Source organism: Crotalus tigris, unplaced genomic scaffold, assembly GCF_016545835.1.
Source record: "Crotalus tigris isolate CLP2741 ecotype Arizona unplaced genomic scaffold, ASM1654583v1 scf7180000020766.1290978, whole genome shotgun sequence".
Lineage (NCBI taxonomy): Eukaryota > Metazoa > Chordata > Lepidosauria > Squamata > Viperidae > Crotalus > Crotalus tigris.
The window spans coordinates 889,974-962,062 of record NW_024098168.1 but is presented as its reverse complement, the minus strand read 5'-3'; the positions used below and the strand labels follow the sequence as shown (position 1 = coordinate 962,062).

General features: G+C 42.5%; 1 protein-coding gene and 1 long non-coding RNA gene across 2 annotated transcripts; one reads left to right on the top strand and one right to left on the bottom strand.

Annotated features, from left to right (window-relative positions):
- Window positions 1-41,015: 41,015 nt before the first annotated feature.
- FOXG1 (forkhead box G1) lies at window positions 41,016-44,242 on the bottom strand. The gene has a single exon (XM_039368361.1). The coding sequence runs from the start codon at window positions 43,544-43,546 to the stop codon at window positions 42,119-42,121; it is 1,428 nt and encodes a 475-aa protein (XP_039224295.1). The 5' UTR covers window positions 43,547-44,242; the 3' UTR covers window positions 41,016-42,118.
- Window positions 44,243-44,522: 280 nt separating this feature from the next.
- LOC120319474 lies at window positions 44,523-45,214 on the top strand. The gene is made up of 2 exons (XR_005559770.1): window positions 44,523-44,874; window positions 44,991-45,214. It is a non-coding gene; the product is annotated as an uncharacterized LOC120319474 (long non-coding RNA).
- Window positions 45,215-72,089: the final 26,875 nt, after the last annotated feature.

Sequence of the window (72,089 nt, the reverse complement as noted above, 5' to 3'; positions counted from 1 at the left end):
TCCATTCCTAGTTTAGGCATGAAATCAGCTGGGTAACTTTGGAACAACTACAGTGGCATTATTCAATTCTGGCTTGACTGCATTGAGCATTTTGTTTTCTTTAATATTCCAGTTTTAAGCCATTGCCAGGTTTTATTTTTCTCCACTTTCCCCTTGATCTTTTTCAAAATTGACCATGTACTTGTTATCATGACTATATCTGATATAGTCTATATAGACTATTTTATTTAGGTATTAAATATATAGACTATATATATTAAATATTTAAAATAGGCTATATTTAACATGAAGACAATAATATATTTAATTAGTCAATGGTTTTGTTGTGCTTTTTAGAAGTTGCATACCTTTGTTGAATTTTATGTATGAATGTATTGAATAAGCTCATTTTTAATGATAATACATGAATGTGTGGTGATCTGTAGCAAAATACCATTTTAGAAATAATAGAACCTAACACCATAGTGAGAACTCTAAGAAATAATCCTTACTCAATTAGTCTGAGGCCTAACTCAAGACCAGGAAATATGATGTATAAAACCCTGAGAAAAGTATACTCTGAAAATGTGGATTTTGTTTTCACAACTTGTCCTTCTAAAACTAATGTCAGAGACCACTGACTTACAGATTTGATAGTAAAATGATGCTAAATGCCATAATTAAGTAATAAACTTTATTTATTTATTTTCCACTTTTATATAGTACTATAGTTATAGGTCAGGGGTGTCAAACTCACCGTGTCACGTGATGTGTCGCAATGTATTGTGACTAATTTCCCCTTTGCCGGAGCTGGGGTGGGTGCGGCTTCCATGTGATGCATCCAGCCCATGGGCCAGCAGTTTGGCACCCCTATTCTAGGTAGTGATCAAAAGAATCTCAAACAACAAGCTGCCTTAAAAGCAACAATACAACAACAATAAGAGGAAAACATCAATACAAATTGTGATGAGGCGTTTTGGTCTTCATGTTGCATTACAGAAATTGAAAGCCCACCCTAAAAAGAAAAGTTTTCAGAAACTTGTTGAAGCTAGGAGCAAGACAGCCTTGGAAAGAAAAATTTACTCTAAGATTTGAGTGTGTTCATAGAGTGGAGAACATAGCCAATAAATCTGGGATATTTCTTTGTCTTTGCTGAACTAGAAAGGCTAAATCAGTGATGAGGTAGCCAACACTGAACTAATAAAGTGGTAGTAAAGAATTCAGTAATACAGTTAAGAGAATGAACAATAAATCCTGTATTTGGGTTATTTCTGCAGGATGCAGATTGGTTTGCTGTGTTTTTATCATTGATACAATAATGGGTATATGCTTCCAGAATTGCCCTAACATGTACTATTACTGCAACATTCTTTGCATATTAGTTTGTGATGGGCATGTGGCTGGTCCCTGTGGCAACAAAATGCCAGACTAGATGGAACTTGGATTTGGTCCAGCAAGTCTCTTATGTTCCCATCATTGTATAACTGCAATTCTAGCTGAACAGTGCCAAGAAAAGGAGCCAGAATGTTGGTACTTGGAGTGTAGTGAAGGAGGATTAGTGCACAATGTTTGCTAAGTAAGCTTACTTAGAGGTTAGTCTCACTTTCTATGACAATCTAACATTAGTTTTACAGTCGTGTAGGTTGGCACAGTTTATAAGCACTGTTGTTATAAACAAACAAATAAATAAAATATGTTCTTTAAGTCGTGAAACACAGAGAACCTACTGGTTCATTTCTGCGATTCTCACTGAGCTTGATTTTGTAAACCAAATGTGTTGTGGGTAGAAGAGAATGCTCATTGCTACCCTCTCCCCTTGTAAGACAAGGATAGAACAGCAGTCCTTTTCATCTCCTTTTTGATTACTGCTTGTCTGAGAAAGGAGCTGGGCCAGCACTTTCCATGGGAAGATAAGCTTGTGCAGTTACTTAGAAGCTGTCCATAGAGCTTTAAAAAAAATTACACTTTGTCTCATTTTCTTCATTTCTTTATTGTATGTGGATAAGTTTATGCTCCTTTTATATTATTATACATAAATGTTAGCCTTCCCATAAGACAATATTCTAAAAAAAAAATCAAACTTTTGGAAACTTTTCTTCTGAAAATTTGATGACCCAAATTACTTAGATTGGAGAGGTTTGCTATTAAATCCCATGGGAACAACAATGTATTATTCTTATTCACTCTGTCTGTGTGTGTGTGGTGTGTGTGTGTGTGTGTGTGTGTGTGTGAATATGTACTGTGTGCATGTATGTATATAAATATGTACTGTTTATTCTTTCCAACATAAATTAACACTGTGGTTTACCAAGAAAAAATGTTCAGGAAAGCAGGGGAAAAAAAAACCTAAATTAGTGGATTCTTAGAGAACCGATTCAAATGTGACATTAGATGGGAAATATTCCAAATTATACTATTGATTCCTATAACATAGAGTTGGCTACATGGGCTGGCAGAGTAAGTCTTTGGGATTTCAGACAGCAATATTATTTTTTCTCTGGCTTCACTATGTAGCATGTCAGGTCCCATCTTCTTTTGCAACAAGCTGATGGAATCACTGCAGATGGAGATAATTTAGGGAAAAGAAAAAAGAGAAATCAGAAGTTGGTTGGTGACACCACCATCATCATCATCCAGCAAAGGTGTACTTTTTCTTAGCTTAATAAAACAAAACAAAACATAAATTACCGTCACTTGTTCAACTCTGTGCCCTCTACAATATGTTGGAGTAAGAGCATAGCTGTTCAACATCCTGGATTCAGTTCCAAAATGGTATTTGGGCTGCATAAGGCTACAAAAGAAGCACCAATCTGCAACGCTTTAAAACAAACAATTTTGTCCTATCATTTTCCAGAGCTGCAGAGAACAGCCACATGATCCCAAGAAAAGATATAGCTATTTTATAAAATTAAAGATGCTACAGTTGCATCCCTATGCAATCTGAAGCATCTTTTGGGGAATTGAATCTGAAAGGATGAGAAAACATAGTTCCCAGAATCTCCAGCCTTTTATCTTCCAAGCAAAGCTGAAGGGTAGCAAATATGAATGTATGTGATTTTAAAATGACATAAAAATGATAACTATTTTTTGTAAGAAAGTTAATGAATAGGATTTAAATAGTTTTTTCAACCAATCATGATATTCAAATAAGAGTTATTTCTGAAAATAAATGCAATATATAAAGAGAAAAAAGCACTTTTAAAAGGGGGCTTCTTTGTGAATTTTTAAAAAATTGAGCAATTCCACATTTGCAAAATCATCATAATCTCTAGCGGACAGAGAAATGCTCTCTAACAACATTTCTAGCTATCTGCCATTTTCAGAGCTATCTGTATTCATACTAAAATGCTTACCTTTTTTATTATTTATTCTATTTATTAATCAAATGTATATAACTACCCATCTCACCTGGGTAGCACACAACAAACAGGTAAAACCATATATAAAAACCAGAGATTAGATAGATAGATAGATAGATAGATAGATAGATAGATAGATAGATAGATAGACAGACAGACAGACAGACAGACAGACAGACAGACAGACAATCACATTAAAAGTAAATATTACAAAAGCAGATATTATCTTGCTTTTTACTCAGTTGATTTTTTTAAATTTTTTTTTTTTTTTTTGTAAAGATCTCTAGTTCCCTTTTTTCTTTGTATTTTCTCACCATCACTTCCACTCCTGGAAAAATGATTATATGGCACAATAAAAGTTGGAATAAGAAGCAATTTTTCCACTTCTCCTCTCCTTCTCAATACATCCTTATAAATTGTTTGGAAAAGACTTGGAAACTTCACTTCTCATTTTTCTTTCATGAAACCAACTTTTAAATGAACACAACACTAGGCTTGGTTTTTTTTTCAAGTATAGGCAAAGAAACCTTGGTGTGATCTCCACAGTTCCCTTCAGCTGGTATGGATAGAGGTACATGAACTAAAGGTGATGCAGTGGAAAACTTCGGAAAAACAGAACTATAGACAGAAAACATAGAGAAGAAATCTTTCACTGTAGAAGTGTTCAAGTTGTTTTGGCTGTAAGCCAACACTGAGAAAAATGAAAGCCATGAATTTAAATTTCATACATGTATAGTAAGTATTCAAAATTGTAATTGGTGGATGTTCTACCCTGTACTTTCAGCTAAATTTCTTAAAGATGGGTTAGTTGTTTGTTGTTTGAATAGACTAGATTTAGACAACATCTCTTTAAAGTAAACTTCCACTGTTTTCAGTCAAGTACTATTCAGGAACAGTCTGATCCCAAATGTGAATTAACTTATCTAAAACCATTGTTTTTCATCTACCTCAATGTACTTAATGCTGCCTAACATCAATACTGGTAGGTAGGTTGGTAGATAGGTGTTTATATAGATTTGTGTGTGAAGTAAATCACTCCAGCTGCCAATAACTGCAGATAACTAAAATGATAACTATAATCTATTTCTAAAAAAATCTTGCTTGGTTTATCTATGATTATGCAAATTTGGTCCTTGCCAAAATTGATTCTTGCCATCTGCAAGTTTTGTAAGTTCATGTATTAAAAATAAAAACATTATTTTTTAAAAAAACTAAATTGGGATACATTTTAGTTAAAAAATATTTTAATTAAATTATGTAACATTTATGCATTTATATAAGATAGGGAAGCATGCAGAGTGCGACTTCTGAAACTCTTTCCCACCCCTTTAACCAAGATGGACCATCAGAGATCTCTCTATTTTCCTCTGTGCTGATCAAGCAACATATTGTCCCTGTGTTCATGTGTGTATAGGCTCAGTTCTATTTCAACTTGTGTTTTATCTGCATGCATTTGCCTATATGTGTACACAGAGTAGGTTAAATATGCTCTTATCTAGTTTTTCTGCAGGAACAGGCAAGAAGCTGAAAAGAGGTTTAAAAAGCTGTCCAGCTGCCTCCCTCATAAGGGAACCTGTTTATTTTTAAAAAAAGAAAAATATTTTTCACCATAGTCCCTGGTCTGATTTATTCCACTTCCTACCGTATCATCCTTTATTAAGTTTTCATCACATATCAAATCTATTTCGTTTTTGGAGAGCTATCTTGCTAATGGATAGACAGACCACCCTAAGCACTTTACCTAATTGATTCCAGCATCCATCCATTCTACAATTACAACCCAAAGTAAATTGAGATTTTTAGAATAGAATAACAAAGTTGGAAGGGACCTTAGAGGTCATCTAGTCCAACCCCTTGCTCAGGCAGGAAACCCTATACCATTTCAGACAAATGGCTGCCCAGTCTCTTCTTAAAAACTTCCAGTGTTGGAGCATTCACAACTTCTGGAGGCAGGTTGTTCCACTGATTAATTCTTCTAACTGTCACAAAATTTCTCCTTAGTTCTAGGTTGCTTCTCTCCTTGATTAGTTTCCATCCATTCTTGTCCTGTCCTCAGGTGCTTTGGAAAATAGCTTGACTCCCTCTTCTTTGTGGCACCACTTGAGATATTGGAACACTGATATCATGTTACCCCTAGTATTTCTATTAATAGACAGATAATATTCCACAAATGCTAAAATTGTCAGGTCATACTCCCGTTTGTTCCATAGGGTCACAAAGAGTGGGATATGACTTACTGACTGAACAACAGCGTAGTCCCATTCCCTTCCACCTGGCTGGTGTTTGGTTTATGCCCAGGTTTCTAGAAGTATGTTCTACTGAATTCTGTGGGAAGACTCTTATAGAATTCAGTATGTGTCAATCTTAAAACCAAGAGCCCTACTTTAGATGGGACAATTTATTTATATCTTTCTTATTTTTCAGAGCAGTCAAGATGACTTTAAGCCAAACAATATTTCATTTCATTGTTAAGAATGAATGTTTGGAAGGTCTGAAAGAGGGCATTCCGATGATTAATTTCTCCAGCAGATGACTTTCCAAGAGCATTTATTTTCCTCCCAAATGTAGGATGAACTACTGTAGGTCTTTTTTTTTCCCTCCCTCCACAGGCAAGTAGTCCTTGACTTACAACCACAATTAGGACTAGGAGTGTAAATCACTGTGGTCAAGACACATGACCAAAATTGATTTTATAACCACTTTTAAAATGGTTGTAAAGCAAGTCACTGCAATGATTTAAGCAAATCCATTGTTCCAAAAAATTGTCACAAATCATGGTCATGACACTGTGAGATACTGCAACCAGTCATAAATGCCAAGCTGGTTCTCAAGTACCTGAAATGTGATGATGTGACGTGTGTGTGTGTGTGTGTGTGTGTGTGTGTGTGTGTGTGCCAGTCATAACTTTGAGGATTGGTTATAAGTGGCTTTTTAAAGTCTATTGTATTTGAATGGTTATTATATGACTAATCATAAGTTAAGGACCTTTGTATTCCATGTAAGATGCTTTTTTTTTCTTTTTTAATATGCCAGGCTTCCTAGCCCATTAGGAGGAGATTTTTATGGTACTTATGGAACACTTCCTAGAGTGTTCTTATGTGCCAGGCTTCCTATCTGTGTTATTATGGTTTCTGTGCATCTATTCAGGTAAAATTATATGAGCTGCATTTACTAGATCACAAGGAGATAAAGCACATAAAACTTCAACTTGTGGTTGAAAGTCTTCTGCAGATGAGGCCACCTACCTGATGATAAAGGGTCAGGAAGTTGGTGGTCATTGCCCTGGACTGCCTTGGGAAAGAGAGTGAGCATATCAAAGAAGAAAGGATTTTTCTCATCTAGGCTGGTTTCTCTATATGTATTTGGAGCTAGTTGAGAATGCACAGCGCATTCTACATTTTAAGAGTCCTTGATGTATTCTTAGTTGCCTGCCACAGATCTAGATCACATTCTACCACTCCAAGTTTCATTTTCTTGGAAACCTAGTCAAGCCTAGAAGTGTTAAATAAGACATTAAATATGACTGAGCATAAGGATTGAAGGTTCACTGACATCAAGGTCAGTAGATAAGCAATCAGAATATTTGTATTATTGTTATTTAAAAATCCTGTCTTTGTGAAGCCACAAATACCAGTGTGTTTGCTTCTGGAAAGCCAATCATATTTGACAAATACAGTGCAGATTCATTAATACAACGGGCCACAAGGAAGTAATTTACAATTGTGCTTTTGTGTTTTTCAGATTGTTGTAAAGAAACATCAAAACATCTCAAACTGTTATTCCACCATCACCTCATGATTGCCAGGCTCTGCAAGTCATAACATCATGGATCTACAATAAATCTACATCTACAATAAATGTGAGGTTTCCCTTGAGACCACTCAAAGAGAGAACAATTTCGGACAGCATTGTTGCATTATGTTTGTCTGTTTCTTGTGTTCCTGATCCTCAGGCTTAACTTAACAATGGCTACTATCTTTCTTCTTGAGCCTGATCTTCTTATTTGGACTGCTCATTAGAACACTTGACTTTCAGTTTGACACTGAATAGAAGATAAGAATGTGATTTCTTACTTAAGAAGCAATTACAAAAGTAATTATGAGTGGTTTATCACTAGTCTGTTTATATTCAACTGGAGCTGTGTTTGTTTGTGAAACTCAGCGTTATTAGACCATGCTGCCCTTGGTAATCAAGTCCTTGCTGTTAAGCCTGGAGTGCTTCTGCCTCCCTCTAGTGATCTGCTAAGTGCCCATGCCCATTTCCCTAACCACATACATACCTGCCCTGTTGATGACAATAGAACAGAAAATGCCGGGCAAGAAATATGTTTTATTTCCTTTATTAAGCATACATGCATCATGTTATTCCTTTTCAGAACAAGCCACATTATGCAGAGTACAGAAAAGGAATCAGAAGTAATAAACAATTAATTGAAGAGAGATTAGAAAAGGAAAAGGAAATATGGCTAAAACAGACACTAGGAGCTTTTAATTACATTCACGTGAGCATTCCTATAATCCTTGCAATCTTGTACAAAAATATACTGATACAAATTGCACTGCCCCACTAATAGACCTCGTTCTACCTTGATGTCAAGATGCAGTCCCTACAATTTTAATATGGGACAATTCTAAAGCAGCAATTGTGGATTCCCTTGGCTGTTTTCCCTCTGTTGCACATCCAGCGTCACTGCCAGGCAGGAAAATCACCATCAATCATAGTCCTTAAGATATTGTGGCCCAATATCTTAAGGAAAGTTAGTAATTTGGTGGGGATAGGGATGGAAGCTTTAGCCACTTTTCAAGCAGTCAGAATGGAAGTCCCCAGCACAGAGTTTGATTTCTGGGTCTGAGCACTCTTCTAAAATCTGTCTGGATCTGCTTGTTGAAAAACATGGCTACCCCATTCTTGAATTCAGTCCTTGCAACAGATCACATGATTTATACAAACTTGCTACTAGTATTCTCCATCTACTTTACCATGTTAAGTGGACGCCGGGCATATGTAGACATTTGGAACTGGTTTTTAGAAGAAAGTTATGAAACCTATGTACAATGATAGAAGAAAACATTTAAATGGATACTAGCAATAATCCTATTATATAATGTAAAGTAGGTTGTTGACAGTAGTTTAGAAAATAAAATAGAAGAGAAGGGGGAATGCTTTACTGGAAAGTTTTCTATGTAACTATGTATGTATGTATGTTTTTCAAATTATATGGCTGCCCATTTCAAATTAATGACTTTGGCTAACAATTAAATATGCTTTTTTAAAAAAACTGATAAACTGATTTTCAGAATTAGTCTTTAATTCATTGCAAATTATATGGATATTCAGTCAATAACAGAACTTACCTACATCTAGAATTACATATTTGCATCCCCAACCAGAAAACCTCTAACATGATTGGAGGCATTTGTTATATATTTCACCATAAATAAATTAGAAAACCAAAAGGACATCACACATCCCTGTTTTATATCCTAATCCATGTTGAACTATTAGCTAAGTGTTCTATTTATTCTCATGCATTTCTTATTTCTTTCCGATACATTTAACTAATCTTTCACACAATATTCACTCCAAATGTTCCATCAGTCAGCTATTTGCTTTATCAGAAGCTTTTTCTAAATCTGCAAACATACAATAATTTCTTTTTCTCGGATGCATTTATTTCTCTATGACCTGATGAAGAACAAAAAATCTGATCCCACTTCTCTCCCCAAGCATAAAACAGTAGACTGCACTAGATATTCTTTATTGTCAACTCTTCTACTCTTTGGCCACCTAATGAGAAGGAAGGACTCACTGGAGAAGGGCCTAATGCTGGGAAAGATTGAGGGCAAGAGAAGAAGGGGACGACAGAGAATGAGATGGCTGGATGGAGTCACTGAAGCAGTAGGTGTGAACTTAAATGGACTCCAGAAGATGGTAGAGGACAGGAAGACCTGGAGGAACATTGTCCATGGGGTCGCGATGGGTCGGACACGACTTCGCAATTAACAACAACAACAACTTCTACTCTTTCAGTTAGGATTTTGGCAAACACTATCCTAGCACATTTAGCAAAATAATCCCTCTCTAGAGATGTCCACTCTTGTTACCTTTTGCTTTGTGTATAAGAACAATCATAGCATTCTTACAATTGTATAGTACCAACAAAGTCTTACTCACATGTCAAATAAGTTGCACAACTATTCCATAAGCAAACCACATCCCCATTTAATAGTTCTACATCAGCATTGTCTATACCAGCGGTTCTCAACCTTTTTAATGCCACGACCCCCCAACCGGTCGTAAGTCGAGGACTACTCAACCGGTCGTAAGTCGAGGATTACTCAACTGGTGCAGCACCATTTGCAGAATGGGACTTTTGGCGGGCTCAGCAGGGCAGAGACAGCCTGGACAATTCCTATTGGCTTTTGAAAGCCAATAGAATTAGACTCTATTCAAGAGAGTCTATTCTATTGGCTTTCAAAAGCCAATAGAATAAAAGGGAGTAGCACAGCTAAGGAAAAGGGGGAAAAAATGGCGGACTGCGTTGTTTGGCGACCCCTGTGAAATGGTCGTTCGACCCCAATTGGGGTCCCGACCCACAGGTTGAGAACCGCTGGTCTATACCCACAGGTCTATCATTTTTCAACATTTGTATATGTTCGTTTTCATTCTTTTTCTTGGACATATATTTTAAAATGTGTCTTTCTATTCCACTTTTCAACTATATCTCATACAAATTTTTAAAATCCTCATGGCAGCACTCTCTCAATTCAGTTTCATCCAAACCAAATTCACCATTTCTAATTTTAATTCAATTCACAATGCTAAAGGTCCTTGTTTAGCCCTCTTCATCTATTTCTGAAACATTTTTCTTTATTTCTATCAAAATCTTTCTGCACATCCCCTGATATTTGGTCTTAGTCATAACCATGCTTGGCTTTCTTTGACTACATGCTTAGCAAGTATATTTTTTCTGTCTATATACTTTCTTTCACTTTGCTATTCCAAGAAGCATCATTTTTCATGCTTCCCATTAGTTTAATTCCACATGCTTGTGACACTCTTTTCATTCTATTCCAAGTAGCTTTCTTGTCCTCTTTCCATTTTCCATCCCTTCTAGTGGGAGGTTAATTTGTCTTTGAGAACTTTTTTCATTTTGTGGTGCTTTTTCTTCCTGCAGTCTATTCACTTTCCTTCATTTCCTATGCTACTTTGGTTTTCTTTTATGTCCATTTTTTTCCATGTGCATTTTTTCTACATTTTACCACTCTTGACACTGTTTTAAAAAAAATGGAATGTCCCACATTCAGAAATTTTCATCATTTTGGGATCCTTCCTGTATCTCGATTTTTTCATCATAATCAATTAAACCAATTATGTTTTTCAACTGATATTATTTATTTGTTTGTTTGTTTAGTCATTTTTCAATTTCTATAGCTGCCCAACACAACCAAGTGACTCTGGGTGGCTTACAATTATATAACTATAAAACAATTTAAAAATAGTAAAACAGTAAAAATATATGTTGTATTGATTCCTTTCGTATGTGTATGTATGAATAGGCTTATGTTTAAGTCACATATTCACCACTCACCATACTTACTTCTGTTGAGTGTCCAAACAGTCCAAACATTTTTTTTCATATTCTCTCATCCCAGCCCCATTCATTATTCATGTCACCTGACAGAATTCTCCTCTCCCATCTTTTTTACCACGCTACTTCTTTGTGTAGAAAATTTATATGGCTCAGCAACTCAGATGATTGCAATCCCAGGTGGCACACAATCAGCAAACAATAAACAGCAACAAACTTGCACCAATGGACAAGTGACTGTGGAGTATGAATTTCTATATTTATACATCCAAAATACTGAAATACTTACAATGAGCAGCAGCAATTAATTGACTCAATTATCATGCTGCTGCACAATGTGCAGTGACACCACAGTCCATAGAAAGTGTGATGGACAGATTTAAGAAGAATTGGTAAACATACTAAGGAAGATCTCATCAGGGTTAAATTTGAAAGAGATGTGGTTTCTGTGGTTTATTCATTTCTTCAGCTAAATTACCGAGCACAGCAGGGAAAGAAAAACTCAACCTTGGGAACCAAGGGCTGATAGTGAAGCTGGCCTGTTTCACATGACCTTCCTGGGAGGCTTCAATCTAGCCAGAAAGAGTACAAGCAAAGGCAATCATCAGGAACAGAGATATCAAGGTGGCCAGGGAAGTCATCAGAGGATGGGTTCATGCAATGGTGTCATCCTCTTTGAGGAATGGAATTGTCCCTCTGGCCTTAAGGAAGGAAGGCCATATGAAAATGTTCCCTTCTTGAAAGGCGATTATTGATCCCTCCACCCCGAACAATTATCAACCATTTTCCAATCTTCTCTTTGTGGGAAAAGTTCATAAAGAGGAGGTTGGATAACAGCTACAGAGATCTTGGGAGAGGAACAAGGGAAATTGATTGTGTATACCTGTTTCAGTCAGGCTTCAGACCAGGGTATAGCATGTAGACAGCACTGTTCACACAAGGATATTTGGCATATGGTGGTACTCTATCCTTGTGCTCCTTGATTTCTTAGTGGCTTTTGAAACTGTTAACCATGGTACCCTTCTGGACCTGCTGCATGGGTTAGTAGTGTTTTGCAATGGTTCACCTGCTTTCTCAGAAGTCGACTCCTGTCAGAGTTGTCAGATTGGAGAGGTAGCATCTGTGGCCCTCTCATATGTGGTTCCTTTGGGATTCAATGCTCACACTTTCCCTTCTGTTTAATATCTACATATCATGGAGTGATGTTTGGATGTATCAGTTTGAGGTTTAATAGCAATAGCAATAGCACTTAAACTTATATACTACTTCAGTGTTTTACAGCCCTCTCTAAGCAATTTACAGAGTCAGCGTATTGCCTCCAACAATCTGGGCCATCATTTTACTGACCTCAGAAGGATGAGAGGCTGAATCAATCTTGAGCTGGTCAGGATCAAACTGCTGGCAATAGGCAGAATTAGCTTGCAATGCTGTATTCTAACCATTGCAGTGTTGATATCATCAGTCCATGGATGAGAACCAATTGTATATCCTAACCCTGGCTGTACAGGTATTGTGGAAATGGCTGAAATAAGGAGCACAACACTGAGGAGAAAAATCAAGCTTTATTGAAATTGTTGTTGGGTGCCTGCTTTACAAGAAAAAGAGAACCCAATAAAAAAGCAAATATTTTTAGAGAAGATGAGGCCTGTAGGGCAAAAATACTATGGATCTGATTTGCTGGCCAGTTTGGGGAAGCTAAGTAGGTCCTTGTATCTGTACCTGGAATGATGTCTGTTATTAATCAAAGTAGTCGGCTCAGGAAAGCAGCAGGACAGGAGTTTCTCCATGTTGCAATTTCCCTGTAAGGACTGTACTGTGATCTGGTGGGGAGGCTTCCACTCTTTGATCTGGATGGCCTTGCAGAGGGGCTTTATCTGGGGCCAGGAAGGGTCAATTTGGGTCTGATAGGATTAGGCAGACATCCCTTTTACTCCCAAAGACCTGCCTGCTGGGAGGAAATCCTTAGAATGGAACTAAAATGTTCAGGATTTTTTTTCTATTTTTTGCTGACTTCTCTGCCAGCTTCCCCAGAAAGTCAATGAAGATTACAAATAGAAGGACAGAGAAAAACTGTGTGGGGCTGCAGGAATGGAGCTGAAATCTTCAGAATTTCAATTCTATTCCTACAGCTTGTGAGAGGAAGTCTTTTGTGGGGCTATAAGAAAAGAGCTTATATTTCCTGCAGCCCCACAAAGGATTTCAGTTCCCCTCTATCCCCACTGCCAACTTTCCAACTGACTTTCTGGGGAAGCTGGCAGAGATTGCAAATGATGATCAAAAGATCGTGGGGTGCTTAGCAACTGTGATAGATGCATGCCAGTTGCCAAATGCTGGAAATGTGATCATATGATCATAGGGGGGATGTTACATTTTTATAATGGTCAGAATACTTGATGGGGCATAAAGCACCCTTTCCAAAGCTGTCATAACCTTGAATAATGATTAAATGACCAATCATAAGTTGAGGACTACCTGAAGGTGAAGCTGCCAATGTACTGTTTTCTGGAGGCTATTTGGGTGTAAGATTGAATGGCTGGATCAAGTCAAGGATGTAATTTAATTTAATTCAATTGTTGATCTTGGATGGGGTTACATTTCCACTTTTGAAGCTGGTGCAACAGTTACAATCTTTCCTCAACTGGGAGACCCTTCAAATGCTTACTAACACCCTCCCTTTGGCACTGACTATTGCAATGCACTTTACATTTGGTTGCCATCCAGAAGCTATATCTGGTCTAACATATAGCAACGCAAGCAGTAATTAGCCCAGCATTGGTTACCAGCTAGCTTCCAGGTACAATTCAAGGTGCTAGTCAACACCTACTGTATATAGCCCTTCATGACTGTATCTGCATGACTCCAATAGTTTCTGTCACTTAGTACATTCAGACAAAGTGGATGGACTCCTGATCTCCTCAGTTAAAGGTCGTTTTATGGATCCAAGGAAGTACACATTCTCTGTTACAATTCCTGCCACCTGGAATAGCATCCCCCAAGAAATATGTAGGGTGCCCACTGTTTTAATATTATGGAAGGTTCTTAAAATCTGGCTTTATTCCTGTCTTGTTTGTTGTTGTCATTGTTGTTGTTATTGGCTGTGGTGTTTATCGTTATTTACCTATTATGGCTGCCATCATCGTCATCTCTTTGATGTGACCATAGGAGAATTTCACTACTGTGTGTCAGAACACTTCTGGAGCAGTATTTGTACAATGCCATTTTTATAGAAGTCTGAAATAATGCAACACTGAAATTATGGAACTAGCTCCCATGTTCTGCTTCAGCGCACACCAGTCTCATCCATGTACTGGACCAGTTGGAGATGCAGTGTGTGATCACATATCTTTCCATTCTGCTCTGCCACTTACATAGCACTTAGGAGAGGAAAAAGAGAGACTTTGTGCATATGTGTATGAGGAAAAAGCAGACATTAACATGAGTAGATAGAATGTAAAAGTTGGCACACACTAGGAAGTTTGAATCAAACAGTACTCCTAGCAACACTTAGCTGTCCAAATATAAAATAGGAAAGAGAGTGGGAGGAGAAGCCCTGCTGGCTGGTGACATGCTGAAGAGAGATGACAGCAAAGCTAAGGAGCAAACCAACTGCTTTGCCTATCACAGTTGACAAATACACAAATAAGGATAATACCATTCAGCAGACACAATAGAGGCACGATGCAGATTGGCAATGAGGATAGCTGCCATTTTTTTCTATCTAAATGGTTAGATAGTATTTTAATTCAATTGTAAAGAAAACCCCAAGAACACTGGGTGAAATTCACATCCTATAATGAGAAACCAAGAAGAACCATCAGGGTTTGTTTTTTTCCTCTCCCCACCTCAGTCTCCTTACTCATCTTATTTCATGTTGCTGTTTGTAGTCTGTGGTGAAACCAGATTCATTACTGATGCAAATAAAAAGATATGTACCTCTTTGTTCGACTTCATTTGACTTTCATTCAACACTTGTCACATTGAATAATTCCACATTGCAGGCAAACAAGGTAGTCTGTCTTGGGTTCATGTCCCTTTAATTAATAGGACAATTCTTGTTTATTTAGATGATGCTTGCAAAACAGGTAATTATCAACAAAATATCTCAATGTGACTTAGATTATTTCTCCATGCCCAGAAGAAGTCAAAGGAAAGAAGGGCTCTTCTCAAGCTCAAGCCTGGTCCTCTTCCCCCTACTGACCTTCCACCTTTTGATAGGGTTCCAACTAAATGGTTTGCCTCTAATCCAGTTCTATAGGCTGCTCAGAAAATATTCCTTTTAGGCTTGGAACATGGGATTGACAAATAGCAATAGCACTTAAACTTATATACCTCTTCACAGTGCTTTACAGCCATCTCTAAGTGGTTTACAGAGTCAGCATATTGCCCCCAACAATCTGGGTCCTCATTTTACCAACCTTGGAAGGATGGAAGGCTGAGTCAACCTCGAGCCAGTGAGAAATGAACTCCTGACAGTCAATAGTCAGTTAGCCTGCAATGCTGCATGATCTTTGAACTATCTAAGGCTACAAGGAAGGAAGAACAAATGTCTAAAACACCTTTCCATAGCCTCCAATCTTCCAAGATAGATTAGACTTAGGTCCTCAAAAATCACAGCTAAAACAGCTATGTAATGCAAATTAGAGGTGTTGAAGCTATTCATGACTGGAGGACTTTCAATTGAGGAATGCTGGCATAGGCTAGTCAACTCTTCCATATCATGATGAATTAATCTAAAGTTGAAACGCCTTATAGTTAGTTAACTCCAATCCCTTCTCACTATCATAATTCAAAACAAGAATTCCAACCTAAATTTGAAACCTTCAGTGAGGAAGTGTCTGGCTTACTCCTCTTTCTTCCAACCACACTAAATAGTGACAGCTAGTGCAATTTCCAGTTCTATGTATGTTTAAAGCAGTTCACTATATTTCTTTGAAGTCACTCCAGATAAATACAGAGAGGGACTACCACTGTAATAACTGAAGCAGTATCTCTATGCACATAAATTTGTAAGATTGGCCCTGGGGATGCTCAGGTTTTAGTCCATAGACAACATGAAAACTCCCTGGAGAAATAAATCTAGCTAGCTAACTAGCTATCTTGCCTTATGACATTGGGATACTGCTTTCATTAGACTACCAAGCAGTGGAAGATATGCCTTGTGTCATTCTGTAGTCCCTTCTTTTATCCCTATTGTGTGGAGAGAAATAAGTGCCTCTAGATAGTACTTAGGGTATTCATTTCTATAGGTATATTTATGTATTATCTATTCTTGCATAACAAATAAAATCTTCTTAAAAAGTAGTCCAGTCAGTGGAAATTGAGTTAATCTGTTCAAACAAACAACATATAACATAGTTACTTACACCACTACTGTATATAGCTGAGATAAACAATAAGAGTTTTTTTCCCCTAAACAATGCATTTTTAAGATGGGAGGGACATCATAAATTCACTAAGAATAAAAAAATGAAGGCAAATGAATTTGCCATTATTATTTGCCATTGCCATTTTTAAGATGGAGTGTGAGTTGGCTTATATTCATGTCATTTCTTCCAGCAATTCTCCCAGAAAACAGGATCATTCACTAGCATGGTGCACCTAACAATGAAAACTTATAAAACTCAGTGGGCAAGTAAGGATAAAACAAAAGCCTCAAACCCTTTGTAAAGAAAACCTTTATCTTGCTGACTGCTTTGTATCTCTTAGCTAAGAGACACATTCCACTATAGTCAGGAAGATGTGCAATGGGACCTTCCACAACACAATGCAGGCAAATATTTCCCACCAAATCCATCTCTATGCTAAGGATGCAACATTAAATCTATTGCAAGTAAAAAAAACCTGTCACAATTGAAGAGTTAAGGGAGACATTCAGTTAATGTATATATTCTCCAATTTCCATATTTCAAAACCCATTAAGCTACAGCCCTTCAATTTAAGTAAAGTAAATTACATCTCATTTCAGAGAAGATGACTCTATCCATAATTATTAAGGGAACAGTTCTATGGGACTCCCATGTTCTGAGGCAGAATATTGAGAAAGATGAGTGCAAAAGCCCCATTGTGGACTAGCTGGAAGGAGGGGCGTATATTAAAAAGTTCAAAAAAAGTCAAGAAAATGGGCACAATTGTAAGATACTAACCCCACCCCTTTTTGGATGCTTCTTGAAGCCTTTGAAAATCAAACCCATCAATTTATTAGGAAATGAAGTCAACCTACATACTAAATTTATTTGTATGAGCTGCATGAATCTAAGTCAGCTGTTTAGTAGTTGTCCTCAGTTATGGAACACTTTTCCAGATGGTCTTGTCTCATATTCTGATTGCAATAACTGGTCATCTCTCTGTATGTCTACATATTTGTTTGTCCCTGTGTGATGACTTTGAAGTGCTTCAGACATCAGTTGCACAACAGTATCTCCTTTCCTCTATTCCTTAAAACAGTCCTTTTTCAAATAAGGCTGGAAAAAAGTGTCACTGCTTTAAAAAGCCAAATCATTAAAGTTAACACATTTCTTAAAATAGTGGCACTATTTTTTTTTCCCCAGACTCATGGGAAAACTGAAAAAAGAGAAGCCATTTTAATGAATAAAAGAATGGGGCCATGCTTGCTTTTCAGCTTGCATGAGGTCCAATTCTTTTTTTGAAATGTCCAGAGCCCTAATATACTGTAAGCCTTGTAGAAAGTGTTCCTTTCACAATGCCAGCATCCTCGCTGCACAATTTAGCCCGGAGAACAAGTTGCTTTATTTTGATTTAGGCCATTTCCTTACTTGCTTTTTACATTCACATCAGAATGTTCAAGCAATCCTACCATTTAGCTTTGATTCACAAGGCTGGCCTTGTCTTGTTCCCAGCCCACACTTTTAAAAGACTTAAACTGATCAACTGCTGAAAAATAAAGATTTTTCCTCCCTGAAAGGTCAGAGTAAGTAAATTTTGTTTGATTTTCACTCCTCTTTGGAGGGAGTTATGTTCATATGATGAATCCTGCCTTGACCCATGATTGATAGAAACCCAGGCCCTGTATCTTATTATGTAAACTGGCAAATACATATCATTGTGATCACCATAAAAGACACAGTACATTCTTCTCCCTATCCTTAATGTAATTAAAAGACAGAACACCCTATTATCAGTATGTGTGTGTGCATGTAGGCATGTGCATGTGCAGATGTATGCCCTGTCAACTCAGTCTTGATTCTTGGCCATTCTAGACAAGTCTCTGCAGTTTTCTTGACAAGATTTAAGAAGTCGCTTGCCATTCCCTGCTTCCCAGGGCTGAGAGAGAATGACTGGCCCAAGGTTACCCAGTTGGCTTTGTAACTAAGGTAGGAGTAGAATTTGGTTTCTGGCCTGGTACCTTAACCACTACACCAAACTGGCTATCACTACAAAAACATTATATTAATCCTGCAAGAACCAAAGAAACATTGTCTTTTTGATCCTAATCAGTGACCAGTGCTAAACTGCAATATTGAAAGTGATCTCAGTCATTTTCACAGGCAAAATATCATCCTTCATTCCTCTTAAACCAACCTAAAACTTCCTGTCCCAACTAGCCATTTCTAATCCACCTCTCTCAGCCCTGGAAAGTGGGTAATGCAACCAACAACTGATGCTACTCTTCCTGTTTAATGCAGGACAAAACAACCAATTAATTCCCCTGCCTACTGGAAGGCAAATTGTTTGGGTGGGCACTTGTAAATTCAGCTACCTTCTCCATTGCTCAGATAACAGATTTCAGGCTCAGAAGTGTTTGAGGCCTGTGGCTATAAACTGAGCTATTTCTGAACACAGATCTAGCTTTTCTGAAAGAGCACTAAGGACTGTGTCCAAAGATAGCCCAGCTGAACAGACACAGAAGGGAAAAAGGAGTCAAGAACAAGTAAGCTCAGTCCTCAGCTAACATTACAAAGGTATGACAGTGCTGGCAACAAGTCCAGGTCTGTCTTTGCAAATGGCAGCAACCAGAAATAAATAGCCCATAGATGGCCATAGAACCAGACTGAGGTAGGCAAAATGATACTGCCTTCCTCCACCTTCCTGAATTAAAAACAGTAAACATTATGGCTATGTGAAACCCTTTGTTGACAGAAGCAGAAGACACCAGCCCTATTTTCTGGTTTCAGTCAACCAGCACAAGCATAGCACATTTTTAAATGATCACTAAGCCTTTGTTTATAGAGATCTGCAAATGTTATAAGAAGTGCTTAACATTACATTGTCTCTCCCTCTCCCTCTCTCTCTTATCTCAGTTCTCCTGCAGAGGAGCCAAAACTGGTAAGAAATACTGCTTCCAACAACCAACAGGAGAAGGTATGTCCAGGGCTACCTCAAGTAGCCAATAGGATATCAAGTGTTTTATCCCAGCCCTGGTCAGATTAGCAACCACGTATAACCAAGTAAGCATGCAAGATTGTAGCCATGACAAAAGCATGACTTGGAACCCAGAAAAGTTACCTCAGCTGCCAGCTGGGGATGAGGTGAAAGCAGTAGCATGAGGATGTGACATATTACAACAATAACAACAACAAATTGAGCCATAGTTGAAGGGAGATGAAGACCAGAGCAACATTTTGCAACATCAGCCAGCCACCTCTGTGCAGACATGTTAGCAATGCATACAGGTTTTATATTACTCCAGGACTGACTGGGTGACTTGGTAAGATGCATGCAAATGGCCTAAGTAGATAAGTAAATGTCTTTAAATTATTGTATTGGTTTTATATTGGAATCATTTAGGACAATCATTTTGGAGCAGTTTAAGTGTTTTTGGTATGGAAGATGAAGCTGTGAATCCTAAGGAACCTTTAAAGAACCCATCCCCTTGAAGAAGATTTACTCCCAGGAAAACGTGACTAGAATTTGCAACTTCAGAATCAGAGACAGAAATGTGTTATATTAATCAAATCCATCATCAAGTGAAAGTGATCAAAGATGGGAATGGAAGGAAAAGGACAGAAGTATTTCTTGTAACATCCCAAAGCTTTTTTTTAAAAAAAAAATGAATGAGACAACTGGGATCAGTAACTAGAAGTTTGATATAGAGATGCAGACTATACAGCAGTTTCTGGCTGGATTTATTGTCTCTTCTGATTCTAAAATGGCTCTCCGAAGAGATCAAGAAGGTAACTGGGCTGGTTTGGAGATTTTCCTTACAGCAAAATGAGATAATACATTTCTGAAGTGCAAGAATAGTTTGTGACCCTTGGTGCTACAGATGGAGAAAGGATTTTGACTATTGAAGATTTCTAATCTAACTACTACTGTGCTAATTTAACACCAATAAAGTGAACATTTATTTTATTATCACTACAATGGTTAAATGGCATGTTAACATGCTATAAAAAGAAAGTTGTGTTCAAATCCAATAGTCAAAGGGGTTTTAGCTCATTCTCACCTTCTGCTTCCAGGGTGAATAAGTATATGAGCAAACACCTGAATGCACTTTTTCTTTTCTATTCCACCTGAAGTCCATTCCCAAACTTGGAAACACACTTCCATCTTTTCTTTTCCTATATTATCCTATCAGTTGTGCTTCAACAAGCAAGTGAAAGTATGGTTCTGGAAGAAAATCCAAAGTTGCTTAAGGTGTTTATGGATCCACCAATCTGAACTTTCTTCCACAAGGCTCTTGTTCAAAAAAGGCCACTTAGTTGTCAGCAAAGTGTGCAGAGTTGGTATTATCAAGGGAAAGTGGCACAGCTAAGTAATGTAAAATATTCTCTGGTTCCTTTTACTTTCCTTTAATATGGACAGTTCTGGATTCTTGTCCTAAAGCCCTAATCTGGCAGCTAATCTGTAAGAACAATAGGGGACTCAAGTGTCATTTTAGACATGGGAACATTGGACTGACGGGACACACACACACATGCAGCCTTTCAGATGGCAAGATGTCTCGTACCCTGACTTCCATGAGCACGTCCATGCCCTACTGAATGGAACCTTGGGCTTCTGACACAAAGTTCTCCCTGGATGAATGAAGCAAGCAGACACTCCAGAAGCCTGTCTGAAGTGATCTCCAGTGTGAAAAAGCAGCCCTTATAAGAGTAGATGCTGACACTCTGTGGAAAATAAGACATTTCAATGAATAAAGTAGTGGCCATAGATCTCCTGTAGGCTGTTCTAGGAAGAGGGTCTCAGGGACAGTTTTTGGGCGACAGACAAATAACTTAGTCCATTCTTGGCCCACAGCCTCTCTGACTCCTTGGTCTGTTCAGTCACAAAATGTACTCAGCATTCTTTAGCCGCTGTTCCTCTGTAACCTTAACAATGTGCACAGAAAAGGACACGATGCATCATCACAAAGGCCAGACTCTATTTCATTTACACTGTTTCAGTTTCTTCCACCCTATCCCAAAAGCCAACAGTGTTCCCTTGCATGTGTGGCTCTTATCTCAACCTCCCACCTCTTTCAAACCACTTTTCTCTTAAGGATTTTTTTTTCTCCACTGAGGGGTCCCGTTTGGCCACCTCAGGTTGTGGGTCTCTCTGCCCTGCAGCACTGGTGCTCCATCCTTCGAATTATCTGAAAGAAGCAAAAAGAAGATGTTGGTAATCAATGCATATGACTTTCCTCTGCACCTGCCTTGGAAGGTCAAGTAAGTGTGTGTGCATGCACGGGAGGGGGAAGGGACCTGCTTGATCCCACAAATGAAAACATTATGTGTAACCATCAAAACAACACAACAAGAGCAGCAGCAGCAACAACAACAACAACAACAGATAAAAAAATATATCAAGGAAAAGAAGCACCACCCAGGGATCTGTCAGCAAATTTGCACCTCTAGGCTTCTGTATTATGTTCTTTTCCCTCGGATGTCTTGCTTTCACTTATTTAAAGGTTTTCAGGCCAACACTGAGGACTTCATTTTTCCCCGTTCAGGAAAGGCAAGGGTAAATTGCACATACTTAGTTGGGAGCCTGCAAGCGAGGAGATCAAAGCAGGTTTCAATTCATACATGCTCATCTTGTGCGGAATCTGACTAGCAGTAGGAGGAAACCAATAGACAAACCAACTGCTGGATTTGGATCCAAATGCTTTTATTGGAATCAACCAAAGGGCACCGAAGAATACTCCAAAAGGTGCTACCCAGTTAAGTTTTTAGGGGAAACCTCTGGCCTCACACCTTAAAGCCATTAGGGACAGTAGTCCCAATGAGTTTATATTTTCCATCATTGTTGCTGTGATGCTGATTGCCAAGGTTATATTTGAGTCAATTGTGCAAGGTTACATTAAAGAGAAGGGATCTTGACAAGGCATTTTCTTCCTCCAGGAACAGGGGTGGAAATATAACCTAATACCAGAAGTTCAATGATGCACCCAGCAGGGAGTAGAGAGGGCCAAAGGGCATGGTCAGGACTTCCTCCATGTCCTTTCCCATGACTCTGGTTGTCACCAGCTATCCTCCATGGGAATGTACTGAGTGGTGATGACGGCAAAGGTGTTGGAGTAGAAGTAGGGACAGCTAGATTCCAGTCCAACAACAACTAAGGAAGCCCCCTGGGCAGTGGTGGGATTCAAATATGTGAACAACCGGTTCTCTGTCCATTCTGGGCCTGGGCAACAAAAAATTAGCTACTGGTTCTGCCACTGGGTATCTCTGGGCCAATCTTCTCTCTCAGCCCAATCTAGCTCACAGGATAGTTGCTGTAGGGAGAAATTGGAGGAGGAAGCATTCTTTGTGCTTGCCTCGAATTTTTAAATGAAAGGCAGAACAAATTGCTAAACAAATATTCTTCCCTAGATCACTCAAATTGCTAAACAAATATTCTTCCCTAGATCACTCAAAAGCTTGTGTAATTTTTGTCTGTGTCAGTTATAGAACTATTAGGTCTAAGGACAGATTTTGGTTTTTCTTTTCTCCTCAGTAAGTCTCAATTTTTCCCAAGACAAAGTGAGTTATTTGGATAGGACCTTAAATACATCTTTCCAAGAGCACCTTCTAATTCCTGGAGAGCTTTTAAAAAGTGGCAGGCATAGCATTTGTCCTGCCTTTTTCCACTTCAATTTTTTTTAATGGTCTTGTGAATTTTGTTAATGATGGAATCAGAACCTCCATTTAACAGTCTTGCGGGTACCCTGTTGGTCTCTGTGGGAAATCCCTTTTTTCATTTCTAGCCAGTTCAAACTGAATGTGGTTTAAGTCTCAACCTGCAAAATACCTGGTTATTACTGATGAAGCATTGCAGAAGCTGAAATCCTATACTTACCCATCCACACTAAAGGCATTTCTGGGGAAAGGAGCATCTAGACTAGACATGTCAAACACAAGGCCCGGGGGCCAGATGCGGCCCGCAAAGTGGTTTCATGTGGCCAGCGAAGTCATCCTGGGAACAGTGAGGGAATGGCCCCCACTGCCTTGGCCCTGGCCCAGGTCCCACACCCTTCTGCCAGAGACCCTCAGATCTGTCCCACTCCTGCCCAGGCCCCCACAGGCACCCTTGACACGAATGATGTAGAACTGGCCACTCCCACCCAGTAGGCCACACCCACTCCATCTACGCCCACCCAGTAGGCTGCACCGACTCTGGCCACACCCACCCGGCCCCCCAAGGGCAACCACAATGCTGATGCAGCCCTCAGTGAAATTGAGTTTGACACCCTGATCTAGACATTTGTGCTGGGATAATAGTGTCCTCATCCTCGCATTGCTTTGCTAAATAGAGATGATTTCTCATTGCCTGTTCAAGAAATAGGTTTTTTTTTAGATTGATCTTCAATGTGGTTTGAAGATTATTAAAACATCACCTGCTCAAAAGTTCTCAAACCTTTTTTAGCATTACTTTTTAAATAGAAGTAACTTTTGGCCAATGGAACCTTTGTTGTAGGGAAACAGAATACAGTATTCAGCTACCGGTATTGCTAAAATGTAGATCCAAACGATGATCTCTCCCTCTTTTTCTCTTTCTCTCTAGCTATTTCTCTCTAGCTATCTCTGTCTCTGTCTCTCTCTTCTCTCTCTTTCTCTCTCTCTCTAACTATCTCTATCTATCTATCTATCTATCTATCTGTCTGTCTGTCTGTCTCTCTGTCTCTCTTTCTGTCTGTCTCTCTTTCTCTCTCTTTCTCTATCTCTCATATAAATTTTATTAAAAGTTTTTCAAATGAGTGATTTCTCAAAGGTAGAATTAGGACCACAGTACTACCTACTGCTGCTCCAGAAAACATCAGAAAATTTGACCATGTGTTCATTTTGTTTATATACATACATACATACAAACATACATACATACATACATATATTCCATTGAATATATACTGCTTAAAAGAATAAAGGGAACACATATAGGATCCTATACGTTTGTGTTCCCTTTATTTTTTTGAGCAGTATATATATATTCTATTGAATTGGGCAGAGGAGGGCAGTCTTAGTTTTGACCACTAAATATTGGGTTCGGGGTCCCCATTCATCCACCCCACAGCGCTCTGGACCGAAACGCGCACGCCCGCGGAATCTGAGCTGAGATCTGAATTCTATTTCAACAGAGATCGCGTAGGTAGAATGTCCTCCCTCCCGACTGCGCCTCGTTCTGTTCCAAAAAGCTGAGCGCGCACAGCAGACTTACCTCTGCTTAGCGGTGCCACGGGTTCACTTCCGAGATCGCATTACCTCGCCTGCAAGGCAGTTTGCAAACCGCGCGCGTGTGTTGTGTGTGTGTGTGTGTGTGTGTGTGTGTGTGTGTGTGTATCTCCCAGACACACACACACGCACACACACACACACACACAACCCTTGCGGGCGCACACACGCCGACAGACTAAGTTAATTCAGTGCTCCCTTGTTCAGTGTGTAAACCCTGCTAAATCGGCAGTCACAGCACGAAATATTTTCAATTCCTGAAGGGAACGTTTATGGAATGGCGGAGAGCGACGGATTTATCTGCTACTGGCCAAAGTCTGGGAATGGCCGCCCGGCTGCTGGCCCCACTCGCTCGGCACGGCCAACGGCTAGGAAAGGCTGTGGCTCTATGATTTTGGGACAGGGTCACTGGTGGACAAGTGGGGGCCGGGGACAAGTCACTGGTGTTTTTGTTTTTGTTTCTTCTGCTGTTAACCGGCGGGGAAGGGAGGGCTTCTTGTCCTTAAATGCCGAGATTCTATTTTCCTTCTCATCCGTGTTTTTTTCTTCGTTTCGAGGTTTTTCAGTACTATTTCAGAAGTATCTGCGGACACTTCGTAGGTAATAGGCTTAGAAGAGCCAAGAGAGAATAAATAGGAATCGCACGGAAGAGCAGGGAAGAAACCTGGGAAATGTTTTCTAACAAAATACAAGTCTACCTTGGAAGAATAAAGTTTGGAGCCTGTATTTCTGCTAAAGGAAAAATCCAGCCGCACGTGTCGTGATTTAGGCACCCCGCTCAGGGACAAATCTGGAGCACAGAGTGGACGTATTCCTTAAAATACGTGCCTTGAATGACTTCCGACTTAACTTCCACCAGATTGACTACATTTTGGAAATCAGCCCCGTAGATATCCACGAAGCTTGCTTTTCAACCCGCCCAAAGAAGTAAAAAATGGCCCTCTTATACGCTCAGCCACCCAAAACATAAGTGGGGATCCTTCCATGACGCAAGGGGGTGCCACATATAAGGAAGCAGGACTGTTCTCTCCCGTTATGCCTTGGGTAAAAAGAAAGGGGTTGCGCTGGAGGAGAAATACAATCTGGAGTAGTGGTAGTAATCCACATTAGATTAGAAGTCGGGCTGCCCTTTCCCCCGCCCAGGGAAATTCTTTGGCAATCCCCCGAAGCACCCCAGAAATGGAATGGAAACTAAGCAAGGAGAGAAGCAACCTAGAACTAAGGAGAAACTTCCTGACATTTAGAACAATTAACCAGTGGAATAACCTGCCTCCAGAAGCAGTGAATGCTCCAACACTGGAAGTTTTTAAGAAGAGACTGGACAGCCATTTGTCCGAAATGGTATAGGGTTTCCTGCCTGAGCAGGGGGTTTGTCTAGAAGATCTCCAAGGTCCCTTCCCTTCCTAACTGTTCTTGCCATAGTAAATTGACAGTCAAAAGAAAAAAAAGTCATATATCCATACCATCCATTCACCAGTCATAGATAAAGCTGTCCTGTGGCTTTTTGTAGAGTCAGAATATGGATTCTGTCTGGTTCTTTACTTAGTGCGAGATATAGGGGGCTGGAGGCTAAGGAACGGTTCCTGGAATTGGGTATGTCTAGTTTAACGAAGAGAAGGACGAGGGGGGACATGATAGCAGTATTCCAATATCTCAGGGGCTGCGACAAAGAAGAGGGAGTCAAGCTATTTTCCAAAGCGCCTGAAGGCAGGACAAGAAGCAACGGGTGGAAACTAACCAAAGAGAGAAGCAACCTGGAACTAAGGAGAAACTTCCTGACAGTTAGAACAATTAACCAGTGGAACAACCTGCCTCCAGAAGCAGTGAATGTACCAACACTGGAAGTTTTTAAGAAGAAACTGGACAGCCATTTGTCCGAAATGGTATAGGGTTACCTGCCTGAGCAGGGGGTTGGTCTAGAAGATCTCCAAGGTCCCTTCCAAATCTATTGTTGTTGTTGTTGTTGTTATTTGTGACTAAGCTGGTGGGGGGGGATGAGAGCAGGAAAAGTAAACCCAAGGAAAGGCTGATTTGTTTGGTTGTGTTGCATCTTTTGATAGGAACAACAGTCTGGACTCGCAGCGCACTGAACGCCCTGCTTTCCCCTAACACGACCTCAGCTAAAATACATTGGCAGTCAAACTAAAATGAATGCCCTCTTGAGAGCTGGCAAGGATCTCAGGAACGGTTGGAGGCCTGGTACACTGCTGTTGATAGCCTCGCTGCCTTATTTTATCCCACCGGCCCGAGGATGAAGTGTCGGGCGATAAGGAGATGGCTGTGTCAGCAAAGGATGGCGAGCTACACCCCAAGCTTTCCTTCCCCCTTTCCAATCCCCCCCCCTAGCGTGCACATTTTTACACCTTTTGGGAAAGAGGAAAGAGGTAGCAGGAGACAACCCTTCCCTTTCTTTTACAAGGTTTCCTTCTCCCCCTCCCCCCCCCCCAAATCTTCTGAAATCAAGACTTTGGTGTGATGGCCAAGAACATTTTGTGCTTAGGAGCCAATTAGGGATATCTACCACCTTTGGTCCATAACAACAACAACAAAAAAAAAGATGCTAGCCACCCGTGAAAGTGGTGTTAAAGGGGATCCTGACCCAATGTGCCATTGAGTCCACATGTAGGGGAAGGAGTAATAGGGGAAGGAGTACACTTATATCCCATTATTAAGGGTAGATAAAAGAAAAAGGTTTAGAGCAGGGGGAGAACTATAACCTGGAGGAATGGTAGTAATCTACAATAAGATTTAAGTTGGGGTGCCCTGCCCCACCCCACCTGGAAGTTGTCTTGTTTGGTAGGGTTTTCCTGACACTGTTGGGTTAATGTTATAGCCATGAAGGCACATTTGATGTACATAAGGCTAGATCTCTAGCATAAATAGCGCCCATTGGTTCCTAGTATCAGACACTAATAAGCAGCCCATCAGAGACAAAGTTACCACCATCAACCTCATTCTTACCCTCACCATCTTTTTATATTTGTTTTACCTCCATCTAGCAGAAAACGTTGAGTTCGGTGCATGGTACTTTTTATCCCTCATTTTGTCCACCAAAATGAAATATGATGAATGACATTGATTCACACATAGACATACACACACATACATTATCCACGATAAGAAGGGATATTTCAGAGTCTCCCTGGCAGGTCTTCTCATAATGCACACATTGGGGAAGAGGTCCTGGTCATTTCTATGAACTATTGCATGTTCATTTGGGATTAGGAACTTATTTCTGTCTTATTTTTTTTACCTTCCCCATACATTATTGTTGATGATGGCGCTGAGATGATGATGGTAGAAAATGGGAGCAAAGAATATTTCTTTCCCACCCCACACATTTCACACATCAGTAGACCTAAGAACCCATTCTTCTCTTTTACCAAATTCAAATTCTCACATGGCTTCTTAAACCAGTGAATTAAATGAAATGCCATGTTCTGCTTGTTCAAAATCAACAGATAAAACTTGAACACCTTAAAAAGAGATGGTAGGAACGCTGTGTGATCTCAAGGCTATTCTCCTATCAGCCTTTTTCTTATTGAAACATTTAAGAACGCTACCATTCTAAATGCATTTCCGGGGATGGGGGTGGGTAGTCCTATTTTAAAGGACTTTTAAATGTTTATGTTTACTTTGCTGTATTTTCACCTTCACGATTTCAAAAAAAAAAAAAAATGCCAGCCATTTCAATTATCGATCATTCTAGATGGAGGGGGCAGAGGGAGAGGATCAAGGAGTTGCACAAACGCTGCAAGTTCAACTTTACCTCCACTATTTAATCTCCTCTCCAAAACGAAAAATCTGGGGAAAGTGCAAAGAATATTCTCTGCTGAAAGTAGAACGTGAAAATCAATGCATACGATTCCAATCTATTCCTCTCTGAGAACCATTCCTTTGATGGCAGCATCTTAAATTACCCCCAGTTTTCTTGATACAAAAGTTAGCTAGGTAATATTTTGTTTTCCATAACTCACGGACTTATATTTCTGGCAACAGATGGAAATAATGTTGATTTTAACTGCCCAACCTGAGTGTTCCGAAAACAGGAGAACACTTATTATTTGCTTCTTTCTTCTTTACAGCAACGGGGATGGGGGGGGGGGGGCAGGGGATCCTGGCTGCAACCTGACATCACTTCTGCCCTTGATAAGGCTGAACTGTTTGTCGGCAGATCTTTTAAACATCCATCTAAGACTGAAACTTGGTAAAGACCTGAGCTGAATACTAGCCCATTTTTCTTTCCCCCTCCCATCTGTCTCTCCCCCTCCCCCCACACACCCCATTTTAAATTCTCTTCCCTGGTGAAAAGTTCTTAGAATCGCAAAGTCTGCAACAATTTTATGAAACTTTAGCCGATATAATTAATCGCTGCATGGTTGCTTCTCGCATCCCCCTACCAAACTTAAGGAGCCCCTCTTTCTCCCCTGGCTGACAATGATTAGGTGTGTTTAAAATTCTAGCTTAAAACTGTCAAGTACACCCAATCCCCCAAACTGTGGACAAACTCGCTGTCAAGTCAGAAGTCTACGCCTTCCCATATACAAAATACCCGCAACACTGTTACTATTTTTCATTTACATTCCTCCTTTTATTCAGGCGCTAAAAGCACATTTTCAGTACAATCAGATATGTGTTAACTTGAAAATAAAACCCACTGTGCTCAATATGGCAAAAGATTTCCCGGTTAAGTGTCCATAAACCTTCAACTTGGAGTTCATGTCCATAACATTAATATAAATAATATAAATCTCCCTACAGGTTTAGGATCAGGTTTAAACGCATGCATATATACAGTTGGGAAGGGGGGGAAAAAACGTGCCAATAAGTAACGCTCAGAAAAACCTGTTTCGTTTGCAAGGCTTTTTATTTTTAGGTTGGTTTGGTTTCTGTACGTTCATCAACATTAAAGATCACACTTGCCTTCAGAAAATATTGTTATTTTCTATAATGGAGAAAATTGGACTCCTGTGAGTTAGATCTGTGGTTTTGGGGGGATAGGATGCAAATTGGACTGACACCACTTTGCACTTTAACAATCGGATTTCGTCAGGATACAAGTTGTTTGTTTAACCCGACAGCTCCGTGCACCCCGTCGCATGCTTTACACACTCATTAAAACGATTATTCACGACCTGTCGAATGTTTTCGAGTTCATTCACAGAAAAGGGAGCCAGATAGGACCCAAGCAGACGCCGCCCTCTACTCTTCATGTGATGTGCTATCTACCATCTTTTTTTTGTTGTTGTTCTTGCTACGATTTACAAATAAATTATTAACTAGTATTCAATAGCGTTATTAAGTTGTAATCATCATCTGGGCTTCTTTCCGATGCATTATTTTTCTCTCTCTCTAACACAGGTCCTTAGGCTTTAGAAGTTGCACCCAGGGCCACGAGAAAACATTCCAGGTTGACTCGTATGGAAAACTCCAGAACTTCTACGGGATTTCTTTCCAAATATCTGCGCTCCAAAACTGATTTCCTCTTTTCCCTGGCAGAATTCTACCAGGGATTTCCAATAGACATGCCCTACTGCAGGGGTAGGCAACCTCGGCTCTTTTAGGACTCGTGGACTTCAACTCCCAGAATTCCTGAGCCAGCTATGCTATGGCTCAGGAATTCTGGGAGTTGAAGTCCACGAGTCCTTAAAAGAGCCGAGGTTGCCTACCCCTGCCCTATGGGTTGCAAGACATTTCAGAAACAGTTGTCGAGGCTTCTTGGCTGGAGCCCAAAGAAACTTTCTTCTTCCCAACTCCTACATCTTTGGGCTAGTGAGGTTAATAACAAGAAAAGTGGGGAACTTACCGCGCTAATAAACCTATCTATAGACCCACTGGTTTAAACTACCACACAAGAACACAACGGGTGGGGAGGGGAGGGACTATCTGTCCCCCTTCCCCCCCCCCACTCTCAGCGCCTCAATATGCAGGATTCCGAGAATCCACGTGTGAAACAGCTGTGCTGTTGGGGCAATTTTTTTTTCCCCTCCACGCAAATCTTTGCTACGGTAGTTGCAAAGGAACCCCCAAAGAGACTTGAAGGCACGGGAAACTCTGCAAGTCCTCGGCGTACACCGCTTCCCACCGTCACGAGCCCCATCGAAGCCAGAGGGAATTTTATTCAGAGAAAGCCTGTATAAGATCGAGCGGCCCCGTGCACTAAGGCTTGCGGTGCTTTTTCCTGCCTCTGCTCCCCCGCGCCTCTCTTCAAAAGACCCTAGGAACAAAAGGACTGTTAGAAGCCGGCAGACCTGGGTTTTTCCTCTCTCTGGACGCCTCTTCTAACTGGGAAAGGAGTACAGAAAAATCGCCTGGGGCGGGGGGGGAGGGAAGAGACACAACTATACAGTTCAAGAACGTGTGTGCTTTCCTTCCTCTTTTTGAAGGGAAAGCTGATTGCCGTGTAACCGAAAGGCTTCGACGCCAGGGTTGTGTTGCTGAAGGGAAAGCTATATATAGCTATATATATATCTCAAGAAAAGAAAGATTTCTTTCTCCCATATTTGGGCTGACAGGGTGCACATTCAAGGTGATACATACATACATATATACATACACACACACACACACACACACACACACACATATATATATATATGAGATATATATGTGACGTGGGTGCTTGTATGTAGGTCTTTGGTTATTCGGGTTTTCTCCCGCGTAAAATTGGAAGTGTCTTGTATTTCCACGAAGTCCCATTCATCATCTTCAGGCTGGTGTTTTCAGCTGAAGCACGAAGCTGAAAACACCAGCCTGAAGATGACTAATGGGACTTTGTCGAAATGTCGCCAAGACACTTCCAATTTTACGTGGGAGAAAACCCGAAGACATACATACATACATACATACATACATACATACATACACACACACACACACACACACAACACACACCACACACACACACACACACACACACACACACACACACACACACACACACACATATATATATATATATATATATATATATATATATATATATATATATATATATATATATATATATATTTCCCCGGATTATAAAGTTACCCAGCCATCGCTGTGCCAAAGTGACGGTAATAAAACTAGGCTTTATATCCCCACAACAACGATAGGGTACGAACGGAACCGCGCCGCTGGCCTTCTAATATCTAGAATACAGATCGGGCAGAGAAACAATAGACTCGGGAACTTTTAGCGCCATTTGAATTATCTGCTTGGATTGGGAAAGTGCGGTGGGGGCTTTTGTTTGTTTGTTTAAAAGTTCCCAGCCATTAAGGTTACCTTTCTTAAATTAGAAGGAAAACATAAAAAAAAAATGCAAAAGTGCCATGAGGAAGGAAAGGTGGTGTTTTGTTTTGTTTTTTTCCCCTCCCCTCTCATTCAGCTGAAATGCTGGAAGTCCTGTCAGCAGGGGCTGCTTGTAAGGCCCACCGGCTGGGCTGCGAAGAACAGCTGGGCCAGGCCTATTTTGCAAGGCGCCGGTTCATTCCGAGTTCGCTGCAGCCATTGAAATCTGTACATAAATCCCCCAGGTGAACACTCCGGATCGATCAGAAGGTAGCCAGTTCTTATTCTGTTGCGGGCCTGGCGATCGATTCTTGTCTCCCCGTCCAGCCTACCGGCCCGACTGATCTATAATGATTAGGATGGGGCAGCCACAGGAGCGGGGCGGGGGGGGGGGCGGGCAGGAGGCGGGAGAAGAGAGAGAAAGGCGAGATGCTTTTCTTTTCACCTGGGTAAATCCGGTTTACTGACAAACACAGACTCCAAACACACAAATTTCCCTTCCGTCCTCACAACAGGAAGGTGAAATTCTGTCGCCCTAAAAGAAACAGCGAGGGATAAATCGAAAAGATTTTTTTAAACCCTTTTGTATGAAATTCATCTTGGAAAAGAGACGCGGCGGTTTATAACAGGCGTTCTTTCTTTCTCTTTTTCTTCTGTCCCCAAACTCTAAATTACGCGGTGGGAAAGGCATCCTAATTTTGGGTGGAAACTAGTTTCCTTCCCCCCCTCCTTCCTTGCAGTATTATTAATAATAATAATAATAAACACCCAGGACGCTACTTTAAGCAACCCTAATCATTCCCATTTAAAGCCAAACATTTTTTCAATTCCTGTTCCCCGTTTCAATTCTTATTTCCTTCCCCAAGTGCAATTCTACCCCTCCGATCTACCTTTAAATAAGATACAACTAACTTTAAAGAAGGATTGTTTTGATCTTTGTCCCCAGCTGCAGGTTTTTTTAAAACACACACACACACACACACACACACACACACAAAACAAAAACTAATGCCGTAATGCTGAAAAAGAGGAAAAAAATTCCTACTTTTCAAAAACTCCAGTTTGTTACTTCAAAACATTGCTAACTAATCATCTCCTCCTCCCTACAAATTTCACAATGGAAACTGACTTGAATGTTCACCCAAATGGCACCTTGGGGCCCTTTTTTGCATACACCTTATCCTGAATTCCGGAAAAATATCAAATTCCTAAAAAAAGTTGAGAGAATCGTTGGAGGCTTTTTTCTTTGCTCTGAGCACAGATCGGAAAGAGGGAAGCGAGACAAATATTTTTTTTCCTTCCCATCATCCAAGTCTCTATTTATTTAAACCTGCCAAACTCTCACTAGATTCAAGGAATTAATTTTATTTGGCAGGAAAATACTGGATTAATTGATCTACTGAACTATATCAATTGAGAGAGAGAAAGAAAAAAGAAAAAGTAGGAGGAAAGGAAGGAAGGAAGGAAGGAAGGAAAAGAGAGAGAGAAAGAGAGAAAGACGCTCTTTGCGTTGGTTCCCTAAACCAAGCCTCCCTGTTACCTTTCCGAGCAACGGGCGTCGTCCCGCTAAAGCATTCGAACGACTATTGATTGCTTGACTATTTGATTGATGGAATTCCTGTGGAAGTGAGAGATTGCTACCTATCAGGTGGTAACTCTCGAAAGCTGAGATTCCCCGAATCAAGCGAAACATCCTAATAACTGAGCTGAAAATGGATTTGTCAGCCAAATTTTAAAAGAGAGGAAGAGATGGAATTTCAAAAAGCTTTCCAAACTCCTGCTGAGTTAGCAAAAGGGCGGCAGTTAGGGTGGCAGGAAGAGGTCTGGCCTGACTTGGCTGCACCCGTTGGGTCCCTGCCTTATATGCTAACCACTGGATTTCATTATTAATTTCTTCCCGTTTCTCTGCCCTTCCTGGAGCTTGCGCCCTGCTCCCTCGGGCTTGCCTTCCATTATTGTCCTTGTTTTGGCCTGCCGGAAGCTGGGCAGTAACGGAGCCTGAGTTTATGCAACCTGTTCTCCCGTTGCTGCCATGGCAACGCAACACAAACCTCCCACCACGCTTTTTAAGGTCGCCTTTGCTGTGGGAGGGCGCGGAAGTCTGCACCGCCTTACGGAGGGGATCTCCGGGGAGACCAGGAGTTCTATGAGGCTGACTCCCGAGAACGGGGCTTGGATCCAGGCGACGTCCTGCTTGAAGACACGGCTCTGACAACTGTGCCTGTCTAACTTGTGCCATTCCTGCCGATGGGTTTCTTCTAAGAAAGACGACATCTTCTGAATTTCCTGTGGGAAGCATCTTTGGGAAAGGATGCTTCCCACAGGAAATTCAGGAAATTTGGGCCCTGAAGCGCACAATGCGCAAAAAATGAGGGAGGAAGAAATTTTACATATTCCTGTCTATATAGTACTCAAATTCTCTGCACCTTAGAAATTGAGAGCTTTACTGCTTGGATATTAGGAAATTCCGGGGGGGGGGGGAAATGGAGCCGTGGTTTTTTGCGCTTGACAAGAGCGCCCTCGCCTTGCAGTTTATAAAACGGCAGCCCCACTCCCCTCTTCGGCGGGAACACACGCGCGCACTGCGAGGCGGCGCAGCGCTCCTTGGAAATCAAGCCTATTGAATTCAACCGCATCTCTTTCCAGGCAAATGCGCGGAGGACCACGGCTAGCGGAAGATATAAAGCTGCGAGTCACTATAGGCTGCCGTCCATTCTAGGAAGCAGCGCGGGCAACTGTTGATATTGTAAAATGAAAGGAATGACAGTTATCTTAGACGCGGAGAGTAAAGGAACGGGGGGGGGTGGGTAAACAAACCCCTGAGCATTTATTTCTGCCACCCTTTCTAGAGAGATTTTTTTTCCACGCTAAAAGTTCAACCTCTTTCTATTCCCTGCAAGGGCCGATGAATCTCTCAGCACCTCATTACCTCTGGCTTTGATTGCATTCAGCAGATGTGCTATCTTTATTGCATTTGAGGAGCTCAAATTGGGATATTAACAATTAATTATATTCCAGAGATTTCAAATTGCAAGAGCAGGGGAATTTTTAAAAACTATGCACACCAGTTTTCAGAGCAGAGCACAACTAGGTTCGCCTTTTCCTTACTCCCCCCCGTACTGACTAACTGGGGGTGACTAATATATACACACACACACACACACACACACACACACACACACACACACACACACACACGATAATCACTGTTTGGCATTCTGATTTTTTTAAATAGCCAAGCATGATTGTAAATGTAGATGGATAATACTTGACAACCCACAATACAAATATAGTTCTTCACTGACCATGCCATGTCTTTTATCTTTTTCAATATAACCCTAAATATTGTATCACAAATAATCTTCAGTCTTTTAGAATGATTTCGTTTCCTGAAAATATATGCCGGCTTGCAATCTAAACTCCAGTCCCAAGTGGAAATAATAAATTTCAGGGAACTCACCCTTAAAGCATACATGCATCTACATGCAGGAGAACTATTAATGCATTCCCTATTCAGAAGTCAAATCCAAGTAATGGAGTTAAGGGTAGTAGGACAAGTAGCATATCAGTCCCTGGAACTTTCCAGCAAAATTATCTGGCCCCTTTAACATAAAATGATTTCTACTAAAACCAAGGGGTTTTGCTAAAGAAAATACAGATTGCTACCTAATCAATGGGACGCTTCTGTTCCGCTCCCCCCCCCCATTATGTATAACTATTCGGGTAAGCATGAATAAGATTGTGACCCTAAGTTTACTAACTTTTTACTGGTTAAAATATGCATTAATAAAAAAAATCTGTAGATTTTTAGTATGCTGTTCTTAAAACAAAATTATCCCCTTCTCCACCTTTCCTGCATTTGTTTAGATTTTCTTAAGTAAGTCTGAAGCCAGAGCTATCTCAAGGGATTTTAGAACTACTATTCAGTCCTCCCAACTTGTACATAACATCTCAAAATATGAGTTCCTTTCTTTTTTTGCATTCTAACACATCTGAAGACAAAAGAGGTGTTCTAAAGTATTTTGAGCATTGAATGCGGAACTGCCTGAGCAGCGCAAACTCCGTTAAAATAACAAAAGGAGAAATATAGATATGCAACTCTGAGCTAATTTGTTACAGGGAGGATTCCCCATATAGAATCCTTTTTTTCCCCTTCCAATTTGTCATTACAACTTCTTGGCCAATGCATTCAACTGGCCGGAAGGTGCTTATTTTGGCCAAATCCAGATTTCTTCAATACATTTATCTCAACCAATTTGACAGAGTAGGAGCTGAAAGTCACATTTCACTTTTTTTAAAAAAAAAAACCCAAAACCAAACAGATTTTAGAAAAATGTTTTCTTCGGTCATGCATTTTTCTTCTATGCATCGAGAAAGAGAAGAGGAGAGGAGAAGAGATTTGCTACCAATGGAAGAACCAATAAATTGGCACTGTGTAAAATTCTGGAAAGCAGGACTTTAAAACAAAAAACAAAAAAAACGATCGGCACTCACCAGTTTGGAAAGAGCTGAAAAGACCGAACGCCGTGAAGACGGCTGGTGTCTTCTGGTCCAGGCTGTTTCTTTGCGCCACAGGTCATTCTTCCCAGCCGCTTCACAAGGCAAACAAAAGATTTCTTGGCTTTTGGTCCCTTTGGCTCTCTTGCCTGTTTGGCATGCTGAAATTCCTTGAAGTCTTCCGTTTCCCTGGGAGTTGGGAAAGATCTAGGTCAAGGGGAGAAAACAGTTGTAAGCATTAGCCCGATCCTTAAGCAAGAAAGAGAAAAGAACTACAAAGGAGAGAAAAAGAGACGGGGGAGGATAATAATAATACGAATAACAATACTAATAAGGGGAGGAGGAGGAGGAGAAGAGGATGGAGAACTGCAAGCGCTTCAAGGGCAGGTCCCCATCAAGCGTGCAGATCGAAGGCAGGTTTTAACCTTTCGCTGGCAGGGGAGGAGGGCGCAGCAAGAGTCGATTTGGGAGTCTGTGTGAGCGTTTGGGGGAGGGGGAGATAAGACCTGTAAGACGGAAGCCACCCACCGATCGTTTCCCCCGTCGCCCTGGGGAGTAGTGTGGTGCCTAATTTAAAGTTCACCTACCCAGCCACCGGGATGGCTCGCTGCGATCTTCCAGCAGGATTTGGTTTCGTCTTCCTGGAGGGTCCCCTCTCTTTGCCGACAGGTTTTCTCCGTCGAGGTAGAAAATCGCAGGAACGCCGCCCTCCGGGCGGGCAGGATCACCCCAAGCCAGCCAAAAGAGCTGTAGGCGCAGTCAGGCGGACCTCCAAACCTCCCCTGATCTTCACCTTTACCTTTCACTAACCCAGAGCTCCGCTACTTTCCGATGCAGAAATCCGGAACACGAAGCGACCGCCAAGTCATCCTGCGCAAGTCCTGAGCTTCTCCTCTCCCCCCCCCCCCACACACACCAAGGACCACTGAACTGAGTGGGCCTCCTTGCGGGAGCATAGCTGGCGGGATCAGCTTTGTCATTTCCCCGCCTCGCTTCCTCTCTTTCCTTCAAGTCACCTTCCCCAAGGCTGGGGGGGGGGGGAGGACAGAAAAGAGGTTTGCCCAGGACCATCTACTGCAAAAGTATGCGCGGGGGGGGGAGAGCATGCTTTCATATGCAAATAGGTCTATGAAGATGAGAAGTTCATCATAAAAAAACCGGGGGGGGGGGGTGAGGCGAGGTGGGAGAGAGAATGCTAGGTGTTCTGGTCTGGTACAAATAATAAAGCTGATGTGGCTGGGGATGGAACTGAGGGCCCACATCCTCCTCAGGACTTAGAGGACAGGGCCAGGTAAGTCCCACTGATTGGAGAAATGGGTTCAATTTATCCAGGCCTAGCAATACAAATCATGAGAAGAAAAAAATAAATAAAACTTAGGCAGTCTGAAACAGTGCCCTAGCGATTGAACAAAAGCACCCAATTCTCATTTTAAAATAAGGCATTGGGGGAGGAGTTTTTGGGGAGGTTAAATTGTTTGACAGCTTAAGGTTCCCAGTTTTAACTAAGCACCCTTATTATTTCAAAGGATACCAAAAGATCAAGCCCCAGACAAACACCCCACCTTTCTACCAGTTGAGCTTAACAGAATCTCACCCTCTTTCTCAGCTAAAAAAGAATTCCCTTTTCTAAAAGCTCCTGCTCTTAGCACAATCCTATATTCATTTACTAGGGAGTAAGCTCTGCTAAGCCTTACTCTGAGAACCATGTTGACTTGGTGTGTTAATCATACTCTTAAAAGTCAAGTTCTTTATGGCCCCGCTCTTTCAAAACATCTGCACATCATTTATGATGGAGAGAACCTACAATGTACTGTTTCTAATGACAGTTTTGTGGGTCTAGTAATTTCCAAACAACTTGAAATTTAATCCAAACAATACATTTAAAATATTCAAACAGGGGAGGGAGAAAACAAGGAGATCACATTAAAAAGGTACACCTAATAGGTTATCTGCATGTCATAACCATAGTAGTAATAAATTATGGTGGATGTTACTACATGGTGAGCTATTTAAGGGATCTATTGGTAGCATTTATTCATAAAGTCCAGAATTTGAATCCTTTAGTATATAAAGAGTGGGTAAGTCATTCCTAGAGAAAAACGAAAGGTTTAGTAGCTTGGTTGAGAGTTGAAGGTAGATGGATGTAAGAGAAAGTTTGTGAAAAGAGTTTGGGGAGAGGAAGCTGATTGTTTTCACAACCAATACAGAAAAGTCATAGCCTAGTTATCTAGCACCTTCCTTTCTTCCTTCCTTCCCTCCCTCCCTCCCTCCCTTGATGGGGTTTGAAAAAGTAATTTGCAGCTACAATAGAAATAATAATGGGATAGTTAGATGCAACAGTTATGATTCCTTCTCCTTGGCCAGGACGCCCTGTATCCTAGGAGAATTTTTTTTTTTAAAAGGCAGAAGGAAAAGAAATGGCACCTGAATGATTTAATCCACAGAAAGCGGCATCTGAACAACAAGCGCCCGTTTACACACCTTCAAGATGAAATGCGTGCAGAGAAACACACTATCGCCCCACCTTTTTCTCAGCCACGATTACCCACCAAGTTTACCTAATTAATGCTTATTAACCAACGGGGGGGGGATTCCTCCCTCCTATGTCTTTGTTTAGGCTTGCAATTATTGCACCAATCTGGCTTCTACATGCCACGTCCCCCTACCCTTTCCAGACCTATATCTGTACTCACATATCCACACATATGATTTGGAGCACACCCATTATAGTTTCCCCCCCCCGGAAAAAAAGCTACCAAATAGCAGGATTAATCCATGTTGTTGGATTTTCCACAATATACAGTTCAGGACAAGAGTTAGATAACACACGAGGTACTTTGTCAACTGGACCACCAGACCCTTCTGCTGATTCGTTTAGCTTTGGCAAGTGGTGTAAGCCTAAGAATCTATCTCGGAAAATAGATTTAGTTATAGATCCAGATCAGGATATAGAATTCAGATAGATCTATATACAGTATATATAAAATCTGTAGACTATGAAGTCTATAGAGGAAAAAAATACCGGTAGAACTTCAGTTTTTTTGTTTGTTTGTTTGACTCTTTAACTTTTTTTCTCTCAAAATAAAATAAAAAGGATTTCCGAGGTGCTCCCCAGATTTTCTTCCTTTGCAAACTGATCTAGCCTATTTCCAACAGCGGATTGCGGGAGAACTGGATATTGACTTTTACAATTGTGTAGTCAGCTCATCTTCTTGAGAAAGTTAGGAAAACTTTGGATGTCATTTCTTCTCAGCTTCCTTTATCTCTCTTTCCTTCCTGATTTATTATTATTTCTTCCCGATTTAATACTTCGAATTTTGAACACCCCTCAACGCCACCTTTCCCCTTCTTAACGACGATACCAATCTCCCTGCATTTGCTCTTATCACTGGCCTAGCCCAACTTCTGTTCCTTTTGTGCAGGGCCTTGCTCTCTCCGTCTTCTTTCAAGGAGGGTGGAAGTCTCCTTTTAAAGCATCTCCAGGAAAGAGATTATTTTTCTTCCCCCGTGGTGAGAAGGGAGCCCGTTTATTGCCTTAGCCCTGGACATTTTGCGGACTACACAATTGAAACAAATGAAGAACTTGTTCTCCGCGGACTCTCTGCGGGATCCAATTAACCGGGAGAGGGGGGGAAAGCCCTTGCACAAATTCTGCAGTGATTTACAAGAACGATTGCCCTCCTTCCCGAAATTGTCCCTAAAACCGAATGTTTATTTTCCCCTCTCCGCTCGTGTGTTCACAAAACAAACTCTCAAAAGCAGCATTTGCCTTGTCTTTTCCAACCATCAATTGGGTCTGAGTTTAAGAGCTCTGAGGAAGCTGAAGTCTGTCTCTCTTTCATCACAGAAATTGATGTCATTCATAAGGACCTAAACGCTCAATTCTGCAGAGTCCGTGACATCATTGCCACATAGCTTTCTCCCCTCCCCCTTCTTCTAACAAATCTTTGTATATATCTTTCTGTTCTGAGAGAGGGGGGGGCACCAAATATCCCCTCCAAAAAAGCATACATGTAAAAGACGTTTTAAAAATGGCAACAAGTATACACGCCTTTTGGAATTTAAGAAACGGAATAACAAGAACTGCTTTTGTCTATAACTGTACTGACACAACATTCATACAGTTCACGCCTCTACACTCACAAAGGGCCAGAAGGTTTGCTTCCCATCCAAATGCTCAAGAGAGAGAGCCCAGACCTAAACAGCTAGGCCCTGCCGAGTTCAGATGGCTTTATTTATGGCCAAGACTGGGATTGCAAGGTCTCATTAAAGTCAACGAGGTTTACTTTTCGCAGTAAGTGCGGCTCCAATGCTGGAGGCTTGAACGGCAATAGCTTGGTTGCGTTCAAATGGTCCTTAATATCACCCCACACAGGCTACTAGCCCTTGCAAGGAAAACTGCTTGAAGTTAAAGCCAGAAGCTTGCCAGGCAGCCCAACGAAAACGCCAACCTCCTGGCAGGACAACTCCACGGTTTTGTGGCTGCCCCTGCAAACTGTTTTTATTGAAAACTTTGCAGCATTTTACTGATTCATAACTTGAAAGGAACCGGCCCTGCTGTATTTCTTTCCTGCCTGGAAATTCTGCCTGGAGCAATGGATTCTTTGGCCATACTGCAAAAGCTGGGGGGAAATTCGGCCCTAAGGTTCCAGCTTTAGTTTTTTACAGTTTTAAAAGCCTTTTGGGTATTAAAACGCCTGGATAAAAGAGACAAAAGCACTATGGAATATATATGAATTTAGCCTATTTTTTATTTCTGTGTGTTCATAGTAAACATTTTTTGTAAGTGACAAACACGGGCATATGACCACAGTATCACAATCAAGTTTTTTTTTAAGACGACATTAACAATCACTCAAATTTATGCGGCATTTGCGCAACACAAGTTACATATTTGCAAGGTTTACCTATAAGTACAATAGGTATTAACATTTCACTACATTTAAAAAAAATAAAGGTGACCTGTTAGTGACCACATACATCTAAATATACACAACACAAACTGAAGGCAATTCATGATTTTCTGTCCCCTCGGATTCACTGAAATGGGCAGTGCTGCAGAACTGAAAATTATATCATTCTGATGTATGATATTCCATATTTTAAAGAAAAGAAAACATTTCGCATACTGAGTGCATTTTCTAAAAACCCAATCTTTGGTCTAAAAGTAAACAAAAAGGAGGAAAAAAATAAGAAAGGGGAAATAGCTCTTTTTTTTAAAAAGTGGAGGACAAAAGAATCCATAGTTAAAACGTAATTCTTGAACTTCTCTGCCAAATTGCTTTGCACCTTATACAAATGACCATTTGCATCAAGGGATTTATCCATTTTTGTATTTTTATTCCCACGATCGGCATCCAGCAACATATTCATGGTAACTTATAATACTGCAAACATGGAAAATCTAGCAGCCCGGCGTTTCCTACCGGAATTAAAATGGCCAAAAGCATTTCAGATATACATCCTACGAGATTTTAATATTAATACTCCCTTCCTTCTTCCCAAATGCATTGTCTACGAGGTATTCTTCCCATCTTGCTGACTCGCCTCTCTGGTTTGGAATCATAAACAACCTTTAAAAAATGAACAAACGTACAGAAAATGGGGGAGGGGGGGAAACTTAATAAAAAATACCTGGACTCTTTTTTTTTCCTGGGTGAGTTTTTGTTTTTTTGTTTTTCCTTCCTATTTTGTTCTTTTTTAATAATCTGGCTCTCGTGCTCTTTCTCGCTCGCGCTCGCTCGCTCTCTCGCTCTGGCTCGCTCTCCTTTCGCTATCATTTACAACGCAAAGGTGTGTAAAATGTTCACTTACAGTCTTGGCTCCCCTGGAGGTTAATGTATTAACGGGTTGGAGGAAGACCCCTGATTTTGATGTGTGAAATAATCAGAAAGTCCCCCCGACAATCCTGTGGTGAAACTCGGCAAGGAGGGTCTTAAGGACTCGCACGGGAGCGTGGAAGGCGCCTGAGGCGAGGTGGAGGAAGAGGCGGCCCGGCCCGTCATGGAAGAGCTGCTCTGCGAAGTCATGGAAGGGTGAGGGACGTGGGGGAAAAAGTAACTGGTCTGGCCGGCCGCCAAGAGATTGACCGAGCAGGGGTTGAGGGAGTAGGTGCCCGAGCACGGCACCGACAAGCCGCAGGGCACCGAGGCGGCCAGGGCCGCCGCCGTGAGATGGTGAGTGGCGTAGGGCAGCTCGCCGTTGACCAGCCTGTCCACGCTCAAGCCGTTGGAGGCGGAGAAGGAGTGGTTGTTCCCCAAGGAGTTCTGGGTCAGGACTGAGCTGTAGGGCATGGGGTGGCTGGGGTAAGCCGACGTGCTCCCGTTGTAGCTCAGCGTGCTGCTGGCCCGCGGATGGTGCAGGGAGAGGAAGGGCGACATGGGCCAGTACAAAGAGCCCGCCCTGTCCATGAAGGTCAGGCCGGTGGAGGTCAGGCGGGCGCCCCGCTTGAAGGCCAGCTTGGCCCGGGAGGTGGTGGAGCGCCGCCGGAGCTTGCCGGTGGTGCCCCCGATGAAGACGTCGTCGCTGGACGGGTCCAACATCCAGTAGTTACCTTTGCCCGGGTCGTCGTAGTGCCGCGGCACCTTGACGAAGCACTTATTGAGCGACAGGTTGTGGCGGATGGAGTTCTGCCAGCCCTGCTTGTTCTCCCGGTAGTAGGGAAAGTTTTTCATGATGAACTCGTAGATGCCGTTGAGGGTGAGGCGCTTCTCCGGGCTCTGACGGATGGCCATCATGATCAGCGCGTTGTAGCTGAAGGGCGGCTTCTCGTATTTGCCGTTCTTCTTCTCGCCCTCCTTTCCCCCGCCATCCCCGCCGCCGGCCTCCTTGGCCCCTTCCGGCACCCCCTTCTTCTCCTCGGACGGCCCTTTCTCCTTGTCGTCGAGCTCGGCGGCTGAGCCGGCTTCCCCTTTGCCGGCCAAGAGGTCCCCTTTGACTACCTCCAGGGGGCCCGAGGGGGCCGGCGCCCCGGCGGCCGCGGCCGCCCCCACCCCGGGGGGCTGCAGCAGAAGCTGGCTTTTTTCTTCCTCCTCGTCGTCCTCAGCTGGGGTTGCTCTCTGAGGCTGCGGCGGCTGGGCTGGGTGGTGGTGATGGTGGTGGTGGTGGTGGTGATGGTGCGGGTGGTGGTTATTATGGTGGTGAGGATGGTGCTGGTGGCTATGGTTGTTGTCGCTCTGGACGGCTTCGGGCACCAGGCTATTGATGCTGAAGGACGACTTGGGCAGCATTTTCACTTCCTTCCTATCGCCCATGTCCAACATCACACTCTAGGCAGGAGGGGAAAGTCGCACAGCCGGGAGGAAGGCGAGGCAACCGGCGCGGCGAGGTCCGTCCTGGAGGGCGCAGCACCGGGCGGCAGTGAGGCGGCGAGAGCGGCTGGGCACTTGCACACCACGAGCTCCAGAGTTTTGCGAGGCATGTAGCAAGGACGGGAGCGCCTGTGCAAGGGATGGAAAAGACCAACTAGCTCCTAGCAAGGGAGCCAGAGCCAAAGCCACGGGAGGGGGGAAAAGGAGGGGTGCAAAATGGTTCAAAAAGGGGATTTTCCAAAGGGCACGAAAATATGACTGCGCCCCCCTTGAAAAAAAAAAAGGATCCCCAAGTCGTTCTGTCCAAACTACTTCATGATGCCTGGAACCCCCCTATTCCACCCGAGCAAGGGAGGGGGGGAAAATCAGCTGCCGGGCTGAGCCTGAGAGCAGCAGAGACGGCTTTAGCTACAATTAATTTCCGAGCTACAGACACACACTAGGGCTGTAAAAAAATTTTTGGTTTAACCTTTCTCCCCAGCTATCCAATCAAAGAGCGCGGCGTGCAGGGACGTCTCTCTTCCGGCTACCCAATCAGCGCCGGGCTTTTTCCGCCTCTTCCCCTAGCTCTTTCGTCGACCTCCTTCCTTTTTCAGCCCGCGCAGCCTTACCGGAGGGCGTAAGGATACCAATCGGAGAGGCGAATCACCGCGGCAGGTTACTTATACCCGCCTCTTCCTTCTTTTCTCTTTCCTGGCAACACCCCTCCCTTCCCCCCATCATGTCACTCTCCAGTGGGAACCATATATACATATATATGTATATATGGTATGGCTGGAGGTACGGATGAGTAACTGTAACGCCCATATACACGTCTCCCTACTTGTGGGTGTAACCCCCGTTCCTGCTGCCGGGGTAGGGGTGGGGGTGGGGGGGCGGTGGCCGTGAGGAGAGGAAATGGAGGGCGGGGGAGGCGGGGAGGGGAGAGAAAGGCACTACTTTGCGGAATCAGCCGCGCCGTCTCGCCGAGGCCCAGTTTCCGCGGCCTCTCCCGCCTCGGCTCCCGCGGCCGCGCTTTGGCTGACTTCTAGAAAGGAAAGCGGCCGAGGAGGCCTCTCCAGCCCTCCTTCGGTTGCGATGCACCTCACCTGCCGGAAGAGGGAGGGCGTCCTGTGTCGGCGGGCGTGGACTCCGGGGCTGGCGGGCTTTTGGCAACGGAGCTGCGGCAAGGCCGGGGGAGCGGCCAGCGCTTCTCAAGTCTGGGCGCTGGAGCGTCGGGCTCGTCCTTTTGGCCGGGAGGGGGTGAGAAGGGCATAAGTAAAATAATAAATGAGCAGCAGGTAAATCCTCCTCGCTCCCGCTCCCCCAGCTCTCTCTCTCTCTCTCTCTATCTCTCTCTGTGTGTGTAATCTAGTCCCCTCCCGGTGGGGCGATGTCCTCCCTCTCTGTCTCTCAGATGCTGGGCGCGCCTGCTTGGCTCCGGAGGAAAAGGCCGGCGAGGTTCCTGACGAAACGGGCAGCCCTGCATGACTTCCCTTTGCAAAGGCTCGCTTGGACTTTTCGCGGGAAAAGACTTTTCGGTACAGGCGGGAGGCTGCCTGTCGCCTGGGAAGTGGGACTCTCTTCAAAAGAGAAACGCGCGGAGTAGCGCAGGCTTAAAGACGTTCGTTTTATTCTAAATACCAAAAGTTAGGGCTGCTTTCTTTTGTTTTTTTTTCCCGTTAGGAGAACCGACTCTTTTAATTTATTTCAATCTTGATCGTAAACATACGCCTAGGTTACACATTATTTCATCGATGCTAATGTTCTCGAGAGCCTGTCTTTTGCATCTTTTACGCCCGGAATTGGCTGGTTTGCTTTTAGTTTTAGTTTTATTTTGACTGTGAGAGAGGATCCTCGGAGGAGGAAAAGGTCGGTTGGATAAAAGAACCAACTGCTTTTGGCGCTCTGTCCCTCGCCGGTTTGGTTTTTTTTTTTTTAAAAAAAAAAAAGTTAATACAGATGGAAAGAGGCGAGTTTGCCACGGTGAGGGTTTCCTTGAGAAGGGAATTAATCATCCGGATCAAATCGTCTCCTTTCCAAATCCTCTCCTGAACGAGACGCGCAGACTTTTGCTAGAGAAAGAAAGCCCAAATCCAGAGAGCAAAGTGTCCCCGGGGCTGGGCGTCGGCGGGTGCGTATTGCGGGAGGGTGGGAGGGCAGGGGAATATCCGGATCAAAGTTAAAGCGAAGCTGTCATCACTTTATCCACATCAGCACATCAATACGTTCAGAGCGTAGAAAATGTGAGCTTGGGCTGCAGAGCGAGGCCGGTTTCAGGAATGGAGGGAGGGCAGAGCAGAAAGCTGTTTTAATTAACGCTGAAGGTTCGCCAAAGAAAAATAAAAACTGCCTGGGAAGAACATAAACCTTTCAGGAGGTAACCTGTGCAGAAGGAAGGGATGAACTAAAGAAGAAGGTTCTGTAATAACCATTCGCTTCCCTAAAGCAAGCAGTAAGAAACTGCATTTAAAAGGATGATTTAAAGTGATTTAATCCACTAACAACTATTATATCTGTTCCCCCACCACCACCAGAACCTGAGATCACGTCATTCTTCAAAGGCTTGCTGCTTGCCTGTATTAAAATGGTGTAAAGTTGAGAGGTGTGAAAGATAAATAGCTATTGTCAGTGTTGTTGTTGTTATTGTTATTGTTATTGTTATTATTTTTAGAAAGCTTCCTGTAAATATCTTTTTCCTCCTCAAATTCTGGGGGAAGAAGATAGCTTAGGTAAACACTGACTGATGTGGAGCAACCATACTATATGATATGCAGGAAGGAAAGTGTTGATTAACACAGAAGGGGGAAAAAAGCGAAATTAGCTGATTGCATGCTCATAAGTGCAAGCTGTCATTGAACTGCTTTTAAAATAGACACAGCTGGGTGTTTGTGTTGCAAAAATTCTTGTGTTTTTGCTAATACTGAAATAAGCATGATTTTGTATACCAAACATTTTCGGATCATTAAAATTTGTAATCTGCTCTGGTTGTGAAACACAAAGAGAAGCAACGGATTCCTTTGGCTGCCACATTTGCTGATATGATATTAACTCAATCAGGTCTTGACAATTGGGGCCATTGTAACCCGTCTTCAGTTTTTTTAAAAATCTATTTAATATACACAATGTCCAATATGAGTGTAGTATGTTAGCATGGAATTGACCTCCCTCTAAAAATGTTTTATTCTGAAACAAAACTGAAGGAGAAGATTTGCATTTACTATTATTATTGATGTCCTTTGTTGAAAATGGACTGCTCTGAAGTCTTATTCTTTTCTATTGTTTTGGGATCCAGCATGAAAATGAAAAAAGGACAGACCTTCGGTAACAAATAATAGGAATAATTAAATCAATATTCTGTTCCCGGGATCTTACCTAATCTGTGATCAAAGCTGGGAAAGCTATACTTCCTTCCTCCAAAACATAGATATTAAATTGATATATCATACATTTGAAATTCTTTCAGAGAGCAGTCTGAGTCTCAGTCCAGTGTGAAACAAAGACTAAAATGTTGCTGATCTCCATTATTGAAACAGGATTGCAGAATGGCATCTAGACCCAGCACCAAACTCAATGAAAAGTTCATCTACATACAGGAAGAATACAGGCTTGGAAAGAAATTTGCATTAGAAGCAGTTCAGAAGATCGTTGTCTCTCTGCCACCCCATGCCCACCTCCCATGAAGGCCGAGATTGCCATTTCCAGACTGTTTATTTTTTCAAGGGTAGCGTCTGGTCACTCAAGAATGCCTTTTTTTTTTGCCTAAAGACTCACTTAAAAATAACAAAACAAACCCGATGGGAAAGTTCTGGCCACAGGTGCACCATTAATCACCCGCATTTAGAGCCCCCAATTTCATTCATTTTCATGAACCCAAATAGCCCAGCCTCTCTTCTTCAACCAATTCAGACCAGTTTGGAGGACAGAATGGTTAAAGCCAGGAGTAATTAATTACTATTAGGATGCTTGCGAGGGAGGGGACACTTTTGGGCAAAACCAAACTTGAGCACTTTTCAGTCACATTAGTTTTCCTGTAAGCATTAATTTCTCCTGCAATCTTCCTTATTAAGATCAACCGACCTCTGGAGGATTTTGTCAATTCCCTTCCTATGCCAGAGAACACAAAATCCGAGAAGATCTGCATATTTTAGAAGCCCATCCCACCCAGCCTTTTTTTTTTCTTTTTGGTCCTACAGCAAGGATAAGCAGGTAAACACTTGTCTGAAACTTTTTTGGACAATGTAAACCCCCACCCCCACCACCCCAGTCATTTCAGAAGCGAGAATGGGTGAGTCTTAGGATAACTAGAATGAGCACTTGATTTGGGGTTGCCTTAAAACAATGGTTTCCCCGCCAACCTAAGAATCGGCTTGTGAAAGAGACTTTGGTGTAACTCAGAGGCAAATGATCTGGAGGAGATGAACCTAGCGAGCAAAAGGCAAGAAAAGGAAAGGCCTGTTGCCTGAATTCACCAATTGTCCACATTCGTGTTCTGAGGAACAATCTGTTCCTCCCATTTTAGACTTATGGAGGTGAGAAGAGAAGCCCATTTTCCCATTTAGGAGCCATGGGTACTTGAGAATAGCACACCGTGTTCTCAAGTCCTTCCTCTGCGTGACTCCCAAGACACCTAGCAAGGGCTGAGGCCAACCTGAATTTCGCCCTCAAGAGCCATTTTTCCACAAACGGAACTTCTTGGTGCAGGCCACGTTCCTCCTCTTCCGGTGGTCAAGGTGAGGGGCAGGTGGCCCGCAAGGCTGATGAAGAGTCCAGTGCTGAGGAGAAGGCCACCTCCGGGGCTTTGTAGCTTGAGAAGAAACAGGGCGCCTTTGTCTACCACAGCAGTGGTTAGTCTTGGCTGTGGGTTACAAAATCACTTTTGCCGGGCTGCTCCATGGAAGCACATTCATTTGGAAGACCTTGGTTTTGACAGTTCTCCCTGCCTGTCCCATCCGCCTTCCTTCCAGATAACGTCAGCTGCATAGAGGAAATAATCGGGTGTATGAATATTGGCCGTGGAAAAAAGTGGAGACGAGGAAGAGAGAAATGGCTAATGTAACTTTTTTCCTAACCTAATGCTGTCCATACCTAAGGGCTACAAGTCTCATCAATCTCAACCAGTGGGCCCATATTGGCTGGAACTGGTGCGAGTTGTTCTTCAACACAAGTGGATGAACACCAAGTGGGCAAAGGCCACAGGAGAAGTTTCTAACTTGCAAAGAAAGGCTGGGCGCCAATAAAAGTAGAGAGGGGGAGAGAAGGCAGATCTCCTTCTCCCCCAGTTTTCAAAGGGGTTTCCTGCGGACTCTAGCCAACGCCGGTGTCATCCTGAGCAGCTGGGAATGGCGATAACATTTAGCGATTAGAAGTTTCTCTCTTTAGCGTGTTATAGCTTTCTTCTCTGGGTTTTGGTTACAGGTTCTACCATTAGGTTGGCGAGAACAGTAGTGAACTAAACTTCCCAGTAAGAGGTCTTCACACCAGGGAAGTGTGACTTTGCCGCAGCAGCCCTGCCTCGTCACTCATTAGGAAGCCGCAGGTTGTCAGCGGCTTCTCCTCTTGGCGCGCACACGGGTGCGCGCGTTCACACGCACAAACTGAAACTAAACGAAGGAGCACATGATTAAAAGACAAGCGTCTACGGGGCCTGTCATTTCAGCATCTTTCCATCATAACATTGTGGCACAAGGAAATTTGCTTGAAACCCTCGGAAAAAAAAAAAAAATCGATGGAAGCGGAGGCCTGAAGGGGAGGGCTTTCAATTTGAGCGAATTGCTGGCTCCGGATTGCCTTCTGCTGAAGAGGAAGAAGAGATGCTGGCAAATACCAGAGGTCTCCAGGGGACTTCTTGGAAATCCCTGGAGGCATCGCGGACTTCTCTTCGAGCAGGTAGGTGGGCATTGAGAAGAGACTCGGGAGAGGGGGCGTAGTACGCCTTGAATCGATGCACTTGGGGTAGGGGATAGAACAACCTACCAAGCCCAGTTTCCCTCCAGCAGGTGTCGGAGAACTCCCCCTACAGCTGCAACTGTCTGGGACACTCCGTTCCCCGTGACTAATGTTTGTTGGCAAGGCTAAGGAAGAGGAGGAGGCGACGCTGGTGGTGCTGGCAGCGCAGGCACCGTCTGGACTCTAGCGATCAACACTTTTCGGGTGCAAACCTTCAAACCAGTCAAGGCGAGATCAGCTTTCCTTATTTTCTGGGTTATGCAGCCCACATCACGCCCCCACCCCCACCCCAGCCCAAAGAGTTAAATGCTCAGTTCCGCCGAGAAACTCGCGAGGTTGCTATAGAGGAGGCGCAATTCTCTAAGGCCCGCTTGAGAATCTTTGGGAAAAGGTGGGCAGAGTTATCTCAAGGGGATCCGGTCTGCTTCGGAGGCCCGTCCTGTATGCTGTGAGCTCGGAAGGAAATCCCACTTGGCTTATTGCCAAGGAAAGACCCGCGCTCTCCCTTTGGCCGAGCTTGCCGGTTTGGGCCTATCAAAACAGGTCGCAAGCTTTCCACTTACACAGGTCTCTTTTCAGCTGGAGAGGAAGCGAGTAAAGAAGTAAAAGTGGGATGCGTTGAAGAGAGAGCAACAGCCCTGGGTTTGCGCCGAAGCTTTCGAGGCACTGAACTCAAAGTGTGTGAATCATGAATTATTGGCGGCGGGATGGGGGTGGGGGGGCTGCTAATCGGGGAAAAAAAGTGGAAGCGCGTTTCTTTCTTTGCCTTTGGGAGAATTAGGGTAAGGGGGATACAGTGGCGGGGGAAGGGAAGAAAAAGGAAAGAGACGGGCGCGGACAGCTTGTTTCTAGTGACGAACCTAAGAGGGACGCATCCCATAAACTCCTTCGACTGTAATTACCTTCGAAGGGCTGCGAGTTTAAGTTTTAGAGCTCTAAAAATAACGGGCGGCGTCGCCGTGCTACTGCTTCGCCTCCAGGGCTGCGCCGCCACGTCGCGGCGTTTGCCTTGAAAGGGAAGCAGGTTCGCGCCCAGGGATTCGGTGGTGTGTTGAAATCGGAAAGCCGCACAGCTAGTTTAGAAACCAGTGCCCAGCACTGCAGCCTTGTTGGAAAACAGCCTTCTTATCTAGATAAAACGAGGTTGGGACGAGAGTGAGAGAAAATGTCTTTAAAAGTGTTGTGCGTGTGTGTGTGTGTTGTGTGTGTGTGTGTTTAACATAACAAAGACAAGTCCTGCCTGAATTTTTCTTCTCTATTTCGACAGAGGCAAACCAGAAGTTTTCCATACTAGGTCCTTGGTGGATAATGGAAAAAACTTTGCTTAGGCGCCACTGTGCACTTCTTTGCTTTGTTTGACAGGTTTTAGGACAGGTGCTGGAATTAGGTCAGGAAATAAGGTGCTAATCCAGGCTCTTTCTCTCTCTCCTCGAGAGACTTTCAGAATTGTTACCGGCACCTATAGTCAAAGGCTGTCCGAAAAGGATGCAAACATTTCCCTGCAGATGTGTTAGGTTGAATCCTTCGCAGAGTTGATCCGTCGGCCCCAGAAAGGCATCTGTTGTGGCAAAACTTACTATTGCAGTGGATGAAAAAGTGGGAACTTTTGAAATTAGAAATCACCCCTGGGCTGGAAGGGGGGGGGAGGCTGAAGTAATCTGGAAGTAAATTCCACTGAGAGGACTTGGTTCTCTCTATATGGAGTGGGCACAGAGTGAATTTATTTCTCCGTAGACTATACAAAACTTGGTAAATCGTGTCTAAGTAGTTATTTCATTTCTGCTCGAGGGAAAGTTTTTAAACTTTCTGGTTAACTCGTGGATGCTTATAATGGTTGAAATACTAGATTACTGATGTTAATTATTTTTCTCTTAATAACATTTAGACAACCAACATAGATGCATTTCTTTTGTTTTCACATAGGTTTTTAGGGCAAATAACAGTACACGTTTTTCTTCACTTTTCCTATCTCTTGTCTATGGAGATTCTCAGGCATCCAAGTCAGGGTTGTCCCAAAGAGGTCTTCAAGGAAAAAAAACAAGAAAGTCCGGTTACCTCTTGAAAAAGCACCTTTGAGTTTCCTATCTCTTCTTCATAGAAGATAGAGCAAATTAACCCAAAGCCAAAGTCTCAGCCTGGATTTAGGGGGAAATACCTCACTTTTTCCCTAGTCGCTGAGGCTACAATAATTGTTGTGGCTGGCTTTGGTGGGGAGATAATACATTCTTCCAATTCGAGCAAACAAATCAAAACAGCGCAGGGGGCTTCAGAGCTTGGCTCAAATCCGTCCGGATTTCATACAAGGAACTGCAAGCGTCCCATCTCTCTCTCTCTTGCTCTCGCTTTCCCTCTATCTTTCCCTCCGTCCCTCCCCCCCTCTCTCTCCTGCAGAAAATGTGCAGAAATCGGTCGCCGCAGACGCGCTTTATCCCTTATCTCCGCAGGCCAAAAAGTAAGGCGCTCAGACGCGCGAACTCTCTTGTCTGACTTCCCAGCGCTCTTCTCTAATCTGACCAAGACTGTTGCTTTGCTTTACCAAAAAAGAAGCCGAATCCCCTTTTGTGGGGCGTGAAGATGAAGTTTTGAAGCCACCAAATTCGCCCTCCCCCCCGCCCCCCAAAAAGAGGCAGTGAAGGCGAACAACAGCTTGCCTTAGCCTCCTTTCCTTTAATTCTGCCGCTCATTCTGGGACAGCGTGTGAATTTAGTTCAAAAGACCAAGCTGGAAGCGCGGGAGCCTGAGAAGGGAAGGAGGCCCAACCTTACAAGCGGGCGGTTTTTCTCTCTGGGCCCGGTTGCCTGACTCTGGCTTTCACTTGGTTGGGTCTCCTTCGGGGTGGGAAAAAATTCTGGGGAGGCACAGACGTCAAGGAGTTCAAAGAGTTGGAAAGGGCTCTTCAGAGCCTGGAAGACCTCCTGGGAGGGTTTGCCTCAGCTTAGCCGCCTTTCTGGGACATCCGTTGGACCCCCTCAGTTCCCATTGACTTCAATGGAGAAATCTGCGTTGGTTGCCTTTTAGATCCGTAAACAAAACAAAACAAAACAAAATGATAAAGAGGAAGGAGGGGGGCAAGCGAGCAAAAGAAAAGACCGCTCTGCCCCCCCTCCAGGGTTTCCTTCTTGTTTAGCCCTCCCGCTGGTGAGAAGGGGTGTCTAAACTTTTTTTTTTTTTTGCGGGCCTCACCCTCCCTCCCTCCCTCCCTCCCTCCCTCCTTTTCTCTTATCCCACCTGCTACCCAGCAATGGATAAAGTCGTTATGGGTCGCTCTTCCGGGCAAGCAAGGCTAACGTTAGCTTGAGAGTTTTCCAGAGCCCTTTTGTGTATTTGGATTTCTTTAGCTCGGCAATTATAGTAACAGATTTTTCTCCTCTGTAAACACAAACGGGGGCTCGGGGTGAGGGAAACTCCTCCATCATGTTTTTTGATTACTATTTTTGAAATCACGGTACAAACAGCAAACTGAGCCATTGCATTATTTTGTAACCCGAGAAACACAAGCAAATCAAAAGTGTCCTCCGGGGCCCCTTTGTCTCTCTTGTTTGTGCCCTGGGCGCGCGCCTCTTGTGTGGAGAAAGTCGCCGGGATCGTTCGCACTTCGGCTTCCACTGTTGCTTCAGAGGGGTTGCTGCAGAACTTTTAGATGAAGGATTTTTTTGGTGTGTGTGTGTGTGTGTGTGTGTAAGTTTACACTCCCGTAAAATATTTTAGCAACCCGGCAAATCGCAGTCCCCACGTGATGGTGCTGGGCGAAACCTCTGAAAGCCTGCTGAAGTTAGAACCACTTTGCTCAAAGGGCGCAATACAGCCTTATATAAATATCTGACTTCTCCTGCCGAAATAAAATCATTTGCAAAAAAAAAAAAAATCTTTTCACTCGGACAAATGGCTGTTGGTCCTCCTGTTTTGAGAGCTGGAGTCACAACAGGCATAGCTGTCAACCCTTTGATGTGGGCCAAACCTTTCTACGGGCGGGGGAACCCGATCCCTAAGCCTGGCATCTGCTTCTTGCGGCATTTTGGGGTTAGCTGTAGCTTCTCTTACCTGACCAGCAGCTCAGACTTTATCGACCTGTTTCTTTACAATAGGATCACTGGGTGTGCCCGCCCCGCCCCGCATCCCGCCTGCAACCAGAATGCTTTCACTTGCGAGTGGGTTCCAGTTACAACAAACGAAATTGGGGGGGGGGGCAATTTAAACCCCTGAAAAAAGTTGGAGACACATGGTTTGCAAAGACCGTTGGCTCTACTTTTCAAATATCTTCCCGCTAGCTTAGAAAGCGCTCAGGAGGACCAGGACCACCCCAGTCTCTCTCTCTCTCTCTCTCTCTCTCTCCCCCTCCCTCCCTCCCTTTCTCTCCTAGCACAGGACATTGGCAGCTTTAGAAAAGCCGCCAAGAAAGAAACACTGCCTGCTTGCTGCCTAAAAATAATTCTTCCAATCCTTAAAAGCTCCATTAAACAGAGAGTATTGACTAAAGGGCCCACCAAAGAGTAGGGCTAATCTTGGAACTTCCACAGTCAGAAGCAATCTACCTCTAAGTATGTAATCCTTCTCCCCAGCAGACTGTTTCTTGGGAGAACTTGGGTTTGGTAGCCCTGTGACTTAATACCAGCCAACAACAGCAGAATTTTGGCTTTTACTGTTCAACCTCTTAGCCGTGTGTGTATATGTGTATGAGGGAGGGAGGGAGGGCGCAGACGGGCTGAAACCTGCAAAGAGAGGAAGGTAAGCTTCGATCCCCTTCGATTACCCATCTACAAGAGATCCCACTCACAGTACCAAGCGCCTGTATTAGTGAAGGAGCTGACGAAAGAAGCTTATTTATGAACAAAATGGGGATAAATAAGCCCATTGGGGAGGCTCAGTTTCAGTGTCTTTCTCGTTCCACCCACAAACATTAACCTCCCACCCCCCGGTAACGTGTGTTAAATCCGGAGGCCGGACCTTGACCGTCCTGGAGTCCGACCAGCTGCTTTCCCAGTCACAGACCCCAAAGTCGCAGACTTTCCGGGGCAAACGGCTATTACGAAGGGCCGGACGGATCCCTGGGTAGCGCTACTGCTTCCTAGCCATTTAGGGTCTTGGGATAGTGGTCCATTATTCCACTTTCCTGGAAGTAAACCCTACTGCATTCAAAGGGATTGGCCTCGGCCGTATAGGATCGCCCTGCGAGCCACCGGTGGCTTTGTTTGTGTAATTGAGTCCAAAAAAGCACATAGGAACAGTATGTAGATAGTTAGTCTAATTGCTTAGAGGAATGTAATTGGCGTTATATTTTTCCTGTAGCAGTGTGTGTGTATACCTCTTCTCCCTTGATAAATATATATTTAAAACGAAGTCCTCCCCTGCCTGTCTCGACATGTTCTTATGTTTTGAAGAATGGGAGAGGAACAACAAACCTATTACAATAGTCACCCCATCTGATTAGGCGTGTAATATTTTCTGTTTGCGCCTTTTACCCTTGAAAACAAATGGCTCCCCGGCTCCCCCCCCCATCTCTTTCGCATTTCGAAACCTTTGGCTGTAAAGAAAGTGGGTTTTTTTAAAAAAAAAATACTCCCCCTTTGCTCAAGCCCCCCACCCAATCCCCAGCACCACCGTTGCCAAAAGAACCGAATTCTATTTATAAATGTTAGGGAAGTGTAAATTACTTCCCACCCAACAAAATAGAAACGGAGCGGCAATTTCCCAGCGAATACGATTCGAAAATATAGATTAAAAAAAGAAAAGAAAAGAAAAAAAGCGGCGAAGTATAATTCAATCAAATTATAGAAAATTGCTTTAAAAATCCAGAGCAGGAGCGATCCATTATGTCTGTTTTATTAGTGACAAGTACAATTACACCAAACTAAAAGAAAACTAGTGAATATATAATTGGCCGTAATCATGTTAGTGTTTGAATAAAAATGACGGGGACGTTTAACACTTTGACAATAAAATCTTCAGGAGAAAAAAAAAAGGGAGGGCGGCGGTTGCGCTTATTTTTTCCAGCCGGTTTTTTTAAATATATATATTAAATATTAAACATTCGCTACCTTCATCCAGTTTTCTGCACCCCCAACGGGACCCAGAAAAGAATACCTGGGGTTCAGGTCGGGGGGGAAGGCGCGCTTGGGGGCGCTGACACTTGGACTGAGACCCTATCCCTATTGTTTAAGGCCAAAGGATGCCACCTACAGGGAAAGGTTACTATCCGTTGCCCCCCCCCAGCCAATCATAGAAGAGAAGACGGTACCCGTGTTGCTATTCCTCCTTACACCGTGTGCCCCCCCCCATCACAATATTTGCTTTGGAATTGCCTCCATTTGTTAACACGCAATCGACGGAGGGGGTCTCAGAAAAGTTCCTCCCGTTTCAGTGGTGACGAGCTGCGGAGTTTAGTAACAAGGGAGGCGCCGCAACAAGGCTGCTGGTAGACTCAGGAGACCCACATAAACCAGGCACCAACCAGAACGTCTTTGTGTTGCCGTTCAAGCCCTTCTGACGATCGGTAAAACTATAGGGTGTGAAAGATTTCTCGAAGGTCGATATTCTCAGCACACAAAGACATTGGACGTGAACCGCCGGAAGGCCTTATAACCCTTCCTTCCTTCCTTCCTTCCTTCCTTCCTTCCTTCCTTCCTTCCTTCCTTCCTCCTCTCCCCTCCCCTTCCTTCATTCCTTCCTTCCTCTCCTTCCCCCTCCCTCCTTCCTTCCTCCTCCCTTTCCTCCCTCCCTCCTCCTCCTTCCTTCCTTCCTCCCTTCCTTCCTCCCTTCCCTCCCTCCCTTCCTTCCTTCCTTCCTTCCTTCCTTCCTTCCTTCCTTCCTTCCTTCCTTCCTTCCTCCCTCCCTCCCTCCCTTCCTCCCTCCCTCCCTTCCTTCCTTCCTTCCTATTTAATTGGAAGATGTCCTTCAACTCAGCAAGGCCCGAAATGACAATGATTTTTTTTTTTTTTTTTAGCTCCGGTAGGAATTTTAAACATAGAGCATCTTCAAAACTGTCACAGCTTTATTCGACGAATACCGGAAGCTGGGAAACTTTCAGCAAAGGGACCGGACTTGCATTTCTTTTTCAGTATTTAGCAGAACGAAACTTTCCATGATTCTCTCTCCCCCCCCCCCACGGAACTGTTGGCCGTTCAGCAAAAAATTAATTTGGATTGGTAGATCTCATAATTGCAATAGTGAAAACTCAAGCAATAATATTATATAACAACAGTAATAACAGCAACAGCAGCTCTAATACGTTAAATATACAAATATTGATTTATGAGGAGACTGCCTTCTAAGACTAATGCACAGTTTTATTTCCACTCAGGAAAGAAGATAAAACATATTTTAACCATAAGCAAAAATAGCATCTTACCTGAATTAACATCTTTAAAGGGGGACAGAATCTATGAACATGTGGAGGGAAAAAGTCTAAATTCACAGGAATTATAAAACAGAAACAAGAGAGAAGAAGAGGCAGATTTTTACAGGAACAATTATGGGATATAAACATCTTTTCCTTTTTTAAAATGCTTTTGCTTATTATTTTCTAGACTACTATAAACAGAATAGTGTTTCTGCTCCTTTGGAAATTAATTGAGAACACCATTTGAAGATAGCAACATTGTGAATTTGAGGCTGGATTTATGGTTTTTGAAAAATCCCATCCAGGAAAAGAAAGATTAAAGTCACATTTGACCAGAGAAAGGAAATAATTTAAAAATCATAGCCATCTATCGTTGTGTCCTGTTTACCTATAGTGACTATACTTCTGAAAAGAAACTTAGAGAAACATCTTGAAAGAACGAATGTGCTTTATTTCCGAAGCCGTCCTAAAGATTTCTCCCTATTACACACACAAAAAAAATGTACCTCCAAGCAGCCTGCCATATTTTAGCCTGTAGTTTATTTTAAGGGAAGAGGATCGGCCCATTCTAATGAGAGGGTCTAGAATTTCTTCATTAGAATTTTATTCAGTGGCAGATGTTCGTCCTTTGTTACACTTTCCCTGCTGCTTAAGCCGGTGTGTGTGTGTGTGTGTGTGTGTGTGTGTGTGTGTTTCCATAGGATATGGTAAAAAGAAAGAAGTCAAGATGGCGTCCAGGACGGTGAGTTCAAAGCTCCCTCTGCACATCAAAAAACTGCTGGAACTTTGACTGTATGCGCCCTCCTGGCTGCCATCTTGACTTTTTTGACCATATCCTGTGAACACCACTGACCAAAGCGAGGCAGTCAGGCCCACAAAAAGTCAGCTTTATGACCTGCACTCCACAAGTACCTTCCAGTCCCAGGACAGAATTAAAAACCACCCAGGGGCAGGACATTTGTGAGAAAGGAGAAGATGGACGGGCGTACTCTGAAATCTCCCACTCCAATTCTAGTTATTTCCCTGGCGCCCGTAGCCCCCAGTTCGTCTCCCGAGGAGGAAGCCAGCCTCAGCTCATAAAAACAAAACAAAACAAAAACCTGGGCAGGAATTACCTTCCCAGTGAGGAAAGCTTGGCTAGCTTGCTCGCTTCCGACGTCATTGAACTAAGCCTTGGTCTTCATGCGAGATGCTTGAGCAAATCTTTTTCTCTTCCAGCGTGGTCCTGAATGGATCTGTCTCCCCCCCCCCTTTTTTGGGGGGGGGGGCGGCAACGAAGGATTTTAGGAGATGATGGGAATGTTCTCTTTCACGGTGGTCACCGCATTCCCACCTCCTTTCTCGGGATGGGGGCGCGTTTCGACCCACTCGGCGGGGCTGAATTTGGCTTAGAAGGGAACAAGCCCGCAGCCATGAAGCAAAGCGGCCAGGAAAATAAAGAGCCGCTGGGCCCTGAAGCAAGAAACCGACTCTGAACTCTTACCTTCGAAAAGCCACCGCTTCTTCCTCCTCCTCCTCTTACATTACGAAAAGTTTTTTTTCTTTTCTTTTCAGGAGGATGATAAGGCGATCTATTACAAATCAAATGTTTATGTTCTGCAAAGGGTTTTTTGGGGGGGAAAAAGAAAGTTTCCCCACAAAGTGGCTGGGTTGCGCCGGGAAAGAAGCAGCTATTTAAATTGCACCAGCGCCATCTAGTGGCGGAAAAGTGATCTGCTCGCTTTGTGGTTCGAAACGGCGAGGCAAGGAAACGGTCGCAAACAGCCCGGAGCGCGTTTCCTTGTGAACTCGCCCATTGAATGGCATGATAAACCTGAATAAAAATAAATAAATAAATGCACGGTTAGCCTTGCCTCGTCTGGGACGAACTTTTCCATCAGATCTTAGATCTTACAGATCTTCGAATCTGGCTGGGGAGTTTCTATCTCTCCCTGCAAGAGGGAAAGTCTTTTTTTTAATCAGATGAACAACTTCTTGTTGCTTAGAGGTGTGCATTTAGTTATAGTTGTACATTTTTTTACCAGGCTGTATTTTTCTTGGGCAGAATAACCTATTTCTGCCAACAATACAGCCTGATAAAAATGTACATCTCCCTCTCGACTAGGACCTGCAGAAAACAATATATGTCCCAATGACCCTGAGGCAGAGGTATTTATAGACTTGCCTGACACATTCAGAGGGAGCTAAATTAACACCCCTTTACTTTTAATTCTCCTAATGTAATAGGGTTGTTCCAGGTGAATTATGATCACAATTCAGTCTCTCTGTCCTAGGGATTGTTCCCATTCCTACACCCAACTATAGTTCAATTGTTTTTCTTCTGTGTCCTCAGCCCAAGGCTTTAACTTCTTCTTAGTTGCATCGTGGTTAAAAGTAGTAACTGACAGCTTTCAATAGCAGCCAGCAGGGACCACAAGGTGTATGAAATAAGTTTGGTTTTGTCATCTATTCCCCTTGCAGGATAAATCAGATCTCTGACTGTGAAAGGGAACAAAGACAATGAAAGCATCATTGTGAGAACAAGTTTCATATCAGCATATTTTTCTGCCAGCTGAAGGATGGACAGTAATATATCAGCAGTGAAGAAATTTGTAATCATGAAGCCAATTACAAATGAATACTGTTAACTGAAGGGATCAGCAAGCATGTGCCCAGCTAAAATGTTTTGCTTTCAATTACTGAACCAGAATCTCATACTGTTGATCATTCCCTCGGGAATATTTATGGGAATTGAACTTAATGTACCTACAGGGGACCTTCTTTTGGGTCATTCAGACATCCAGTGCAAACCTATGTCTACAGTCTGAATATAGTGCATTCAAAGTCAAATTAAAAAAGGCCATCAAAGGGTGAAGGGTGAACCTTACATTTTAATCACCAGTTGCAACAGCTTTATCCACGGGGTGGGGGGGGGGTGGAGGGGTGGAAGATCGCTCAGATGCCCATCTGAACAAATACTGTGTGCTCACAGATCAGGAGCCACCAACAAAGCATTCTGGCCATAACACTAGCACCACCACAAATTCATATATGGGCACTTTGAAATCAATCCAATTAAATCTCTCAGCTTCTACAGTTCTACATCTGCTTATCTTTTTGTCTTATTAAAATCAGTGGGGGTAATTTCTGACCAGATAATCCAAAACCTGCATGGAAACTCCCTGATGCTTACACTTAAAGATAAATATAAGGTAAAGTAAACAAGTAAAATTATTACACTCAGAAACCAGCAACACAAACATCAATACATATATGAAGTGCAATATCATATAGGGAGTGTACTTGTGGATAATAGACAGAGCTGCAAATACTCTTTTAATAGTCTTTCTTAGCTACCACACCTCTATATAACAGCAAGTTGTTCATCTGATAAAAGGTAAGAAACATAACACTAATCCGAATGGAAGAGTTAATAAAAGAAGTAAAACCAGTTCATTGCATATCTCTACAAAGAAAGAATAGAGGGCAGGGAGTCATTTCAACAGTTACAGAAGCACAAAGCCAAATGCTTTCATTAAAAAAAAGAGAACTATTAAATCTACCACCTAAGCAAAGCAGATAGCAGGGCAGTAAAATGGCTTCTGGTCATTGGGTAAAGCAGAAAGACAGAGAGCTGTTTTTAAATCTAGAATTCAGTTATCAGGATTTGGAAGGTCAGCTTGTCCACCTAAATCATAATTGCCACATCCCCAAAACCTAAAAGATGTTGCCTTGTAGTCTTGTTATGGGTCACAGAGTAAGAGTCCTTGTGAATAGCAGTTCCCTTGCAGTGGTTTTCATCCAGCTGGACTGAAAAATATCAGTAAATGCCAAAGAAGCCAGTCCATATGGGAGAAAAGAAACTTTAACCTTAAACAATAAGTAAGTGTGAATGCTCTGCCTTCTCTACCTTTAACTCCCAGCAATCCAGTTTCCACGCCACTAGTGGCCTGGGTACTCAGAGTTTAAGATTCCCAGAACTTAGCCTATGTCCTCAGATGGTGGGGGAAAAAATGGAATTGTGCTCCATAAAAAGTTGGATTCTTTCTTTTTTCCACAAAGAAAGTTATAGCCGCTGGTACAAATAGGAACTGAGCTACCACATTCCTTTGAGCTAGGAGAGTCTTGTTTTCAACCTTCTTGCTTGTTTCTTAAAGGTATGAAATATTAAAACATTTAGCTTGAGCAATACTGTCATAATTAACTGCCCATCAATATTCTTTAGCAAAGAACATTGGTCTGTTTTAGATATTGGCTAAAAAATAGCAGCAACAGCAGCAGCCCAGTGTTCATTAGGAGCCCTTCAGACTCCTATAGAAGACTCTGATAGGACCGCAAAGATGCCAACATAAAAGGTAGCCAGGCATTTCTTGGCTAGATAGGAGGATGAAGTCCCAACTCTTTAAATATTTTAACTAATATGACCAGCCTATTTATTAATTTGATATCTTACCATTTCTTCAGGAGCAAAAGGCAACTTACAGAGAAATCATTTTATTTCCAGAAGAAGAACCTTGTGAAGTCCTGAGGTTGGGGGGGTGGGGTGGGGAGAGAGAGTCTGGCCCAGCACTGCCAAATGGATTTCTACCACTGAAACTGGACTTGATCCTTGATCTATCCAGACCTTTCTGACAAGAGTTTTCAGAAGTGGCTTGACATTTTCTCCATCCTAGGGTGGAGAGAAAGTAACTGGTCCAAAGTCATGAGCTGGCTTTGTGTCCTAGGCAGGGCTAAACTCACAGTTTCACCGTTTCTAGGTTGATACCTTAATCATTACACCACATAGGTTCTCTGGGTTTTTTTATTTCTGTATTTTTTTTAAACAAACCTGTATTAGAATGGCATTAAAATGGCTTTGGGTATTACATAAAATGATGTCATATAATTCATGTTTGAGCAAAATCAACTGCATGTCTGTTGGCGAAACCTTAACATTTCTCTGCAGGATTTCCATGAGAATGAATCAAAAGCAGTCCTGAAATGAACAAAATTGCTTGTGTAACCAGACATCACTTTACAGTATGGGCATCCCATGCCCTGTGCCCACAAACAACAGGATTTTGCTTGGATCATGTAGCTGTGGCTGCCATTTTGATTTTTTTTAAATCCTTTCTCCATGGCTGTGGACATACCTGCATGGGATATATTGTCCTTAAAAAAACCCAACAACCTTCCATGTTTACAGTATATCTCACTTGCCCTCTAACAGAGTAGACATATTGCTAAAATTATAACTAAAGAATTAATAAATTTCTTTAAAAAAACCATCTTCTGCATTAAATCTCCCAAATCTAAGCAATGGCTTCATCTAATCTGAAAACTAGGAAAGCTGTGCATGGAATCCAGAGCATCTCTAGTGATTTTCCTCAGAAGAGAACCACAACTGGTTCAGAATGATATTTTACTAGGGCCCGTTTCTTTGGAAAAGTGTGGAATTTGGAAGTTCAGGACCCCACATCTAATCCACCTCCCCCATTTTCTCTAGAAGTGTTGTTCTACTGACAGACCAACATAGGTTTCTTACCACTGCCTTCTTCCTAGACATGATTTCAGATTTCCAGACTTGCCTACTGCTGTGAAATGTCCTCATGGTGTCCTAATTAAGTCTTATCTTGCTTAGCTTTTTTCAAAACTAGCCATCGATTCAGTGGGTGAGACAGGCTGGGTGTGACCTGAATAGTTGTTGAAAGAAATACCTACCTTCATTAAAAAAAAAAAGTCCATCCTTCAGATGAGCCTCTAGCACTTGCTTTCAGTCTTGCCCTCAAGACCCAATAGCATGGCAGAGACAGAACCTTTTTGATGGGGCCTTACCCCTCTCCCTCCCCCAGGTTCTCCTTAAAAGATATTTGTGGTTGTTGGTTAACTTTCCAAAGGGCCTTTTCTGTGGTGGCTCCGACCTGGTGGAATCAACTCCCCCCCCCAGATTCGAACTACTCCCACCTTGCTGGCCTTTAAGAAAGCCATTAAAACTCTCCTGTTCCGGCAGGCCTGGGGTTGATGTCCCCAGGGGGGCCGGGATATGATTGGGACATGCTGTATGAACGCTCTTATTTTACTGTTTTATTGTTATATTTATTGTTTTAATTTTGTACGCCGCCTTGAGTCCCTAGGGATTGGGCAGCATATAAATTTTATTAATAAATAAATAAATAAACAAAGGGCGCCAATCTCTTTTCTATTTCATTCTACTTTGGGTTTTGGTGATGCACTGGGCGATATCTTGTTTAAGCTACTTTGAAATCCCATTTTTAATTTGAATGAGCTAAATGACGGAATGAAGGGTGTCTGTATTATTAACTGTAGCTTGTTAGTGTTGTATTTATACTAAGACATCACTGACATTGGAATCAACACAAGTTTTAAAGGATTTCTCAGCTGCACTTGCTGTATTGCAACTGTGCTTTCTGAAGGTGTGTGCTAGACAAATGAGATAGAAAGAATGGAATATAGGAATACATGGACTAGATCTCTTTTTCGACAAAAGGGAGACTGGAATGAATGACAGCATCAACCACAATTGAGCCCTGTCGCTTTCATGAGGTCTGTTTTGTTTTCAGCCTTCTTTTGAAAAGAATAAATTCTGGTCCCAAACCATGACAGGGATGAATATCTTGTGTGACAGGAAAAAATGGCTGCATTTTTCCCCCTCTAAGTAATGAGATCTAGAAACTTAGTTTTTGTTTTTTTATTTTAAATGCAAATGGTCTTCATTTTTTAACAAGAGAATTTTTCCCTACCTGCACCTGGAATCTGAAAATATTTAAAAAGAGAATTCCTCATCCTCTACTACTCCAATTAACTAATTTTCCTTTGTAAACAGATGCCTAATTGCTCAAGGAGGCTCTCAAAATGCAAGGAAAGAAAGGGAAGTGACTATGTTCAAAGGCAGCATATTATTTACTCCTCCAGTTTTTAAGATATTTTAGCAAAGAAAGCTGCTCATAAAACAAACTATTCATAAAACTCTTCAAAGCCAGGTCTTTTTTTCGTTTCTCTTTTGACAACAACCTCTTTCCCTCTTCTAGATTTCATTTTTCTTCCTTTGCTTGCATTCTCATACACCAAGCAGGGCAGCAGGTTTTACAGGAAGAGCAGAAACCCCGCAGGACTTCACTGGGCCCTGCCATTCCCCTTTCAAAGGCGGGTCTTGTTACTTTGGGTCAGGTCAAAAAGAAGCCGGCCTTCGCTGATCATCTGCCTACCTGCTTCCAAGTGACATGGGGGAAGCTTAAGAAAAGTTAGCCGCGGGGGTGGGGGGATCTGCAATTTATCCCCTTTCCAAGCCGCGGTCGAAATCAGCACGGGAAATGCTGTTGCCTTCCACAGCTTTGTTTTCGTGTCCTCCCGTTCCCCTTCGCTTCCAAAGTCCATCCAAAACGCTAAGGCAAACCAGTCCTTCTCCACCTGCAGGCCGACCCGGTTGGGTATGAAATGTTCTGTTGGGCGGAACCACTAGAACCTGGGGAGGCGTCAGACCCGATCATACAATCCCCCCCCAAGAGGTTTCTAGGTTTTCTACGAGTGCGACTATCTCCCCCCCCCCACGCGTTACATTTGGCTCCAGAGAGAACTTGCAATTAGGGAAGTGGGGGGGGGGTTCTCTATGTCCTCCTCTCGCTTTGCGCGAAGTGTTTTGGGACGGGGGGGATGAGGAGGAGTGGAGGAGGCAGGGAAGGAAAAAAAAACTGGCGAGCTACTTACCCCCACTCCCAGTCCCCCCCCCCCTTCCAACCAGGACTCCGAGCTTGGTCTCCAATTGACGGAGCTCGTTATCATGCTGGGCTGACTCTCAGTCGGGGCGGGAGGAGGAGGAGGAGGAGAAATGGGGAAGGGGGGGCAAACACGCCGGCCAACCCACCCCAAACAAAGCCCACGCAGCTATATTTGAGCTGGCCCAGCGCTAGCAAGACGTGCTGCCGTCTAGTTGGGCTGGCCGGTGCCCCCGTTTCCCCGGCGGGGAGAGTTAGCGATCGGAGAGGGAAGGGAGGGGGACTCGCCTCGAGAAAGACTCCGAGGGACGGGGAGTGGAGCGGGAGCGGGGGGGGGGGCTTTGGCTGTCACCCAACCCGGCTGAGCCCCGAGAGAGGGACGCTGGCTGTGAGAATAGGATGGGGGCTGGAGGTCGTTATGTTGCCGAAGATAACGGGGGAGGCACTGAGACGCTGACGTTGGACTGCGAAGGCTTTTAGGAGAAGTTCCCGACACGAGTTAGAAAACCGAACGTGAAGACGGGACCTTGGGGGGGGGGAAAATTGTTCCTCCCGAGCACCGGGCGATCGGCGCTTATTTTTCCTGCCTGCCCCCCCCCTCGCTCCCTCGCACAAGTGCACCAAATCATTCTCTCCGCGACCCCTGCCAACCGAAGGGATCGCTCATCAGCAGGGCTGCGAAAACAGCTCCCCCCCCCGCCTAACTCCGATCCGCGTCCAACCGGTTTGCGTTGCTGGCAGCCAAGAAGGCTCTTTTCCAAGCTTGGGGGGGGGGGGGGGAATCGAGCGTGTCTCGCTTCGTCCTCCTTTGTCGCCTGCAAGCGGGCGGTTTTACTCTGAACGAGAGTAAGAGATCCTTGGCCCTGGGTCGCCCTGGAGAGCAGCTCATGTCCGGCCTCTGAGCTTTCTTGGTTTTTGTTTCCTGAAAGGGCAGAAAGAGAAACTTGGAGATGTTGTGCTGATTTGTGTATTTCCAAGCAACCTTATTGTTCCAGAAGAACCAGGACTGGACCTCTGCGCCCAGCATCTCAGCTGGTTCATTTCAGCTCACAAAAGTGAAAGCTGTAAAAGCAATTAAAGTGGATTTAATTATTGGCCTAACTCCAACAAGCAAATGAAATTTTTTGCATGTGTGGTGCACACACACACACACACACACACACACACACACACACACACACACACACACACACACGGACATCACTAGCCAAACCTTATACTGTGCTGTGTAACCGGCAGTCTGTGTATGTTTAAGAAGACTGGGGCATTTTTAGAGAAGCGTGTTTTAGGTTTCAGGCTTATATTTTCTGAGGCTGAGGGGAATCTCCCTCTCTTTCTTCTTCTCTGTTCTGTTGGAAAGGTTGGTGTGTTTGCATTTTGTTAGTGATATTCAGAAATAACCTATCCTTAAAGATTTAAAGGACAATTATTTATTATGTAGAAATCGCCATGCATGAACTTGTGCAGACCTATACACACAGGGAAAAGAAGAACAACCCCCAAAGTACATTTTGTAATAAAAAGCTGGTATCTTTGCTGGAAATGTTCAAGAAAGAAGACATTTGAAATAGTTCAGAATTTCTCTCCTTTTCATTTAGACGGTACAGGTAATCCTCGACTTACAACAATCCATTTAGTGACTGTTCAAAAGTTATAACGGCACTGAAAAAAGGGACTTATGACTGTTTTTCAGAATTACCACCTCTGCAGCATCCTCACAATCATGTGATCAAAATTTGGATGCTGGGCAACCGGTTCATACTTATGACCGTTGCCATGCCCAAAGGCTATGTGATCACCTTTTGCAACCTTTTGACAAGCAAAGACAATGGGGAGGGCAGATTCACTTAAGAACCGAGTTACTAACAGTGTAACAGTAACTAATAGCAGTGATTCAGTTAACAATGGCGGCAAGAAAGGTCGTAAAATGGGTTAAAACTCACTTAACAAATGTCTCACTTAACGACATAAATTTTGGGCTCAATTGTGCTCGTAAGTCGAGGACTACCTGTAACACTGAACAGTTACATGAGTAATTATAAACAGTGAATCCTCCTTCAGAGCTGTACAGAACTTCAGACTAGAAGGCAAAAAAAGGAATGCAAAAGCTCAATGAAGCAAGAATCTGTCCTTCTCTGCAGGACTTGAAACCAAATGCACCTTTTTCTGGATTCCCTCTGTGACAGACCCATGATTCTAGGAATCTGAATGCTACACAATCTTCTACTGGATTCACTTTCTCTACCTCAATTCTGAATCCAAAGCAGAGTGTCATTTCCATTAGTATGGGATCAATTCCCTGGCCTGGGAATTGTCATATTAGAGAGGGCCTTTCCCCTGTTAAATTGCAGTGTTCTGCACTCATCATCTGAATCAACAGAAAGCTAAAGCAAAATGTATTTGGGGTCTTCACTGCTGACCCCTCTTCTGCCTCTGTACAGCTTTTGTTCTCAGTTCTCAAGATAACATTTAACAGCTTATACACCCAGTTTAGCTACTATTGGATGATGCCAGCTTAACAGAATAACATGGTCGGAATGGACCTTCTAGTCGGAAGACCTCCTAGTCAGAAGCTTAAGAGACTAAATTCTATTTTAATATCCGTGCAATTAAGGATGATTTAAGCCTGTATCACTTATAGACAGGAGACTCATAAAAGCCAAGTTATGAGGCCATGGCAGAAAAAAAAAAATGTTTGTGCCATGGTTAGATGAACATGACCTTAAAAGAGCTTAAAAACTATGCCTTTAGTCAGTGTTTCTACAATGTTAAGATGTGTGGACTTCAACTCCCAGAATTCCCCAGCTAGCCATGTTTCATGCTTCCCCATGATGGCTGGGAAAGTCTGGGAATTGAAGGCCTCACATCTTAAAGTCGCTAAGGGTGAGAAACACTGGTTTAGGCTCTTTTGGTCAAAGTGTTTCTATAGAAGTTATAATAGTCCAGCTAAAAAGCCAAAGGAACCACTTGCTTCTAAAGCAGTGTTTCTCAACCTTGACAATTTTAAGGCATGTGGACTTCAACTCCCAGAATTCCACAGCCAGCATTGCTGGCTGTGGAATTCTGGGAGTTGAAGTCCACATGCCTTAAAATTGTCACGGTTGAGAAACACTGTTCTAAAGGAAGGCTTAAACCCTTAACAAGTGAATCCTGTTGGAAGCCAACTAAAAAGGCAATCCAAAAATGTGTGCATGCTTTCAAGTTCTCCATTTCTGTTTACCATCAGATAAGAAGATAAAGCAAACCAACCAATAGGAGGGGCAAGAGTAGAAGGCCTGGTATGGATGCCAGGAGGTCCTCCAGTTGGAATGTGTGAGGCTCAAATGAGAGGTTATTTTCCAAAAGGGCTCTAGCAAGGTCTTGTAAAGACCTCAAGCTCCACCTCTGCTGTCTCTAGGCTGAGGGGGTGGGGGATAAAGAAGTAAACAAAGCATTGGCCCTATCCCTGATTATTATTAATATGATGTGGAAGCTGAATTGAAAAGCTGTGGACAGCTGAGATCCTGGACAAATTGATTTCAGGGAGTGAAGGGGTTAGGCCAAAGGAGGGCAGTTTGTATGCCACTTCTTGTCCTCAAAGTGGGCCCCAGGCAAATGACTCTGTGGCACACGTTATGGCTTGGGAGCTCATTCCTGCTGGTGCTGTCTCACTCATTTGTTGCTTGCAGTTTTGTCCCTTCACTCACGTGGTCTTCATTTGCTGTACTGTGGCTTTAGCCCTCTGTCCCGCTTTTGTTCCAGCAAAATTCTGTGGTTTCTTATATCCAAATCCTGCAGGGGTAGAGAAGGGCCAGATAACCAGACCCCACAGTTCCTTTGGTTCTTGCACAGGATATTGCTTCAAGGCTATCCATTTCCAATCAGAGTTGACATCAGTTCCTCTACTTCCCGTGGCCCAGGTCTCTCACTAGAGGGGCAAAAAAGTTTTCTGTTAGCCTGCTCCTGGGTGCCTGGTTCCAACCACAGCTGGTTCCAGTCCAGCAAGTTTGAGGAGTTTTTGTTTGTTTGTTTGTTTCATTGTTTTCTTTGTGATGTTTCTAGACTTAGATGTCAATTCTAAAAAAGCCAGGGACTAAAACGGATTGCAGCCCCGAATGAGAGATTCACAACTATTGGTGGCTAATACTTTAATAGGAGTGATTTGCTTTATTGTTGTGTGGTTATTGACTGATTTCATTGCTTTAAATCACATTATCATTTTGTTTTTTGTCTTTTAAAAAAAGGAAAGTCAAAAAATGAGTATGTTGAAGACATCACTAGTGACTTCATATGCCAAAATGAACCAAGTTCTTTTCCAAATAAATATTCTTTGAATACCATTTTCTAGGAATGAACAACCTTGGAGGCCAGTTGCTGTTTTGTCCATTCTTTATAAACATCAGAAGCATCTGGTTCCTGAATTGGACTACATGGCTTCTTGGACTGTTCTATTCTTTACTGTCTCTTTGGCCATATGTTTGGAGTCAGTATCCCTGTTGCTGGAGGCAAACAATGTGGCAGGCCTATTAATTTCATGCCAAGCTTGCTAATTTTCAAAAGCAGCTGGCCAGTCCTTCCTGTCCACAGAACATTGGACTTCAAGCCAGCAAGGCTGTTCTTATGGTTGGATGCTACAGCTCCTCACCCTGTTTCATCTTTAAAACGTTTCCAGTTCTTTCCTAAGCATGCTTTCCTAGGCCTTTATTTCTCTCTACTTGAGACCTTAGACAAAAGCCTCATTGGCTTCTGCCTATCTAATGACAACTAAAAGATTTAAACCCATTTTGCCAGCTTACCAGGGAAGCTTCTTTCATTTCAGCCTTACAATAAACCTGTAAGAGACGTTGGGCTGAGAGAAAGAGTCTCAGCTTATCCAGTAAGTTCTGTGGCTGAGAATGGGCTAGAACCTGGGTGTTCCACATGCTACCATGTTTTCCCAAAAGTAAGACCTACCCCGAAAATAAGCCCTAGTTTAGATTTTTGGGGGTGGGCCTAATATAAGCCCTACCTAAGGTGACTAAATGTCCTCCTTTAGGGAGGACAGTCCTCTTTTGTAAGTTCTGTCCTACCTCAAAAGTGTCCTCCCACATGTCCTCCTTTTCGATATTTGAAGACTAATCTGCAGGGCTTATTTTTTCTCATAGAATGCTCAGAACGGTGTTCTGGCACCTTTTTTAATGGTTTTTTTTCAACTTTTGCATGAGCTGTGCTACTCCCCCTATTGGCTTTCGAAAGCCAATAGGAATTGCTGCTGAGCACGCCAAAACACCTGGCCGGCAAACTTTGCACATGCAAGTTGTCTACAGCGAAGGCGAATTGGCAGGAACTTTGCACCCCTCCCTGCTACCCAACTACACCATCTCCTAGTTAGTCCCGAAGGTATCTGGAGGAGACTAACTTCCATTTAGGGATGGAAAAATAAAAAAAGAGGAAATGCCATTTCAACAATAAATTGAATAAGGAATTTCCATTCATCACATCAAAGAAGGATAACATTGTTTTCTGCAATATTTGCAACAGAGAATTTTGTATTGGAGTTGGGGGCAGAGCAGCTATTATGAAACACTTGACCACCAAGAAACATAAACAATCATCAGATGCATCTGCTTCCAGTTGTAAAGTAACACATTTTTTTAAAAGTATTCTGAAGATGAAAAACAGTTAGCTGCAATGGAGGGAACATTTGCATTCCATACCATAATTCACAATAAAAGTTTTTGTAGTATGGATTGTACAACTAAATTATTGAAAAAGTTTCACGATGCTAAATTTTCATGCGCCAGGACAAAATGCGAGACTGTTATTAAATCAGTATTTAAAAATTACTGTGTCAAAATACTTACAGAAGACTTGGAAACTGTAGCATTTGTAAAGGTTTTATCTGATGCATCTAATCATAATGAAACTAAATTGTATCCAATATTAGTAAGATATTTTAATGTTACCAAGGGCATTCAAGTAAAAATTTTAAATTTAGAATCCATTGAGGGCAAAACTGCTGAAATTTTGTCAAACCATCTATACAGAGTAATAAATGAAAACAATTTGAAATCCAAAATTGTTGCACTAACAGCTGATAATACAAGCACAAATTTTGGTGGGCGAAGACACAAAGAGGTGAATAATGTGTATGTAAAATTACAAGATTTACTCCAAAAGAAAATACTAGGAATAGGTTGTAATGCACATATTTTGTCAAATGCAATCAACACGGTGTCATGTGCCATGCCAATTGATGTAGAAGTAATAATAACTACAATTTATTTGTATTTTAGTCGTTTTACTGTTTGTGTGGCTATTTTAAAACAATTTTGTAAAGAAGCGAGTGTTCAATACAAAAAACTTAGGATATTCAAAAGTTAGATGGCTTGCTCTAACACCTGCTATAGAGCATGTACTACAATTATTTGAGCCTCTCCATTCATATTTTTTAAGTTTAGACAAATGTCCTAAAATCCTGGAATTGTTTTTCAGTAATGAAATATCTGAGATATTAATGTATTTTGTACATAATCAAGCATCTATTTTTCACAAAACAATTCAAAAGATTGAAGGTGAACACATTTCAGCTACAGAAGTTAGTCTTATTTTGAATGACTTTATCCTTCAATATAAAACTCGATTTGAAGAAAAAATTCTTCCTTTAGTTTTAAAAAGAAAATTGTCAGACTTAGAGGAATCAAATCAGGGCATAATGGAAAAGTTTATCAAAGAAGTGCTGAATTTTTACTAAACATGTTTTCAATATTTCGAAGAATGGTCTGAAACAAACATCACAGGAAATAACAGTTTCAATGGTGTTTTTTGAATTCATCGCAAGTATATTGGACAGATATTGAATCTTGTGTTGAGTTTTTATCTAAAGAAATGCCAGATATTAAAATAGATGACAATTGTCTCTTTGAAGAAAGACTGAATGTATTTTTAAATTCTGAAAAATTAATACAATGAGAAAATAAACACGTTGAAATTGTTAAAGGATGGGTGGAAATATTCAGCCATTTCAAAAATGAACATATTCCATGTGAAAATGTATTTATTCTTGTTCAATTTACATTGTGCTGCCCTGGAACTAATGCAGCAGTTGAAAGGGTTTTTTCAATTGCTAATGATTTTTGGAAAAGTGAGAAATCGAGATTGAATGTTGATACACTAGCTGCAGCACTTGCCATACAATTCAATATGAAGGGTATTTCTTGTTCAGATATTTCCAATATATTGTTAGAAGATGATACATTGACAAAAATATTCATTCAATGGAAAAGTACTCATTTAAATAATAATTAACAGGCATGTAAGCATAATTACAATATAAAATGTTATTTTTACAAATGCATTTATCATATTATAGTGTATTCTGTGTTATTGTTGCAATGAATAAAATGTTTCTTTTATTTACGATATTTTTTCTTCAATTTATTTGTGTCCTCCTTTTCATTGTAAAAAAGTTGGTCATCTTACCCTATTCCAAAATTAAGCCCTAGTTTTCGGGTGAGGCACACATCTAAAAATCAAGCTGGGGTGGAGTGTGGAGCTGCTCCGCCCACCCCGCACCTACTTA

Bases quoted from the DNA above. Each gene is read 5' to 3' on its own strand.
- FOXG1 (XM_039368361.1), bottom strand. From the start codon at position 43,546: ATGTTGGACATGGGCGATAGGAAGGAAGTGAAAATGCTGCCCAAGTCG.